This window comes from Mya arenaria, chromosome 14, assembly GCF_026914265.1.
Source record: "Mya arenaria isolate MELC-2E11 chromosome 14, ASM2691426v1".
Taxonomy (NCBI): domain Eukaryota; kingdom Metazoa; phylum Mollusca; class Bivalvia; order Myida; family Myidae; genus Mya; species Mya arenaria.
The window spans coordinates 27,297,162-27,365,135 of NC_069135.1; the positions used below are offsets into that span (position 1 = coordinate 27,297,162).

At 34.2% G+C, this 67,974-nt stretch overlaps 2 protein-coding genes and 2 long non-coding RNA genes across 9 annotated transcripts; 2 read left to right on the forward strand and 2 right to left on the reverse strand.

The window, feature by feature from the left end:
• Positions 1–6,402: 6,402 nt before the first annotated feature.
• LOC128217673 (uncharacterized) lies at positions 6,403–26,999 on the reverse strand. Of its 4 annotated transcripts, none has more exons than XR_008258261.1 (6): positions 26,881–26,999; positions 12,259–12,394; positions 11,909–12,012; positions 10,781–10,858; positions 9,813–9,883; positions 6,403–8,507 (listed from the first exon to the last, which is right to left on the reverse strand). It is a non-coding gene; the product is annotated as an uncharacterized LOC128217673 (long non-coding RNA). The 4 variants fall into 4 exon arrangements; XR_008258258.1 differs by lacking the exon at positions 26,881–26,999 and adding an exon at positions 25,129–25,206; XR_008258260.1 differs by lacking the exon at positions 26,881–26,999 and adding an exon at positions 24,890–25,084.
• Positions 21,392–23,236, forward strand: LOC128217672 (uncharacterized). 3 transcript variants are annotated; one of them, XM_052924977.1, is made up of 3 exons: positions 21,392–21,714; positions 22,128–22,280; positions 22,912–23,236. In XM_052924977.1, exons 1-3 carry the CDS (start codon positions 21,620–21,622, stop codon positions 23,015–23,017), a joined length of 354 nt encoding a protein of 117 aa, XP_052780937.1. In that variant the 5' UTR covers positions 21,392–21,619; the 3' UTR covers positions 23,018–23,236. The 3 variants fall into 3 exon arrangements, 1 of the variants encoding a protein (XP_052780937.1); XR_008258257.1 differs by lacking the exon at positions 22,912–23,236 and having other exon boundaries at positions 21,392–21,722; positions 22,128–22,281; XR_008258256.1 differs by lacking the exons at positions 21,392–21,714; positions 22,912–23,236 and adding an exon at positions 21,815–21,928 and having other exon boundaries at positions 22,128–22,281.
• Positions 22,413–24,283, reverse strand: LOC128217674 (uncharacterized). The gene is made up of 3 exons (XR_008258262.1): positions 24,003–24,283; positions 23,253–23,660; positions 22,413–23,008 (listed from the first exon to the last, which is right to left on the reverse strand). It is a non-coding gene; the product is annotated as an uncharacterized LOC128217674 (long non-coding RNA).
• A 209-nt stretch (positions 27,000–27,208) lies between the features above and the next one.
• LOC128218338 (uncharacterized) lies at positions 27,209–32,342 on the forward strand. The gene is made up of 8 exons (XM_052925985.1): positions 27,209–28,061; positions 28,408–28,431; positions 28,560–28,678; positions 28,835–29,140; positions 29,345–29,422; positions 30,294–30,374; positions 30,828–30,899; positions 31,084–32,342. Exons 1-8 carry the CDS (start codon positions 27,608–27,610, stop codon positions 31,234–31,236), a joined length of 1,287 nt encoding a protein of 428 aa, XP_052781945.1. The 5' UTR covers positions 27,209–27,607; the 3' UTR covers positions 31,237–32,342.
• Positions 32,343–67,974: the final 35,632 nt, after the last annotated feature.

Consider the following 67,974-nt stretch of genomic DNA (forward strand, 5'->3'; position numbering starts at 1 on the left):
TTTGTTCCTGATATAAAATGGTTCAGGACATTTTGAAACGCAACCTGCATCTGAAGCAAACGGTTTGTGATCGGGGCACTGCGTTGCACATAGCGGGAGAACCTGGCATAGACAATAGTATAACTATAAACATGATACGATACTCATCGAAACTCGTTTATACACAAATGAAAGCTTTCGATATGAAGTTAAGCATCGTCAAATGGTTATTCACTATTGTAACAAAAGAGTGGACTTCATAGCCATAGCAACATTTATACGACACGTTTAGCATATCATTTAACATAACATATAATTAAACAGAACAGAACGTTTATTATGCATAAACATTAACATGTTCGTAGCCAAATGCACACACACACACACGCACGCACGCACGCACGCACGCACGCACGCACGCACGCACACACACACACACACACACACACACACACACATATATATATATATATATATATATATATATATATATATATATATATATATATATATATCTACTTAGGGCATTAAGGTGACCGTATATTTTTTACGGCATTAAGGAGACAATTTGTATATTTTTTGTTTTATACTTTATTTTGCTTTTTTGTTGATAATTTAGTATTGAAATGATCATTTATTATGAGTACAAAATTTAGGCTTCTTAAATTAATTAACAAAAAATATACGTAATTTGGGGTCTCCTTAATAATTTGTAAGTATGTTGCAGGTTTTAAGGGGACAGTATATAAGTAGAAGGGTTTATGGAGACCAGTGTATATATAATATTATTTTTGAGGCATTAAGGGGACCATCCATATTTTATGGCATTAGGGGGACAAATTATATATATTTAACTTTTGACAGTATAGGCTCCCGTAACCTTAAGAGACAACTTGGTAATAGTATTTTTTATAATTGTGTACTATAATAAATCCACAAACAATGACCAGTCGAAACGGGAGGACTGCAAATTTCATAGGATATTCATCGGAAATCTTTTACAGACCATCTCATTCATTAAATGCAAGTCAGATTCAGTCACTTGGTCTCTGTACCGTTTGATAAACAAAATATATAATGACCAGGGGCGGATCCAGGAATTCTCGTTAGAAGGGGGCGTTACTTAGGGGCGTTTGCAGGAGGATTGAGGGTTACTCAATCAAGTAATTTTTAACAATTTGTAGTCGGAAATGATGCATTTATATGTGTATATTTTATTATTTTCTTCTCATATATTGACACAAAAAGTAAACTTGGACGATTTTAGAGGGAGCGCACGCCAACTGCACCCCTTCTCAATCCGCTAGTGAATGATGACTTAATATTTGATATATTATGGTTAAATAGAACTTTCAGTTGAATTATATAGAAACTGTAAATGCTAAATACAAGTTCTGTGCTTATAAAAACAATAAAAGTTTCGTCTGCACACGAATGTGTCTGTTAACGCTTGAACAGTTATATAGCTCATGATTAAAGAACATTGTTCATTGGATTCATTGTGACCCATGGAAGTTTTTTTTATTAAATTCCAACTTCCCCTTAAATTTTACTTGCCTAAAAGTTTAACCTAAGTCAATCAGGGGCCATAACTTGTATTAAGGATATGGAGTTATGTAACCTCATTGGCTTATGGTCCTGAACAATTGTGTGAAGTATTAAGTCAATTTAATGAAGGGTATAGAACGCCTTAACCAATAGGCTACGGAGACGGTTTTAATGCATGTACTCAATTGCAGATTCAGGGGGTGGGTTGGGGTGGGAGGAATCGGTCCCAGCGCGCGCGCCGTCCCCCACCCCTTTGAATCGTCCGTTTATAATATGTTCTCAGTCAATATCGGGAAAAATACAATATTAAGATAAAAATGCACTATTTCGGACTATAAATTGGGGGAGTCTAACCCCCACCCCGGTCCAACATTTTAAGCCATTCAATTTCTGTTCTGAGGGAGGGACGGATGTGGAAAGATTAAGCCCATGAGTTTCACGTACCCCTTCTTAAGTCAATTCCAGGATCTGCCACTGATATCTGTAATCAGATTTGTTGTTTCATAATGTTATTGTTCCTTTAAACAGTTTAAACCTTTTATGTCATCAACATAAACAGACGCATGTTCAGTAAAAAAATGCTCTGTATACAACGTTCTCGTACTCCAGAGCGATGATGCTATGCATTATATTTATCACCATCTGACTGACTGAGTAACTGCCAAAACTTTTCCGTTAAAGAGACTCTCTCATGTTTTGGCACCAAACATATTTTTTCTCGTAATGCATCTGAAAACACTTACATGTATATTTATTTTACTCCTTGGTACTGAAATTGCAGAAATAATAGTAACCAGGTTGATTTTCTTACTTCAATTGCATTTTTAAAAAACGATTGAAGTATTAAAAATTAATCTTGTTCAAGTTGGGAGCAAGCACATAGGGGTGCAGATAACACATAGAATAAAAAACGGATCTCTTATCGACTCGCCCACAGGGACTCATACTAAGGTGTTGAATATTTTAACCTTAATGGAAGTTATTGGTTTATCACGTGATTATGTCAATCAACTGATTGTGCAACAGCCTTTTGTTGAATCGGGTTAGTAACGCATTTCCAAATATTGGACTTCAAAGACTATATGTTAGCACATATCAACATTTATTGAAGGGTTTCAGCCATCAATGGCTTAGCTTTAACACTTCGTTTGATACGCCATACTTTATTTCGTAATAACAATCTATAAAATCCAAGTAAAAGATGCATTTTTAAAACCCTTAACGCTTCGCTTATATTCACTCAAAAACTCATGTTCGAAAGATTAAAAAAAGTATGTCATAATCATATCCTCTTTAGCGGCTGAGGAAGCCGGTCCAAACCATTCACATACTTTCCGAGTTTCTTAATACTAGGGTATAGCCAGAAGTTCGTGGAATTCCTTAATACAATCAACACATTTTAATATTTTTCAACGAACGTCAGTTCGCTATAAAATCTATTTCAGCTGTAAATGACATAGAAAACTTCAAACTGATACATAAAATATAAAGGAAACTACAGCTTTTTCATTAACATGAGATCAGTATAGCCCGCGCAGTTCGAACGTCAGAATCTGACGTCAACGTCATAACTTATCAAAGTAAGAGCCGTTCGCCGCAATACAACGTCGAAGTCTCTCTACCCACTGCCGCTAAATGTCACTGAACCACTCTGACTTGTAAAAATACAGGCGTGTCTGAGCTTCACTCTGTAGTGCCTGAAAGTCATTGAAGCGTTTACCTTTAGTTCACATTTAAGTTTCGGAAATAGGGCAAAATCGCATGGTGGTAGGTCTGGCGAAAAAGGGGGGGGGGGGAGGATCTCCGCTTCAAGCTGGATTGTCGCGGTAGTCGGTGCCTCCTCCGATCTATGCGCTGATGCATTTTCCTGGTGAAGAATCCACCCATCATGCAACGCCAGTGGTCTCTTAAATGCCATCGCCCTCTACAAGTCACGCCTCAAAACCTTAAATGGAGAACATAACTGAGGCTTATAACATTTGTCGCGTTTTGCGTACTTCATCAAATATAATTAAAACTAACACTTATTCAATCCCATATTTTTAATCATAAACTTTTTAAAACATTGTTTTATGCAGATTTTATCAAGTCCTAAATATTGATAAAAATGAATTTTGTTATATATCACTTTACCTTTTAGTAGGAAGCACCCGTCACAGATTGGCTCTGCGGAACTGCATGGAGTAGGATAACACCGTGCACATCAAAGAAGAAAATGAACATATACTTTCCTATCGAGCAGGATGGTCGTGCCTTCTTCGGAGGCGGGGAACTGGTAGTCTTCCATTGACTGCTTTGCTGTTTTGTCTCAGGGTCGAAATAAAACAGTCAGGTTTCATCGCAAGTGACTATTTTCTCAAGAAAACGGTTTCCTTCCTTTTAGTACCGAGCTAAGGATCGGCGTGATTCTCGTACTCTTTTGCTCATCTCATCTTCTGTCAGCAGCCGTGGAACCCAACGCGCACTCACTCGACTCATTTTCAAACTGTCTTTCATTATCCTCCGTACCGACCCATAACTCATGTCCAACATCTTGCATATTTCATAAAGAGTGACTCGACGATCAGCGTCAACGATGTTTTTCACGGCCTCGACGTCACACACTGTAGTTTGTGAAACCGGTCGCCCAGACCTCACGTCGTCACAAATGCTTTCCCGCCCCTCACTGAACCGCTTGTGCCACTTGTAAACGAGCATTCGCTTCACTTGAGTTTCACTCGATGCTTCATTCATCAGTTTAAGTGTTTGCGATGGAGTTTTCCCTAGGTTTACACAGAACTGTATCACTGCCCGTTTTATCAATCTGTCTTCTGGCGTCATTTTAAACAAAATTTAACTATTCCGTTCAAGCTAAAATGTTTCCTTTGAAATAAACAAACAAACGCACTGACTTAAAACTTCACTTCATCACACGTTATTAACGTCACGTCAAATGTGCAAACCTTCGCGCCGTTTTATTGGTTTCAATGTGAGTGGTCAACAAAACAAGATATTGTCATGGGTTATTTTAGCAACCGCGGAGGAATGCGCGACCACCTGTTTCCATAGTGATCACTACGTTGTCGTTATAACATGCTTTACGATGAATCTCGCATTCTTAATTTCAAATTACCTGATTATTATTGTATGAAAGTTTAAAAGATATGCTGCATATTGTTTTCATTTTATCAAGCTTTTCCACGAACTTCTGGCTATGCCCTTGTATATAAATCTCTTATAAATTTGCCAAATAAAATTCAACATGGGTAAACAATTATAAAAAAATAACGTATTTTATGTATTGTAACATATTTATAAAAAATAGTCACTTGAATCAAATGAACATTTTCAATGTACTTTCTTTCTCGCGGAAAGTGGACATTTCATCTTACTCCAACAAGTGTGGGGTATGGTTGATTCTCTTCGTGACTGAAATCAACTTTTTTAAACACTTGGTGCATTTCAAATGTAGTCCATATAAACATCCCCTTCAGATTCTTTGACGATTGCATTTCCATGGGAGATCACTGCGTAGGATAAACATACAAGTGTTGTTTAGCCACACTGTGGTTTCAATTATGTCAGGGGCGTAGCTACCCCTCTATTCATGAGGATTCATAAATGTGCTGGGGGTTCGGGGCAAACTTGAAAATTTTGAAAACCATGGTGCAATCTAGTGCATTCTGGGCGTTCCGATGTGCATTATTTAGTACTGGAAAATAACCAGTTTTAGATTCATGTAGTCAAGTTCGCATACTGCAACTTTGGTTGATTTTTTTGTCAGAATCATGTGGATTCAGCCGCGTATTCACGTATAGGCGGCTACACGCCTGTATGTTGTGCATATGAATGTGTCACCATGTGACTTTCTCTTTCAAATTCTGTTAGAAAATTTATTGTTCTTTTTTTTGGTTACATCTTATTTTTCTATGATATTTACTTTCATAATTTCCTAAAGAGACTTTTGTCAGTCATTCTAATTGCAATTGAGTGTTTTGACATTTCTGATAAGATTTTCCTGCTTCCTCTTCTTAATTATTATCAGTTAATTATCTCAGATCATAATCATAAACCTTACTCTTTGAGACTTTGACACTTCTCAATTATCTCAGACTTAATCTAATTGTAAATTTTTATTTTTGACAATAATTATTTTTGAGTGACACTTTCTAAAATCTTCGATCATATCTTTTTATCACTTAATTCTGATTGGTAACTTCTACTCTTTAAGTTAGTATATAAGTATGTACATTTTTCATTTAAGGAGAAGGAGAAATATATACATTAGATATACATATAGACTAGGAACTTTGTACTTCTTCTTTTACTAAGGAAATATCTTTGAACTACTTTTTTTTGTGACTATATAATTAATTCACTTACTTTCATAACTTAATATATCACATGGACTATTGAATGTTTCTTGTTAAATAAGTCTTTGGATTTATCTTTGTTAACTATTCAACTCAAATGTGGAATTAATAAAGAACCAACTTTTAAACATCTTAATTGGACTTGAGTTGTTAATCAAAGTGAACCATTAAACGTGATCTGAACTTAAACGGTAACTCGCAGTTGTGCCAGCTAATTCCCCAAATTAATGGCCAATTGCACGTGCCCCTTAGACAGTGTGGCTCGGGCTCGGTGACCACCCCTACTATACCGGAGTGTATATACTGGCCCGTTCCCGACGCTGCACGACTTAACTGGGGTGCACGGTGCCAAATGTATAATTTGGTTTAAATGATGCATCCTTAATATAACACCTCCTTGCTGCTACACCAATAGAAACTTCATGGGATGTTAATAGTAAAAGAACTAGCACTGACGTTCCCATTTTTGTCTGGGTCATTTAAACAATAGAAAACAATTTACAAGATAAACAAATTGGTTTTGACTTCTTTAATGAATTATATAAAAACATTGTACAAAGATATCATGACACTTTTAAACAATAAGTATGGTTGTTAATTAAACAGTATGCAAGCTTTAAAGATTTAGGCAAACCATTGGAATTTTACAGCGGTCTTAAAAGGTGTATTTAAAGCTGCAATCTCACCGATTGATCGTTTTGACTACCGGTACTCTTTTATTGTTTGTCTATAAATGAACAATTTTTTTGCATAAATGTCTAGACCCAATTTTAAGTGATATAAGACTGCTGAAAAAAGATCAGATAGCAGTTTATCATATTTATGTTAAAAAAATGATGTTTTATGGCTAAAAGCATTACGAACAATTTAATGTAAATGAAATTTTCGGCACTTTTACATTTCTGATGGGTTCTATTGTGAATTATCTAATATGACTGAATTAAAGGAATGATAACCAAATCAGCAGATTTTGAGACAATTTTGTGTCTTAACTGACAATCTGTAAGAGTGCAGCTTTAAGTGTTGATCTAAAGCTTCATATACACATTGTTATATTGTCAATAACTGTTAAAAAGGTCTCATGTACTAAATAAGATAATAATTTTCATACAATATCTAAAATTGATCAAAATAAATAAAGTACCATTATACCTATTTCTTAAAAGTGCCGTTTCCCATCTGACAATACCATTCAAAGCCATCATTTCAACTATGAATTTATTTTTAACTTTCAACTTTTCTATAGCATATGCAACAAAATACACCAAAAATACAAGCCATGAACAATATGATTGTTCAACTTGCATTATCTTTGGCCTTTTGAAACGACCATTTTCTAGTTTTGTCTATTTGTAAGTTATGCCCTGAGGAATAAAGTATGACTGTATGAAAATAAAAAGCAATAAAAACACTAAAAATATGCCCCAACCCCTGTAATTTCTAATACAGTAGTAAAATCAAGAAATTAAACATTTAGAGCTGCACTCCCACAGATATACCGTTTTCACAACTTTTTTGTGTTTGAATGAGCAATTTTTTGCGTAATTATCTGCAAACCAATGATAAAAGATTGCTGACAAAAGATCAGATCACAGATTTCATATTTCCGTTCAAAAATTAATGTTACTAACGGTTTAAGAAAAGTGCATAAAACATCAATGTTTTAACTTAAATAGAAAAATCTGCCATTTAATTTTTCGCAAAAATTGGATGGTTCCAATCCAAGACATAAAATGAGAAAAGTTGTCAAAACGTCCAAAATGTGAGAGTGCAGCTTTAACGTTTGAAAGTAACTCTGTTTGCCTCGTGCCCCTAAACAGGGTTTAATTATATTATATGCCCAGTGGGTTTGTCCCTGTATATTTGATTGTATGATTGTAGTAATGGATACTGGTCTAATTATCTTCTGACAATTTTTCACCAATTTTAAAGAAACAGAAAACACATATTAAGCTCATATAACGCTGTACAATTTAATCTCATTCATTAGGATGAGAAAAATTCCCTAAAAATATTAATTGTGGAAACATATCTCATTTAAATACATACAGGAAATGGCGACATCATTTACCCTTTAGTATGAAAAATGCAGTTTCCTGATATTTGAATAGCGGTTCTTTATTTAAGCATCTCAATTCATTCAACATACACATAGTATGTATCAAGTTTCAAAGGAAACCAAATCATCGTAACGATGGTTTTCAAAGCAAATATTCACACTCTTGACAAACTTCTTTTCCTAGTTTCAACTTTTGAGACTTTTTGATGAGCCTGCACCTTCCCCCTCTTATGCTGTGGCTTCAAGCAATAAAGCTACCAGCTCAAGTTGCACAACTGGTGAACAAGACTGCTGATAGTCGACAAACTGCACACCTGATGCCATGATAAATCATGTCCATCGACTTCCAGAATGAAGAAATGACGCAGCACAGAATTGATTTCAATTGGACCTCTCTGTACTTTCATCCCCTTGTTGTAGTCAAAGACTATATCTAAGTGTGCAGTGCGGGATCTTGAGAAGCTTTCTGCTCCTCTGATGAAGTAAGTTTGGCAGAGTGTGAAACTCCTGTCTACTCATATGCCTGGACACATGTGATCTATGTCTTCTTGTGTGTGCCCAACCATCACCTGAAATTTTTTTAGAGGAAGTTAGTGCTTGATTACAAGTCAATGTGACAAAACAAGGTCTTTCATTTATGCCACCAAGAACTAGTATTCCAAGTTTATAACTCGTATGTTAACTCAAAGCAATTGAGCAGAAACTGTTTGGTAATTAATTTTAAGTCACTGCTTCCACTTATACTATCAGTAATATTGAACGTGAACCGACTGACCCAAATGCTATTCTAAATAATTTTTATGTGTAGAAACCTTAATCCTATTGACACAAAAGTAATCCAATAGTATGTCTTCACAAAACATTCTACAACAATATTTTGTCAATTTAACTCAAAGATTGATTATTGTTTTTTTGTCAGACAAACACAGAGATGGCCCTATATCGCTCACCTGATTTGAGAAAGGATTCTAACTTAGTTATTGTTTGGACACTAACTGGACACTTTTGGTCTGACTTTATAATGCTGCTGGTGAAAATATTAAAAGTCCCTAAATAATGGGCTTACAAAAACATGAAATAAAATGTATTTGTTTAAAAATTACAAAGGGCCATAACTCTTACAATATTTAAGTTTGTATTGAGCAGAATAAAAGGCTTTGCCTAAAATACAAACTTAAAACTATATTTACAAGTAAAACAAAACAAGAGCACCGCGAAACGGAGCATTATACGCCCGAAGAAGATTCGGCTCGATGTCCTTTTAATGTAGTGATGTTTTGTATAAAGTTATTTGAAAATCGCTTTATTAGTTACCAAGTTATGGCCCGGACACGGAATTGCTAACGGACGAGTAACAAAGATGTGGCCCGGACACAGAATTGCTAACGCCCCCCCATGGTGATTCTAGTCTTTGAGGTATGGACCTGGAAATTGCGCGCGACACACCCTTTTAATGTAGTGATGATTTGTATAAAGTTATTTGAAAATTGCTTTATTAGTTACCAAGTTATGGCCCGGACACGGAATTGCTAACGGACGGACAGACGGACGGACAGACAGACAGACGGACAGACGATGGAGGCCATAACATAATACGACCCTTCGGGCGTATAAAAATCTACAAATATGTTTTTTGTATCTGGTTTTTGAGAGAGAATGATCGGAAGAAAACATCACACATTCACAATCATATTAAAAAATAATTTAGTTTTTTTTAAAAATTATATTCTATTTCAAAAACACTGCAAAAGACAAGACACTTACGTTTCAATTTCTTGATTTAATACATTGATGATTATCAATTCTTATGAAGCGAGATGGGTCTTACACTCTGACCAGTGCAACATGCATGTTCTTAGTTGCTCAGTTATTACCTTTCTTAAAATTCTTCTTTTGTTGTATTTTCCATCGGAATGTATAGCACCTCTGTGTTTCTGTTTGTCTCCTGAAATAGTAAAAGTTTATTAATAATAATCACAATAATAATAATCAGTGACTTTTACTGAAATTATTTTCACCGATTGTGCCTTGCACATTGGGGAACAAAGTTGACTTCTGAGGAGAAGATTTTTCCATATAGACATATAACAAAAAGTAGCTCCGCACCCTGGAGCAATGATTTTTATGAATCAATATCCGGTGAAGAAAATTCATACAGGGTATTGAAACATTTTTTTTCTTCAAATGAAGACTTTTAAAAAAGATAACTTAACTAGCTCTTCATCATATTAAATAATAATTAGCAGTCTATGCCGCACACGGAGCCCCGCATTTGATCTTTTACCATAGTTTGATTGAGAGTTAAGTTTCACATCGACAAGTCTTTACAGGTCTATTAAAGCTGCACTCTCACAGATTGAACGTTTTGAAAAAGGTTATAATTTTTATCTTGGAATGAACCAATGTATGCAAAATGCATGGAAACCTGTGATATAAGACGGCTGACAAAAAATGTCTTTGAATTCCCGTCAAACATGTCCAAACCAAATTCAAACTTTGGATAATCACTGTGATTCACGATGAAATTCAGCACTTCTTGCCCAGTATATATACGTTCACTTTAAGCGGAAGGCAAATTAAAACAAACACATTTGTCCGAAAATTAATCAAGCTTTAAATGGTAGTAGAATTGTCATTTGTTCATGTAATTTTCAAGAATCAGGAAAGGAAATAAATGTTCTCATGTTGCCAATTTAGTCTCGATCATCTAGACGCTTGTATCCAGATCTATATCGTTCATTGACTCTAATTAGAGCGGCTTCATGATTGAGACTAGCCGGTTCTTTGATAATTGTTACGATCGAACAGTGGTTGAAAATGTAAAGTGAGACCAGTTTTTTACCTGTTATTGAACAAACTATTATGTTGGCAGGACTGTCCTCCTCAGCAATGCAAAGAACAGCAATGACTGGCTGGCACTCTGTAAAATGGCGATTAAAACATTATGTCCAATTAAAACTGTCCCATTCTAAACAATCCATCAGCAATATATATAAATGAGCTGCGCCATGTGGAAATGTGTCTTGGGAAGTTGACATCATTCCATGTAATGATGTCATAAAGATGAGCAGAAGACATTACTTACTATGCAGTAAAAGTTCTTACTTTAACAGTAAAGATATCTTTTTTTGAGGAAATTAATCAAAGTGAGCTCTTTTATGTCATGTTTCTACAGTACCGTAGGTCTTGTACACATCTATGTTACATATATAAATAATAAACAGGAATAAAATGAGGAGTTGTGTACACACTAATTCCTCCTTATGTACTGTGTAACTCAAGAAAAACAATTCATAATTCTAGTAAAAACAATCCATAATTCTAGTAAATCTCTAGAATTCCCTTACTTTTCTCGCTGTACAAAAATGAATGAGGAGTTGCAAACAAGCAGGGCCATAAAACTTTTGCCATTTAAACTGTACCACAACAGCAATTTAAAGACAGTGATACTCATTGATGGAATAGGCACTTAGACAGCTACATTTTCTGAGAAATGGAGATCAGACTAAATTCTCCAGAGATAATTTATAGCTTTATTTGAAATAAAGAACATGTTACAGTGTTTCTGTTAAACTTGTTACTTATCCCTGATAACACAATCATTACCTTCAAAATGGTGATAAAATAAAAACAAATATACCTTATTAAACACTGTTTACTATCACATCTGTACCCCCCCCCCCCCTCCCCCCTTCTTACATACCTAAGCGGCTCTTACCAAAGTAAAGAATGAAAGGTCCACAAGGCCAATTATAAACCATGAACCATGAGAATCCTGTTTACTAATTTGATTTTAAATCACCCAAAAGGCTTTCTACACATAATGGTTCCTTAATTTAAATCTAGCCTCCAAAGTTGTGATTTCATTGAAAGACTTGAGATACCTTATTTAAAAAAGGACGAAAGGAAAGCTTAAACGCAGAAGTCTGGACGGGTATACGAGCCTGGAAATAAATACACAAAAGCTCACCATGCTGCTAAGGATTCTTATATAATTCCCGGCCCAAGTTCAGCTGGAGATGTTGATTCCACACGGCTGGATAACCGGCCCAGTGCACCCAAGCTTGGCAGTATCTGCAAGAGGAGGGTGTATATCTGGGAAAACGCATTTATAATCAATTTGCGAAAGTTCTTATCCGCCATAAGTAGTGAACATGTATGTGGCTTATAGATTATCTGAAATGAAGTTTAATAAAGGAGACAAGGTTCGGTCTGGGATCTAAACCTGGATTTTGATGCTGAAATTGTAAGTTTTGTTCAAATGAAGTATAAACTTAAAGTGAGTACAGAGATATCTTGAAGCCCAGATTTATCACTTACCTGAAGTTTGTAGGGCTACAATTTGCTGTAAACTGCAGGAACTGTCCCCATGAGCCTTTTGTCTGTTAGGGGAATGGTGGCTTAGGTGATTGGTGGTACCACTCTGCATTTCTTATCCACACACAACACAGTGTATCTGAAAATGACAGAGAATGGCCATGCACTTATGAAAGCTATGCTAGAAATACGCCGTTATGAGTGTATCAGATGACATTTCCACACAGAAATTGTGAGGCCACCAATACAGCAGTACTGACATCAATGACGAAAACATATATATCTGTCATGGAGCTGTGCTGGTTCTGTGGCGTCAAAACCACTGCAACTTGGCAATTCACTAGAAACATCTTTTCAGAAAAAAGAAACAACCAATACTGGGTAGCCTTTGTCACCCAGTGAACACCCAGAGCATCTAGTTACTTTGAGCATCTATTTACTTAGAAGTACAATGTAGCGTCATTAAGATCTCAAATTAACAAAAAAGTGTATCCGAAAGCTTTAAATACTGAACGAAGTGTAACTTTGAGGCGGGCTGCGAGCAAATACTTTCAAGGGCAGAAATCTCCCAGAAGTTTGAAAAAGATTATGCAAAGCTCTAGCTTGATGATTTTGGCCCAATTTCAAATTGTTACTCAGTAACACGACGGCGTAAATTTAATCAAACATCAATATAGTTACACAGGAAAATAAGAAATAGCTTTAAACTCTCTCACATTCATGGCAGAGTGTCTGGTGACGGTTAAACATTCAGCCTGGTGGCTAGGGTAACATATCTAAATCCCTAAATGGATGATCTGATCCCAGCCAACAGATCAGCGAAACACGAATTGTATTGCGTGTCCAAGGGGGGGGGGGGGGTCCCAAGGATATCTTGAATATTGTTTTATGATTGATTAGATAGTATATTTATAAAATATGAGATGTGAATATGTTTCTATCATGTATGAATTAGAACACTTTAGATTAGTACTTCACAACACATGCGACCACTTCGCACTTGTAGTGTTTTTTCACGAATATCGGAAATTGTGTAGTGTTCCTCAATGTTCTAGCTAAAGTCGTATAATTAATTTCAAGAAACAATACACTTGTGATTTAAAATATTTGAATACAACACAAGTGTTTCCAACATTGGACCATTTTCAATCCAATATTCATTATTATTCTTTGTCGAACTGAATGATATTACTGGCCAAATAATTTAACGTGTAGTCCATTGAAAAAAATCCCTTCTCCCTAGCACGAGTACGGTGGGGTTTTTTTTCGAACACCGTCACAGTACCGCTACATCAACATTTTAAAAGTAAGGGCATGCTATTGAACTCTTTTGTCGAATAAAATGGTACGAAACCTTTACAAATGTAAATAATGTTTTGTTATCATGTAGGTTGCCCGACTTTTTCTGGCAAATATAACCATTTGACCTTAAAATCTAAATAATATCTTGTTCAACTAGTTCTTGCATGAATAACATTATATATTGTTGAAAATATCTAGACGAATTCGAAAGTAACAGGCATAATAATGTAAATTAATTTCTTCACAATCGTTGTACAATGAATTCATATTAATCTAAGTATATCATATATAGTCGGGTCATAATGCTAAAAATTATTGGAAATGGCCGCAATGTAAATTGCTCATGTGTTTTAATGTTTCTTAAATGAATATGTCACATTCCTATACCTCAAGGTCAAGTCAATGACATTTAAAGGTCATAGTACAAAAATGACATTTTCTCTAAAAGTTTGTAGTTGTAGTATTTGATGCTAATGCAAATTCATTTATATTCAATATGTGATGACATAATCATAAACGGAATATTTCTTTACAACATTTCTTTAATTGTTAAAGATGCACTCTCTCTCCCAAGTCAGATTTAACACAATAAATTCAGTAGCCGCCTTGCGTTTTTGTTCACAAAGCCGGCACACACAGTTCATTCTCAGTTTGCATGTTGTGTACTGAAAAGTTCCAGCTTTCCATGACACTCGCAATAAACCTATCCATGAATTAAAACAAATTAACAAATAACTACCAGGTAATTATGGAAATATAAATGTCATTTTTTACTTAAATTATTGATAAATACAACTTATATTGCAGTCAAACTGGATAAAATATCAGGAAAATGTGTCCTGTTCCAAAAAGTGTGTTTTGAAGTTGCAGACAATAGTCCAAAGACCAAGAATTTAAGTGTTCAGACAGGGGCAGGCAAATCTTAAAAAAAAATCAAAATTTTAAAACTTAAATAAAACTAAAATTATACAAACCTTATATAAATCATGTGTTAACTTGAAAATACATACAAGAATACAATGTACACATAATCAAATGCTACCTCAGAGAATCATTTTTTTCAAGAACTACTTAAAGGGGTACTGCAACCCGCAAGCCTTTCGTTGTGGGTCGACACCTTTAAACCTCTTTCCCGCACATTAATTAAACACGTCTTATGTTTTGTCAGTGCCGGTTTTGATGACCAGTATAAATCCAAAAGCAGTTTTTCTGCCAAAATTTACCCAAATGATTTGGATGAATGCTTAACAAGAAAGTGCAGTGTACACAATCAAATAAAGTATTTAGTGTTCCAGCAATAATGAGCAATCTGAAATCTGACCCCTTACATTCCTTAAATATTCACAAAGTGTTAAGTTCTTGTGTTTGTTATCTTTTTATGATTCAAATGGTAAAAAAATGGTGCAAATGTGAGAAGCCCTGAAGAAGAAAACTGATATTTTAATAGAAATAGTGATGAAATCACTGACATTATGTTTACTTAGCAACTAAAGCAACAGATCAACCAGACCTACCAGTATGCTAATCTATATTTAACTGCTAAATTTTAAAAACCCAAAACATACAGATAGATATGTGGCGCAGTTGTTTACATTGTGTGATTTAAATGCATATATTTTTGTTGGTGATTAGTTTAAATCCAACTGAAGCAATCTCTTATCAATATAAACCTTAGTTCATCCAACAAATTAAATATTTGAATGTTAGAGGATTTGTTTTCAGAAGATCAGCAATAATGTTTTTTCTTTAATTGTCTCAATGAAAAATGTAATGTTCAAGTTTATAGGCGCTGTTTTATCTGAGAATTTCCCTGGGTGTGAACCGCTTACTGTGTCCAAGTTATCCAAGCTGGATCTAAGACATTACTACAATATGGGCAATTTGCTCTGCCATTTTTATAGATAATACCCGGTAGTGTATTCCAAAGGTATTCTTTTGGTACATTGAACTCACAACAATATTTGAACTCCTGACGTCCAGCACCGCTGTCAGATTATCTAATCCAACCACTATGCCATTGCATGCTCTTTACTGAACAAAAGATAAATGAATACTCACAATTTATGAACAGTATTTTTTTTGGTCACAGATAGCAACCTTTTAATCCCACTTAAACCTGTCTTCCCTATTTGGCAAACAGAGAATTTTTAGAAAATTTGTTATCTGATGATCCTGTAAATTTTGTGTGGATTGACTAAATACTGTTCGAATTTAGCAAATCAAAACTAACATTTTGGGTTTATTCAGTGTAGACCCTAAAATATCAATTTTGATTTATAAGTATGTAGGTTTGTTTAAAAGCTCAGTACAGTTTACTTTACTTGTTAAGTTATCCAATTTCTGTAAAAAATATTACTAAACTTGACTATAAAATACTGTAGGGGGGCGTGTCGTAAAGTTAAGAAAAAATCCAAATAATGCAACAGTCAATTGCAGCATGGGCCCCCAAGGTCCTGCTAATAGCGGGGACTTTGACTTTCGGTCCAGCCAATCCCAGGTAAAATTCCCACTCTGCACAGACAAACAGCTGGTAAAAGCCCTGTCAAATGAATTATGATCATTTCGTAACCGCTCATTGTTGGTCATTTCGTAACCATTGTGTTAGTCAATTCGTAACCGTTAAGAAATCGAATGGTCATATCTTAACCGTTGACTCCTATAATTATGAGGAATTAATTTAATACCATTTGAATTTACAAAATAAGTTTACTGTAAGTATAAAACATAAAAATAACAACATAAACAAAGTTAAATCTAGTAGTTGTATTCCTTCTTTATTCCTAATAGTGTAGTGCGATTTGCCAATAAACTCTGAAACTATGACAAATAGAAACATTCACACTAGCTATTTTTTTATGTTGCGAAGGAAATATTATAAGCAGGCTGAATATTAAATGTAATAATTTTTTAATTCATAGATGTTCTACCATTGAGAGGAATTGTGACCTTAAGCCAATATTTTTTAAATATATAGACCATATTACTTTAGAATTTCTTTTTTATTAAATTGCATAGAAGTATTGTAAAATGTAGTGAGTTTGCCGAATGAGATTATGCGCTTTTTATATGCTTATTGTATTAAAAATGTGCCGATATGTTTAATTTTGTATCTTGTTATTGGAAATTAATACCATAAGGCCAAATAAAAAAATAGGTGTGTTTCAGGTAACACTGCTAAAAAAAATAGGGTAGGTAAGTCGGAATATTTTTTTTTTTTTTTTTTTTTTGATATATATTGATTTCAGTAACTGTTGACTCAGAAAGTAACAAAAATAAAAGTCATCAATTTTCAGGTTTATCAGTAGTTTTTAAACATGTTACATGCTTCAAAGGAAACATTCTTTATTTGTCTGGTTAAATACTTTTGACAATGGTGGTTGGATTTCAACTAAGTTATGGTACACCACTCTGCTATTATTTGAGACTTTCCAGGAACGGTTTTAGTTTTCTTTATGCACCCGTTTGCTTTCAATCACCCTCTGTAGAATACTAACCTCCCTGAAACATAATTACATGAAGAGTGGGACAGCAAATTTACCATATAAGCCATTAGCCAAGGAAACCTCAATGCTGTCAAGAGGACCTGGGGGTTCAGGTTTGAAGAACAAGTAACATGCAGGTTTTATTGCCAAAATTGCACACTTAAGTCTGACATATCAATCCGAAAGTCAGTATCTGACACATTTGTATCTGACAAGAAAATATAGTTCAAGAATTGAAACATACCTGCCACACAAGCACAAACGTAATTCACCTTAAGAGTTCGGACATTCTATAAATTCCGACATCCATTATTATTTTCAAAAATAATTTATTTTAGGTACCTAATTTTCGGACACCCAAAGGACATCGACTGAACTTTTACAGTTACTAAGTCTCACAGACAAAAATTATTGATCTTTATCGTTACAATGCCTGGCTAGATTACCTAACCGTATACATCACTGTGATAAGTTAGTTGGTTACTTTATTACCCATCCTAAACGATTTATTGCCTGGTGAAAAGGATGTGTGATATATTCAATGGAGGATTAAAGAAACAACAAGGGCAATACAGAGATTAAAACACAGACATGACATGTTTGTAAAACGATCCGCCAATTAACTTTGAAACTTGTATCACACTTTTAATATAGACTTTATGAAGCAATAATCGTACAGTAATACTCATTGAAACATCAATCATGCCAAGAAATACCAGCCAATTTTTCCACTTTTCATTTCTACACAAGAGCCAATTTCAGCTACACATTAACCCCTAATTGACCGAGAATCTGACCATGTGTTTAATCATGTTTTCATATCTAGGGAGTTGCTGTAGTTTGGGTCAAGATTTGGAAGAATGTATTTAATTTTGCCCAGAAAGACGTGAAGAAGTATCAAGTGTTAACTACAATTAATTAAAATTACAGAGTACTTAATTTAGTAAAACTTATTATTTACTTATTCTTAAACAAAAATATGATGTTTTTAATGAGTAACATTATCGTTTTAGACATACATGTGTATGACAGATGTTAATGAAAATGGTATGCTTAACAAACCGTTTTATTTGGAATGAAAATGTAACCTATATTACATTATATATGAACCTGGCCGTCTCGTAGGTCGAATTATATTTAAGGGTATGCTTTACTAAGCGTATGGATATTGATTTTAAAATGTCAGATTTATTGGGTTCACATTTTTTAACAAAAACACACACTCTTATTGTTCATTTTTAAAGCTTTGTTGTTTTTATTTCAATGTAAAAAATATTGAGTTCGTAAGTATACGTATACACCATGGAAAATGGGAAATACAAACGAAACTAAAAAATATATTACATTGGCAAAACTGAATCTCCGAATGTTAAATTTACTTCAATTTTGTTCATATTATCATGAACACATGAGGCGGTTAAAATGCATTTTCGTATAACTGATTGGGATTTGTTTTTGCAATGTTTCAATCTAAAAAATTGCTTAGTTTTGTGTTCATCTGGCATTGTCTTCATACCGTGACCTGTGAAAGAACATGTTTTGACCGACATAAACTCACAACAATGGTCGCTGTCCTTGAGTGACTCCTTTTCTGTAAAATATTGACCCACCCCCACCCCAAATAATAACATGACTCAGAACGTTACTGTAAATAGGTATTTAACCCCACCGAACAGAACCGACTATGTTGGTCATTTAATATGTGTGCTCTTAAGTCTTAGTAATACAGGTGGTAATGCTGCAGCTATTGTTGTTGATACTGCCACTACTGCTTCTGCTATTGCCAATGTCAACACCACCGCCACAACACCACCGTCAGCACCACCACAACCACCACCACCACCGATGATGATGATGATGATGATGATAATGATGATGATAATGATGATGATGATACCCCTAAACTACTGCCGCTCCTGCTGAATTGTTGTTGTTGTTGTTGCCACTTCTACAACAACAGCTACTACTATTCCTTCTACTAACTATCATATAACTTCTACTGATGCTGCTAATCTTGCGTTAATCAATTATATGTTGCTGTGAATGAAGGAACTAAGCTTTTTGTATCAATGCGAAGACCCTTCATTTATCTATTTATAATGAGCGCAAAGTACAATGAACCCTTAAAGGGACTGTACACCAGATTCGCACCAAAAAAGTTTTCTTCTGTAACGAATCTCAGGACAATTATCTAATGGACTGTGTTACGCTTTATCATAATTGTAAAAAAAAAAGTACCAAAATGTAAAAAAAAACTGTGTCGGAGACCGGGTTCTTCAGTAAGTTTCAATGCAGTGTACACATCGATGCCAAGTTTATGTCAGTTTTCGAAAATTTTCTCTTTTTTTCCGCTATTTTATCATACGGAGTATAGCCCCTTTAAGCAGATTTTCGACATCCACAGATAAACAACTCCCCGGTATCATTTTATTAAATATACATGAGTCATAACATTTTGAGCCGGAAGTTGATAAGTTTGACTGGGGTTTGTGATTCTATTTGTTTCAAAAAACTTCCTCACGCCGGCCAAATCCTAAGAGCCTCTTATAGAACAATACCGTACTCAAGTTGTTAAATTAAACGACTTGATTACGGTATTGTTCTATAAGAGGCTATTAGGATTTGGCCGGCGTGAGGAAAATATTTAGCTGTCGGGGAACTAAGAAATATAGTTAGTACATTTGTACTTGATGTTTTCAATCTTTAAACATAATTAAACATAATAACAAGAGTGTGGTTTAGATAGTTAAATATTGTTATCAAGGAGATTGTTCATAAACAATATCAAAGATGTAATGCTTAGCTTAGTTAATTAATAATTATACTTTTTATAGTTAAGAAAATCATGTCAATACTTAATAATAAACTATTATTGAATTTTTATTTTTATTTTTGACAAGTGTCGTAATCAACAAAATGAGATGAAGCGTTAAATCTAAGAACCATGCACTATAGAAAGATTTTTCCGAAAAATGACCAAAATTATTGCTCCCCTGAATTTCATGCTGGTCGTAATGGCCATTAAATGAAATGAATTAGCTGTAACAGCAGATAACTGATAAAAATTTCATGGAGAACCAAGTCAGTCCTTTAACCCTTAGCACAAAACCACTGAATGGAACATAATGCATATGCTGCTAAAATCCAGGTATATGCTGGCATACAGGGGTTTCCTTCTTAATTGAAAATTGGATAGGATTTCTTGGCATGAAAACAATAAAGTCAACACATTCAATGATACAGGTAACTATTAAATGTGATGAATTAAAGTTATAAATGCAATACTCAAGTTACAATAAAAAAACACCAAACACATTAATCCTGCATAACAATATCCATGCTCTCCATGAGATCCTCGTGGGTATAACTGAGTTATGTGACGTCACACAATGGGACTGTTTGATCTGAAGCCGATAAAAGGTGTTTATTCATTTCAATGCATGTATAAAATGGTGTTGAATGGGATTTTAACCATCTTGATGAAGGAGCTACAGAGACTTATAGGCGTAATAACCATTGATAACTACGGATAAATTAATAAGTGGTAAAATGCAGACATGAAGAAAAAAGGCAGGTTTACCATACATGTAAATAAAATGTAAAAATGGTTATTTTCTATGAATTCGTAGAGCGAAAAATTAATTATTTTAAGGTGTCCGAACTCTAAGGTGAAGTACGGTAAATACATTCAAAAAATCCAACTCTAATATTGTCAACTTTACGTACATACATTTCGTAACAAATGCTTTTCGTACCCAAATCACATTTTTTTCAGGGAAAAATAGGTTAGGGTCGGCGGGAAAAATAGGGTCGGTCGGGTAACCTGAAACAGACCTATTTTTTATTTGGCCTAACAAATAATTTAAGGTTGTTTTTTGTCGGTTTCGGATATAAAGTATGCAGAATATGAATCAATTGAGAAAAAAAACAGAACAAAATTTTGTTCGTTTTAAACAATTCAAACAAATATAGTCAATGAAATAGGTCAAGAATGATCATTTATGTAAACGTAATTTTACTCAAAAATACATCGCGATCAGTCTTTAATTATTGTTTATAAGTAAGCAAAATGTAAGAAAATAATTAACATATTTTGGTAGTATAACAAATCATTTCTACTTTAGCATGATATATATATATCTAATAACTATTGAGTAACATAAATTATTGGCTTGTTACTAGTGAGAATTCGAGTAATGTCTCCCAATTGGTGTCTTGGTTGCTGTGCAATATACATCCAGGTTCGAACAATACACTTAACGAGGTGCTAAGTGTACTATTTATCACTTTGTTAAATGGTGGTTATTATATGAGCAATTGACCTTACGACAGGATTTGATTGACAGGTCCTATCAGCCAATCAGAATGTAGGGCTGATAAGCCGTGTTGCTATCCGCCATTTTGTCCGTCAAACTGACCAGAGTCCGTCATATACATGCGCTGGCAATTCCTCGCCTTTTTAAGTATTATGGTAAAAAGGTGTTGTCATGGCACTTGTAATTCGGATACAAGGTAGCCAGGCCGACTAAAGATGGCTTACAATTCGTTCTGTATTCGAAACCAGTGAGTTATTTAGAAAAATGCAAGTGCTGTATCAGACTCTGTGGAAGACCTCATCAACAGCTGAACTTGGAAATTTTGAAAGATCGTTCAAAGGCGAAACATCTATACGTCTGTACAAAAGTATTTTTTTGAACAAAACTACTTATTTCAATCCGCTCAAAATTTATTTAATACTGAAATTGTCCGTGCATGACCGAAATAAGTGTTACTATTTTTAAACTATAAACATCGTACATTTATGCTTTGGCTTGTGTTGTCAAATCGGCATTAATGGCCATTTAATATCAGGTTCAACATGGACACGATTGATTTCATTCAAGATAGAGGTATTTTTGTTGATACCGTTATGTAGTTTTTATAAACTGCTTTGCTTTCAAAGTAAATCAGGAAATATCGTACAACTAGATTTTTGTCCGAACCATCGCATGCTTCCGAATCTCATATACTCGTATGGTTCCTATGTAAACAATGGCTTTTGTAGCTGTCATTCCGACACATTTCATAGATTTCTTATTTTCATATCAGCACTTTGTCGACGGGAAATCCAATCAAGAAAACACTGACCCTCAAGCAGCTACTGTATTTGACCAGCTCACACCAGCTAGACCTCCTCCAAAACTCAGATAAATATTTGAGCCACCAAAACAAAACGAGAACAGATCGGTCTGAATCGTTAAGGTTTTATTTTCTGTATAAAACAATTTATTTCACTGTACATTTAAATCAATTATTATGTTCATTAGAACTTGATTCTGCCAAACATGTGCTGTAAAGACTTAGACTTATTATGAATAAAGAACAAGTCAAACATGCATGTATTTTCATTGTTATTCTTATATTTTGGGCCATTTACGTAAATCTACAATATTTAATGATAGTTCATCCAATGTTCAGAGTCCGGATCACATGCACACTCGATTAACAGTATTCTTAAAGTTGCACTCTCACAGAATTCTAGTTTGACACTTTTTGTCTCAGAATCGGCTTATTTTGGCATTCTTTAAATTAAGACCTAATATATAAATCACAAAAAGAAAACTTCTCCGAGCCAAAACATGATAAATGCAATCGAATCCTGTGTAAGTTGTCAAAGTGATCAATCTGTGAAAGTGCAGCTTTAACAGTGAAAAATAACTTCTGCTAATGCTATATATTTTAAAATATATTTGCCATTGCAATAAAGAGATATTCACCTACAATATCATACATAAACATCAAAGAAATATCAAAGTTTAAGTAATGTTTGCAAAACAACAATGTATTTAATAAATCTGATATTAAATATGCAACAACTGGTGTTATACTCCAGAACTGAAGCTAACATCATAGAGGTACATCCTTCCAAGAATCCATCAAAACAACATGCTGAACAACTTCAAGAACTCTCTTCAAAAGACCACACTTTCCTGAAATAAATAAAAGATGCCAATATTAAAATAAATCAGTTACATGTATTGTTAAATATTTTAATACTAGCTGTAAATGCTACTGCCTTTGATGTTTGCTTTCTACATGTATATCATAATGAAATATTGACAAGATACTAGCTAATGTTTTGTGGTTGTTGTTTTTCTCTGGACAAATAGTCCATTACTTTTGTACAGCAAAGTAAAAACTAAATGTTATAAAAAGCTTTAAAATAGGTCCTACCGTTTATTTGTAAAACTTGTCATCACTGGTTTTCTCTTGCTGTTGACATTGCCTGGACTGGCAAATATCATGTGTGTGTGGGGGGGGGGGGGGCGGTTTCCGGTCTTATGCTAGGTCCCCTGTGGCGGTAGGCTTGTTGAAGACAATAATAAGGGGACTTCCTTATCTCCATCAATCAGAATACTTTAATGGTGTCAACGGTAAATAGCAGGAGACCCTCCACCAGCCTTAACCGGTAAATGGGGGGAGGGTAGTGTGTGTGGGTTAGAACCAGCTGCCCAGTCAGCTTAGTTGGTTAGAGCGCCGGGCTAGTGTTCTGGTGGTTGTGAGTTCGAGCCCCACACCGGGGGCACTTTTCCTCCCAGGTCTACTTTTACAGCCAGAGTGTGTGAACATGTTCCACAATTTCTGTAAGAACAAAAATCAAAGCATGTGAATGTTTGAGCAATGCAAAAGTTACAGATTGGTATCACCCACGATTGTCACTTGTCAACTATTACATTATTATTCATAAGGGGGAGTGTTCAATCGCTTAGAACTGAAACTTTTTATGCATAACCCCAATAAACCATTTCTGCTCATACTATAGAATACAAGGTTATACTGTATAGCTGGCAAGTAACTGTTATTTAATGTCACTTCCGGGTTCCCCATTCGGGCCATTTATGATTTACTCATATTGTGCGATGATTTAATCTTTGTTTCAACAATACTGTAAGAAGGACCGGTGTTATTAAAAGTTAAACTTACCCTTGTTTGCATTTACAGTATGCGTCACACACACGCTTTTCCTTTGTATCGATGTCAATGTTGACAACATGGCGGCTATCCGATTTTCTCTGACTTGGATAGAGTTCACCCCGTAAATGTTAGATATCGTCATTTTCTAAAGATATATCGAGCCTTCCGATGTAGCAGCCAGTTACAAATTCCTTTGACTTCTATTTTTTTCGCATTGTAATGTCACATTTATGATAATTTGTCAGGAATATCGGAAAGCGAAACGACGCGAGATGCCATTACTTCCTCGTTTGTTTGACGGACATAGACAGAGTTCGCTCCCTTGATATCAGGGGGCGTGGCTTAGAAGCCGCTGTCGAAAGGTCAATTGATTACTTGACGGTTACGAATTGACTAACAGAATGGTTACGAAATAACCAAGATCAGCAGTTACGAAATGGTAAGGTTACGAAATGACCAGATCCCCGTCAAATGCCCCTGGGGACATCCTAGGTTAGGCCCATTCCCTGTTATCAGCGCAAAAACAATAACACCGCATTCACTCAGCACTGCCGGTCCACCTGGAAGGTAAAAACATGGCTCATTTCCCCTGCTATCCCCGGTATAAACAAGACCTGGGCGCCATTGTTACAATTGACTGGTGCATAACTGTGGCAGAATAAGGGAAATATTTTATTGTTGCATTTATTATCAAATATGAGAATTTAAGACACATGCAAAAAGCCACAATACGAATTGGTGATAGTGTTCGTTCTGTTCTGCTATTCAAAGGTGATGAGACTGACTAATGACATGACATCGACAAACAAAATGTAAGGCATTTGTATCCTTTCGTCTTTTATTTATTAAAATCTGAGATTTTATGGGAGCAAATCATTTTTTAGATTGGAACATACCAAATAATAATAAGGGACGATGTACAGTAGTGGTAAACCAAGTTTGCTAGAAATCAATCGAGTTTCTCCAAAATACAAGCAAAAATTACACCGGATGTTGATACTAGTGATTTAGTTTCGGATGAACAAAATCCGGATAAATCATTTGCTTTTCATCCAAAGGGTGGACGATTTATACAACTGTACAAAAGTCATAAAAATAAACGAAAAAACGTTGAATATGTATTTTAAACACTTACCAAGTTACCATTCTCTTTCTGTAAGAGATGAACGCCATACTGCATAATTGCACGGAGATGGTACCACGGAGATACCCGAAAACTTCCGTTATATTCCGGAAAGTTAAAGTCCTGTATACTTGAAAATTTGGATGCTGATGGTACACGAAATATCGAATTTCCTCATTTCTGTTTTTTATGGAATGAAACTTCGGGATAATATACAATAAGCTTTAAATAAAGTAAAACAAATAAAAAATGCTTAGTATATAGCTATTTTTGACCAAAATTATGATTTTTTCCCTGGTCGCCTTAATAGCTATTTTTATGGATACACAAATATACTAACACAAAAGTTTAAGAATATTTTTTTTAATATTAAAAGAGAATACTATTTAAAACAATGAAATGATCTCGTAAATAAACATTCAAGCTTATCAACTTACTGTCAATGGACATTTTTATTGACATTTGATACATCAAATCTGGACTGAAAATATTAAGGAGACCAATTTTTGTCGCCTTAATCCAACGGTCCCCATAATGCCTAGATTAATATATATATATGGTCACCTTAATATCTGTAGTAGATATATATATATATATATATATATATATATATATATATATATATATATATATATATATATATATATATATATATATATATATATATATATATATTCACGGCGGCAATATAAAACATTATTGACTTTATGTTCTATGAGAAGAGCATAAATTCAAGAACAAATATAAATATAGCTATTCAAATAATAATCAGCAATAATTAAATTAAATAAAAGAACGTTTGCGCTTTCCTGTGGCAATAAAAATAATTAAGCTAGTCTTCTTAACAATGCTGCATTTTCAAAACTTACATAGTTTTTCCTTGGTTGGCCAATGACAAAAAGATCGTTGTAAGCACATTATTTGTCTAATATCTGTATAAAATGGACATACAATAATAAAATGAAATTCATCTTCAATCATATTCAAATTGCAATCTATATAATTATATATACAGTTTGTATATTGTCTAGGTATATTTCTAAATCTGCCTTCTTCTACGGCTATTTTTTATGTTGAACATCGCACTCTACTATGCGATACTCTATGGAAATCATTAGTGACACTATCGAGATATCTTTCTTAAAAATCTTGTTTTTATATTTTTATAAGTACAAAGTTTGGACGAATCTTTTAAAGTCACAAACCATTTCTGCATGCGCTGATCGTAGATCATATAATCTTTCAATAACATTTGAAAACTGTAACTTAGTGACTCCAAAGGTAATTAAATCCTAAATCATTTAACAATTTTTCAACATCAGACCACCATGAGCTGTTTATATTTAGTGAACTACAGTATCTAAAACATCTTGATAACAGGTTATCATTTGAATTTACCCAACTCACTATCAACAGTAGCATTAGTTTTTTGACATCTAACATTTCGTTATTGTTTTATAGAGTTTAGCAACAGGTGAACAGTATTATATGGTACAGATGAAAAAATAAGGGTGACATTTATGCAAAAATTAGGTTTATTTATAAATGAAAAACATACATTTAGAGTCACTATTTGAATTAAACTTTGTTAAAGAGATCAAGAAGTGACAAGGCACATACTTTACAGATTGCTAGTGCCATTTTCGTAAATAAAGTTAACATAAAATTGTGATCAAATTTGTCCCGTATACATATATTCCTTAAAAATGCATTACTATATATCTTAAGCTTAAGCTGCTCCTAAATATTTATTCTGTTACTTACACAAAAAGATAATTTAATAATCCAATAAAGCCTGCTCTCCATGTTTAATTTGATTTAAAACATGCCTTAAACGTCTTTTTAAAAGAGTATAAAAGAAGATCGTTTATGTTAACCACAAAACTTCAACCACTACGATGAAAATATCATGTTTCATATAGACTTTTCAATACGTATTTAAGTAAAATGCTGATTTCAAACTCCGCGCAGTGTTACTTCCCTTGCAGTACAGTAATCACTGCCACCACAAGATTTTCATCCAAAATTGGATGAAAACTTTTAATGGCATTTTTTTTAATCATATATATTTATTTTTATATCCTTTCTTAAATAATTACTTTACGCCAGTTGATAGGCATAATATGTTTTATAAAAAAATAACAATTAAAAAAAACATTCGGAAATGTTCGGTCTTTTTTCAAATTGAAAGTAGGATTTACAAATTACAATATCAACATGGATGTGTTGTTAGCTATTCAGACATGTATCGAACGTTTTGAACCAGGATTGCAAGCAAAACCAAAACAAATCGAATGTTGGCGGCATGTTCTTGCAGAGGAAGACAAAACATGTTGCTGGAATTTCTTTTAAAGGTGTTCCGTCCATTTTGTAAATTGCAATCACGTGCCGTTTTATCTATCATCACGTGATATTTGTGAAGGCAGTGATTACTGTACTGCAAGGGAAGTAACACTGCGCGGAGTTTGTGCTGATTTATTAACGGTCCAAAATGGCGGAGGTGGAGAACACGAGACGTAAACATTCAGTTATACCACAACTGCCACTAGACAAGCGGTATCACGTATTTGTTTGTTACGTTCAAGAAAACGTAAACGATGTGCGTACTATTGTGGGCAATTTGGAAAAGGCAGGTTTAAAGTGTTGTTACCATGAAAGAGATTTTATTCCTGGACAAAGGACTTGGGATAACATGCATGCTAAAATCAAGGAAAGCATGCATATGCTTGTAGTCTTGTCGGAAGATTTCTCAAGAAGTCATTTCGCAAAACAAGAACTTTACGAAGCGGATGTCGCGGAAAGTACAGAAGATTTGAATATCATTCCATTGAAAATAGAATCGTGTGATGTACCAGCTATATTGAAAAACAAAACGTACATCGACTGCGAAAACAATGATATTACCGAGATTCACTACAAAATAATCGAGGCAGTTATTGATAATGGTTAAGTATTTCTCATATTTCAATATTAGGCATTTAAACTACTCTAGATTAGAGTGTTCAAATTTACCAAAGTGTTTTTTTTTTATCAAATTCAGATGAAGACGTGCATGTTTAAATTGTATTTAATGTTGCACTGTACTACAGATACCAAACATTTAGTTGTTGTTGCTGTTTTGTTAACCATTTCCATTGACCAGTCAATTGATAACCATTGCAAATCAAAATGCTTAGCACATGGAGAAAAATCTGTGGACTTCGGTACAACAATAATTTTTCATCGTTAGCATACACATGCTATTTTGTTTTGTCAGCAAAGCATTTTACATTTTTCTGTTTACATTTTTAGGGCAGAAAACACGGCTGAAAGAAGGTATGTCGGTAATTAATTTTCATCGGTAACACATACTCCTCAATAATGTTTTTATATAAAACTTATTTTGCATACAATTTTTTTTCTGTATAATGGATATATTAACAACATTTCATCACTAATTGTAGAAGACAGCGGTGAAGCTTTTTCAATTTCAACGTATCAGAAGCCTGGATTCCGACTGCTGCCAAGATATAAACTGGAATTTGTTGCGGAAATGAGAGACAAAATTTTAATGAAGAGCAAAGTTTGTATTGTTAAAATGATAATAATGAACAGATAACAGTTAATACAGTTATTATGTATTCGTTCTAAACCATCAAATCTGAGTGACTGATTTTGACTTGACCGTTTTATATTTATCTAAAGTGCTAACCATTTTTCCAACAATGATTAATTTCAGCTTACAGAAGAAGATTTGAATGAAATCGAGAACATCGCTCAAAAGTCATTCTTTATGAAAAACGTGAACATCTCTGATTTTTTCCTAAGAATAACGTGTTTCCTCACCATTCTCTCTTTACTGCTCTGTCTGGCGGTTGTGATGTTGATGATCTGCACAATGCTTGGCCGTTCAAGAGCGGAAAGTGAGGCTAACGAGTTTAAGATTCATCTAGTTATTTATATTACGCCTGTTTTAATGATCATACTATCTTTTGGATTTTGCTTTGCCACATCGTGGGAAAATTCCTGTACCCTTATGATGAACGTAAGTATTTCTGTTACTGTGTGCATTTTTATAAGATTATTTGTAAATGGATGCTTAATCAATATTACAGATCGAGATACAATAGAGTGTCATACATTAAACAAAACTGATCTATACTATTTGTTGAAAGTTGTCTGGTATATCAAAGATAGTCATTTTATTGTTAGTTAAATACAAAATATACTCTATTGTTCTATGTTCTAGGCAAAAGACGCACTTCAACGACAGCTTTGGACTTTCAACAGAAACTGGAACACAAAAGATGCAGTCGTCCTATTTCAGGTAAACGTATCCTTGAAATTGTTATTTTATAGCTTATTAATGTGTTCATTTGTAACTGATCTTATTTGAAACTAAGGAGGATCAAGGATTGATTGTCTTTTCAATACAAAAATCTATTCTGTGAATTAATGCTTTTAAAAAAGTTCGTTCAATTGATTTGAGCACTTCATTGATGTTCAACTTATATCTTATCTGCCTTTGGAATGTTGATTTGAAAAAGAGAGTCTAAAAATCAATATTTTACCTAAAGTATTATTTTGTTTAGGACGATATCGTGTGTACAATAATAGTGACTTTGTTTACGTTCGATTCCAATATCACATTGGTGGCTTTTTGATAGTAAGAAACAGTCATCATCTATCATCATTCTGTGATTTCTTTAAAAATGGGTAAAACAACTGATTAAAGGCCCTTTGAGAATATTGCAATTTTTTTCCCTGATACCTCAAGGAATGTAAGGGTTCACTTACCAGTTCAAAAACTTTGAAAACCCAGAATACATCAATGGTATTGCAAGAATAGTATCGGTTTAATTGGAACTATTCATTGACATCCATTTTCCTTGTAACAGTTCGAACGCACATACCACCGGCTTAGTCGGTTTTCCGTTTTCAATGATGATTTAGAATTTTCCAATGATATCAAAGTACAATATTTGTTTAAATTATAATGTGTACGAATAACTGTGCCACATTCAAATGCCGCCAAACGGCATTAAACGATAGCTTAATGCATGCATTTAAATAAACACAAAGCATGCATCTGCAAATTAAATGTGGAAGGGTTCACCGACATTAATTATATAATTATCCGAGAAATCCTTAATAAAGCCTGAATGATATATTAATTGTTTTCGCTAATTCTTACTTAGTACGAGTACAGCACAAATGGCGACAATCGTCGGACAACAGCGACAATGAAGATCATCCTTATCAAATTTAGCCGATGCAAGGTATTCCAACATTTGCAGTTCTTTCTCCGAACAAGCACATGCTAACTAATCTCGAGGTGCTTTTTAAGAGTTCAGATACTACTATAATAACAAGCACACATCCATGTCAATTGTACTGGTAAATTGTGTTGGAAAATTAAATGTATATTGTGTTTTTTATGTCGGTTTAATGTAGCTCATTTTCAATTCTGTAAGAAGTAATTTATTTTGACTATCGTTTTGCAAAAACACAGCCAACAAATAAGTGATAAGGTTATGATCATACTGTAAACTAACTTTAGGATACTTTACTTTTAAATAAATGAATTGGGATAAACGATGTCGACGGGGCAGCGAAACATTTACTGTTGAGAGGTTGTTTGGTCAATTGATAAAACTCTACCGCAATGCATGATGTTTATGCAATAATTTTTTTATCAACCATGCCTGTCTTAGTATCATTTATTTTTTCAGGACCTTTTTATAAGAAAGTGTGAGCAACGTGATGATTTTCAAAAACGGCGCTGTGAGGGGGAATCTCTTGACGTAAGTGTAATACTTAGTTTGACAGATTAGACACAAATTGACGATTAAATTTACAAGGTTGATAATATTTTTAAATTCTGACCGAGCTTTGCTATGCAATAAACTCATACGTGATACTTACTTAACCAATGAATTTCTTTAAATCGCAGAAACTACTTTTAAATAACAGCTTTAAATTTTACAGGACTACGCGGATAGAATGTTTGACCGTTTCTTACGATCAAAGAAGATCAATTTGCTGGACATACCACACTCACGTCAAAGAGGACATAGAATGCTTAATGACGCAGCGTGTATGTGTTTCTTGTTGCGAGAAGACTTACTTAATAACATTTAACTTAACTTTGCTAATCTGCTTGGCGTGTCCTTCAAGTGTGTCCCTTTTCGGGAAGACAAACTTACGGACACTTAACTAAACTTTGCTATGCTGCTCGGCGTGTTCTTATAGTGTTACCTGTTGCGGAAAGACTAACTTAAGGACACTGGACTTTCCTTAAATTATGGACGTGGGAGGGTTTGTTGCGAGAAGGACATCAACCTTATCTTTGCTAGGCTGCCGAGACCGTGTTCTTATAGGGCTTCATGTTGAGACAAGACTTACTTAAGGACACTTAACTAAATTTTCATATGTCCTTATGTTGTCATGTTGTGGAAAACTTACTTTAGAACATTTAACTAAGCGTGTTCTTACAGTGTTTCCTCTTGAAAGGGGACTTATTTTTAAGAAAACTGTACTTAATTTTGAGAAGCTGTCGTGGTGTTTCCACGTTACTAAACTTTCGCAGGCTGCTTATGGTGTCCTTATAATAATTCCTGTTGCGAGGTGATTGACTTAAGAATACCTAACTAACCTTTGCGAAGCTGACGCAAGTGTCCTTATAGTTGTCTGTTGCAAGAAGACGGACTTAAGAACACTTCACTTAACTTTGCTAAGCTGCTAGCCGTGTCCTTATAATGTTGCCTGATGCGAGAAGACTTACTAAAGGACTCGTAAACAAACTCATATAAACTGCCGGCCGTGTTCTATTGCGAGAAGACCCACTAAAGGACACTTTAAGAAACTATGCTTAGCTGGTGAGCGTGTCCTGAAATGTGTTTCTTGTTGCGAGAAGACTATTTCAAGGACACGTTACTTTTCTTAACTATGCTGTCTGTCGTATCCTTATAGTGTTTCCTGTTCCGAGAAGACTAACTTTGCTAAGCTGCTGGTTATCTCCTTCGAGTGTTTTTGTTACTAGAAGACTTCCTTAGTTGGGCGTGTATGTATAGTGTCAACTGCATTATAGTTTTTCCAAAAAGTTGTTTGTGGTTTGTTTCCAAAAATGAAATTGAAAAATTTGTTGCACTGCACTGTAATTATGGCATTAAAACTCACACAGCCTTTCCAATTCACCTTTATATGACGAACCAAAATATTTGGCTGCATAATTGACAGCTGGGTAGTTCAACGCTTCTACTCAATCAACCCTTATATAGAATTGTATTTGTTGTTATGGTACTAATGAAATTGTTACACTTCTTATATTGTAAATGAACGTTTTAAGTCAATCACACACCGCTATTTTCATATCTGGATACCTTGATTTAAAAAATGATAATAACTGTTATACCTTGTTTTTGATGTGATATTAGACTATTATTAAATGCCCTTTATTTATATTGAACTACACAAGAATAACCATAGAAACAAAAATCATTTTCATGAGTTTTCCAAGAGTTTTTCAAACTGCTATATTCTGATTCTGCTGCCCGAGTACATTAATCACATTGTATAATATTCTATATAATAGTTTTCCATCCCCCGTGCGAATTTCAAACGACTCAAATGCTCAAGCTCAAAACCATATGCAAACGCATATTACAGCTCCCAGCATGGAAACGATTTCTACCGAACAAATAAAAACGAATGCCGATTACAATGCAAACGCAACTCATATCGATCCGAAAGAGCATACCACCTTGCAATCTACTTCTTGCGCTACAACGGCAAATAACAGAAACACCGTCAATTCTTGCTCAAAACAAAGGTCTGAAATTCGAAGACAGGAATGTAAAACAAACTTTACAAAACATCCTGTAACGCCGGAACCAAGCGATACAACCCCCACCCAAACAATCGATTCATCACCGTGAAACACCGTCAGACTACTTCATACTTCTTGGGGAATATTGACCCAGACGTCGTCGAACAAGATATCCATGATTACATGACAGATATGAAAGTTCGAGTGAAACGTCTTACACTATTTCGTGGACGTCATGGTTCGTCCGCACGACTAAAACTATATCCGGAAGACGAAGAAACAGTTGAAGATAACTCCCTTTGGCCCGAAAATGTAACTTGGCGTCGGTGGGTCAGCAAACAAGAGTGGGAGCGCGAACGGGAGGAGTCCCGTCAGCGACGTCGTGACCACCTAAGGCACCAGCCATACCGGCCTTACCACAGATACGATGCCTCCTACAACAAACGACAACATAGAGTCGAAGACACCAGCTCACGTGACAACGACAGGAACAGCCCATGGTACTCTGATAGAGACGACTACCACGATGTTGATGAGTGGGACCCATCGAGGGACTAACAATTATATTTATTGACAAAATACTGACAAGATCCAGTCTTACAAGCATAATTTTACAATGCCATACTTTTTTAGGATTCATTTTGTTATTGTATTCATTGTATTTATGTCACTTAATATTTTAGTATGGAATGTTAGAGGTATCATGTCATCAGCATACTCTCTCTCTCTCTCTCTCGAAAGTACTCGATGACGATACGATTGATATCGCTCTTCTTACTGAGCATAAGTTGTTACCTCACTCAGCCCATTTTTTGAATAGCGTTCATCCGAATTATACCTCATATTACACTATTGATGAATCGCTGGGCCACTTTAATGTCTTAAAATGTGGTAAGGGAGGGACAGCAATTATGATTAAGAACAATATTGGTTGTAAAATAAGTAAAATCACAACCATAGATAATGATAGAATATCAGCGGTCGAGATTATTTCTCACAAAAAGGTTCCGACTTATCACTTCTGCATATACATGCCGTCTTGTAGTGACATTGAACGTCTGTGCTCTCTTTAACTTCTACTCCCGGATCGGAAATGTAATATTGGCCGGAGATTTCAATGCACAAATAAGCTTTCAATTAGGCCCTAAGTCATCGACCTCAAAATCACGTATTTTTACAGAGTTTATAGCTAAACACCAACTTACGTCGCTGAAAGAGCACATAGGAAATACCACGAATATACTTACCACCCGACGAAGTCGACAATAGCTCATGTCTTAGTCCATAATTTATCATTAGATATGTTTCATTCATTCTCGGTTATACATGAAAGAGACATACTTACCTCAGATCATGCGCCAATATTATTTTCTATAAACCTCGACCTAGGGAGAAACTCACAACCCACAGTTCATAGAACATGCATAGCATGGAATAAATGCACACAGGGGCACATATCGAACTACCAAAGCCAACTAAGTAGCGAATTAAATAGCATCACGAACGAAAACACCGATGGATGCTCCCCTGATTTTGTTAACTCATTGCCTTGCAATGCTTTAAAAGAGACCGCCTCACAACTCCCTGTAAGTAAGTTAAACCGAAAAGCCAAACCGTATTGGACGGAAGAGGTCAAAGCGGCGCATTCGCAGGCCCGACTTGCTCGGCATATATGCTTAGTTCAAGGTAGACCCCGCAGAACAATGTCAGACTCATTCACAAACTATAAACAAGCCAAACGCACTTTCAGGAGAATACAGCGGAATTGTCGCGAATCCCATAAAAATCAATTATATAACGAACTTAATCGAACAGCTGAAGTAGACTATCGAATGGTTTGGAAGTTGTTAAAACGAAACAGCAAACGACCCTTTGAGACTTGCTCAGAGTTGAAAATAGACGACACAATCTTTAAAGATGACAGAGTTAACCACTGTTCAAAAGTGTTTAGTCACCCAAACGAGCATGACATCCTATCAGAAGATGATTTGTTCGAACTTTAGTGTTATATTATATGTAAGACCACTAACAACACCGTCACCCCAATTAGCTTAGATGGAGTTAACAAAATAATCAAATCCCTCGCGAAGAGAAAAAGCCCTGGTCATGATGGTATAATGAATGAACATGTGACATTTGGCGGACTTGCTGTTACAAAAGCGCTTACATTACTATTCAATTTAGTTCTGATGCACGAGAAAATACCAATAGATTGGAAAACCAGCGTTATCATCCCTGTATATAAAGGTAAAGGCAAAGACAAACATGATCCTTCTAGCTACAGACCTAAATCATTACTCCCGTGTTTATGCAAAATTTTCGAAAAAGTAATGGCCGAAAGGATCAACTCTCATGTGTCGTCAGCAAGAAACACCTTCCCAAGCCCACAACAAAACGGATTCTAAAAGGGTCTAAGTTGTGTGACCACATCCTTTAATCTCCAAGAAACAATTGTCTATGCTATAGACAAAGGTAGCAACGCATATGTTGCATGTCTTGATCAGAAAGCCGCCTTTGACACAGTGAGGCACTCTGCATTACTCCTCAAATTAGGTCGACTTGGCCTTAAAGGTAAACTACTAAGGGTCATCAAGTCCTCATATGAATCTCTCAAATGCACCGTACGTGTTTGTCAAGACTTAATGTCAAATACCTTCGCCGTAGTTCGCGGCGTGCGTCAAGGGGGAGTCTTGTCCAGTTTTTACTATCTCGTTTATCTCGATAGCCTATTACAAGACTTAGAGATAAGTAAGCATGGCTCTCGGCTTATGTCTGTTAATTGCGGCAGCCCAACATTTGCCGACGACATCTCTCTCATCTCGTTATCTCCATATAAGCTGCAATGCATGATGGATATTGTGTATAGTTACTGTAAACGTTGGCATGTTGATATCAATGTCGATAAATCTAACGTAGTCGTATTTACTCAAGCCCGCCTAGTCCCACAAAATGCATCATCTATGGGGACCAAGAAACAAAACAGGTTACATCAATAACGCACTTAGACATTTCCCAAGAGGGCAGTCTTAAAATACGTACACGCATTTCAGAAGGCTAGAAATGCTTTTTTTTCAATGGTGGGCCAGGGTGTCCACCCTCTCGGTGTGACTCCCTTAGTATCCACAAGTCTTTACAAAAATGTAATTCCCATTGCTCTTAAGACACCTTAGCCATCAACCGTCTCCAACACTTCGTAGCCAAAAAGATATAAGGACTGCCTATCTCTACCAGATCGGATATGTCGGAGTCTATTCTATGATTAACTAAGTTAGACACCCACGTCAAAAAAGAAAACTGATGTTCTTACACAAGTTGTTAATGCTTCCAAACAAATGTAATAGCAAACAAATTTTTGTGAGAAAATATATTTCTTACTTTCTTGATAACAACTCAATCTAACGAGGATTTATACCAGATATATGTAAGCTGTTGACTAAATACAACATGCAATTTGTGCTAAATAGCTACTTCTCCGCAGAAAGACCCACCCCAGATAAACAAACTTGGAAACGCATGGTGAACAATGCTGTTATACTTAAATGCAAGTTATGCTGGAATATCCGTACTTCCAATGATTGCGATTTTATGTTATTTCGTATTCTTCATCCATGTGTACAACCTGCTATTATGTATACTATTTCAAGAACAAGTCGTTTTCGTCATACAGCAAGGATTATAGCAAAATTGTGGTGCAGACCTTCGATTTTACGAAACAGACATTGTGTAATTTAACCTTTCAGGAAGAGCTTGTACATATATTAAGCGAGTGTTACCACACATTGGCAATCAGAGACGACTTTACTACCCAAATGAATACTATTTTGAATGGACACGACTATGAAAGCTTAAATAACTTAGAACATATACAATGGACTCTGCGACTTCTCGGAGCACCTTTAGAACCTTTTATAGACACCGACAACAACGCACTACTTCTGCAATGTTCATACAATTATACATTACGGTGTATACATGCATACTTTGACTAGAGTTTGCTTAAGCGACATTTAATAACGCTTATAACATAATAAATGTAGCTTGGTTGCTAATCTACGTACAGTTTAACCGAACAATATAGAAACATGTTGCCGTAAAAGCCTCTTGTTCTGTTTCGTTATGGTGATTACACAGCAATACTTGTATGCAATGCATGTATTGTATTCTTATACATACCTGTTATTATACTCATCACAGCTATGTTTATAATCACTAATTAAATCGCTAGCTCAAATAACAATGTGGACCCGTTATCAGATGAAAAATATAGAATACAAAACCTAAAAACAAAAGCATCCAATGTACATATGTGTAACTAAACATATACATATATATAATTATGTTAGATGCGTTTTACTTGTTTATTGTGTGAACTTGTTCTATATTGCTCAATGTTAGAGCACTTTACAAGTTGTAAATATATTTGCATATCTTCTGTATAGGAGGAAATAAAGATTTGATTGATTGATTGAATGCATAATGTTGATCGTTAATATATTTATATCTGGATGCCCGAAAAGAGCTTCAACCAGAAAAATATGGTCAGTGACATAGCATGCATGATTTCTGCAAAGTTAATAGATCTTAAACATAAATGCTCCACGTACAGAATGTCACTGAAGTTTTATCAGTTTGATGTTACTAATCTAGCGCCCTTTTTCAAATTGTTTCGATAAAAGCCAATTTTGGTTGACATGGGTTTAAAGAGGCTTGATATTATTGTAGAATGACCATTATATTTGAAATGGTATTTTCCTAACCTAAATGGTTTTGGGTATATATTTTGTTTGAATCCGCGTTGCACTGTTAGATGAAATTATGTATTTCTTCGATATTTGTTCATAAAATGTAAAATCATTGTGAATACGCCAATATATAAATAATTAGTACGTCTGTGCATAACGAACGTTTTACATTGGTATGCAAATTAGTTATACCTTTTGTCAAATTCTTATAAGCTTTTTATGAAAAGGACGAGGTTTAGCTTTTTATAAAGAATATAGAATGTTTCAGGATGCTTTCATTTTGTTTCTGTCTTGTACAGTATATATATGTCTAAGCCATGTTTACTAAAAATAAACGTTAATACACACTCTTAACAGACCTCTCGGATGTTGTTTCATGAAAAGAAACGCAACAAAACATTTTCGACAACTTATGACGAAATACCAACTCAAGTACTTTACACATTGAACGTCAGTCGTATGGAAGATACGTATATTTTACTGCCAGCCACTGACGATGCCTTTCATTAAATATGCAGTACAAAAAAATCTTTTTATTGGCACCTTGTCGTCGTCTTCCATAATATAAATGTGTCATGAGGAAGTTGGTAGTACGTGTTAAGAAACATATGAACTTGAAATTACGAAACAAAATAGAAAGCCAAAATCACATTAAGAAAAAACGCCATCAAATACCCTGTTCATGGTTTTTATGCTTTAAAAATACTTACATGAACAAGATCTAATCTTCGAAATTATCAACATAAAAATAGAAAAAAAACAGATACAAGAATCTTTATTTTGATTCGGGCATATATGACAATTCGTATTAGCTCGTTGATTTTTTAAGACATTATTATAACAATACAATCCATTTTTTCAGATTATCATTACAAAAAAGCTTTAGTTATGACAGTCTTAGATTTAAAACAGTAAAAATAAAAGTCACGAAACACATGTCGTGGTATTTAAAATGCAGGCACTTGCTCTGCCGTACTTGTAAATGTATCCTAGGCAGTTAGGTGTACACGAATCCTTATGTAAATAAATGCCGACAGAACTTATTCAATAAAACCAAGATCAAGACCTGTGCACACTCATTATATATGCTGTACGTTTCGTCTTAAGGTACGTAAATTAACACGTCTTAAAATGTAGTGCTACAATCTGTCTTGTTTGAAGTTTGGGCATGTCTACGAAAAACACTTTCTGGCGGGGCGAAATTAGGAAATATGTCAATATGCCATGTAGCGGGGCGAAAATACTTCAGATTAATATTTTGCTTTTTTTGTCCCACCAGATTGCGTATGTTCGTCCCGCCACATATCTAAAAGGACATGCAAATGGGTTGGGCCATCAAGTAAAGTCCGTTTCCCAATACGTCACGTAATAAGCTAAATAATTATAACATAAGCCATTGGCAACGTTGTCACAAAAGCTATGAGTACGAATAATTTCCATAACTACCAGAACATTGATCTCTTATTGATTTTGGTTATTTACAAAGCTTGTTATTGCAATAAATACAATAGCAAACAATAGAAAGTTATATTAGATGCTAGATTTACTGTCGCGAATGCCCAGGATACTGTTCAAATAAACCATGATGTGTACTCATAAAATGCATTCGCTCAAGTGTCAATAAATGCAATATTAGAATAAAAAGCGACATTAAAACAAAAGTCATACATGAAAACATCCGGAACGCTAGTAAAGAGAATAAAGGAAAGACAAAATAAACCACAAAATCTACTCATCAAAGACTATCGTCCATGAGCACCGTGCACGGGAAAAACCCTCCACCAGATATTACGTTTACTGAGCCTACTAATTATAGAAAATTAGTAAAGGTTAAATCTTAATAGGACAATGAAAGTGCTAGCAAATTAGATATAGGTGAATAAAAATGAAAGGAAATACCGGAATAGAATAAAAAGAAGTTTATGGAATGAAAGAAAAATAGGACTTTGAAGTTATGACAACGGATTGTGTAAACATCTTAAAATAGAACATATGACACAACCAAAGGCAGATAGCAAAACACGGAGCTGATCAAATCGACCCGGCAACAGTAACAAAGAAATGTTTGAGAGAAGAAGAAAATATGGAAAAAGGGAAAACAAGCTGTTAGTGGTGTTGTCCTTGTCTTTATTATGTAATGTTCTGGAAACGATTAGTGTGCATTATATAGTGATGCACTTCCGTAAATATAGCAATAATATAACCCTCCAAAATATTTTAAAATCCAAAAAGCAGCAAGTAAGTGCTTTATGGATGATATTGTCTACTGATCTGAAAAAGACTTTGTATTTGGACTGCAATTGGTGAACAGTTAAACAATAGTTTTCGGCATTATTTGCAGTGTTACAGTAACTACATTATGGATAATCGGCGTTGATGATTAAACAATCTATCTGAATAACGATCACTAAAGCAATTTCTTTATTCGTGCATGATATACTGATTAGTTCGATTTCACCCAAATGATTAAAAAAAATACCAGCGTTAGTAGGGATAAATGAATTGTCAAAACAATCATGACGGTAAAGTTGGAAGGTAGTTGGTTGTTGGGGATTCGAATAATCAACTACTTACCAGTTGCCAGTTGGGTATTCAAATATTCAACTACCTGCTAGTTGCCAGTTGGGGATTCGACAAACACTGTTTTAATTCACTTTTATTCGTATATTCGCCAGTCGGATATTCGACCATTTCCAGTCGATTATTCGCGAATGTTCAACTGCAAACCAGTCAGTAAGTGGGGATTCAGTTTATGTCTTTATGTATGGTTTTAAAGGTCACATATGGGAAAATTAATCCCCAAATGTTTCTTTATGCATGAACACATATGTATCTTTGCGACAAACACTGTATAAAATTACCTTTTCTCGTATATTTGCCAGTCGGATATTCGACCATTTCCAGTCGATTATTCGCGAATGTTCAACTGCAAACCAGTCAGTAGTTGGGGATTCAGATTATGTCTTTATGTATGGTTTTACAGGTCACATATGGGAAAATTAATCCCCAAATGTTTCTTTATGCATGAACACATATGTTTCTTTGCGACAAACACTGTTTTTATTTACTTTTATTCGTATTTTCGCCAGTCGGATATTCGACCACTTCCAGTCGATTATTCGCGAAAGTTCAACTGCAAACCAGTCAGTAGTTGGGGATTTAGATTATGTCTATATGTATGGTTTTAAAGGTCACATATTGGAAAATTAATCGCCAAATGTTTCTTTATGCATGACCACATATGTTTCTTGGCGACAAACACTGTTTTTATTTACTTTTATTCGTATATTCGCCAGTCGGATATTCGACCATTTCCAGTCAATTATTCGCGAATGTTCAACTGCAAACCAGTCAGTAGTTGGGGATTCAGTTTATGTCTTTATGTATGGTTTTAAAGGTCACATATGGGACAATTAATAGCCAAATGTTTATGTATGCATGTACACATATGTTTCTTTGCGACAAACACTGTTTTTATTTACTTTTATTCGTATTTTCGCCAGTCGGATATTCGACCATTTCCAGTCGATTATTCGCGAATGTTCAACTGCAAACCAGTCAGTAGTTGGGGATTCAGATTATGTCTATTTGTATGGTTTTAAAGGTCACATATGGGAAAATTAATCGCCAAATGTTTCTTTATGCATGTACACATATGTATCTTTGCGACAAATACTGTTTTAATTTACTTTTATTCGTATATTCGCCAGTCGGATATTCGTCCATTTCCAGTCGATTATTCGCGAATGTTCAACTGCAAACCAGTCAGTAGTTGGGGATTCAGATTATGTCTATATGTATGGTTTTAAAGGTCACATGTGGAAAAATTATTCGCAAAATGTTTTTTTATGCATGAACACATATGTATCTTTGCGACAAACACTGTATAAAATTACCTTTTCTTGTATATTTGCCAGTCGGATATTCGACCATTTCCAGTCGATTATTCGCGAATGTTCAACTGCAAACCAGTCAGTAGTTGGGGATTCAGTTTATGTCTTTATATATGGTTTTAAAGGTCATATATGGGAAAATTAATCCCCAAATGTTTCTTTATGCATGACCACATATGTTTCTTTGCGACGAACACTGTTTTTTTTTACTTTTATTCGTATATTCGCCAGTCGGATATTCGACCATTTCCAGTCAATTATTCGCGAATGTTAAACTGCAAACCAGTCAGTAGTTGGGGATTCAGTTTATGTCTTTATGTATGGTTTTAAAGGTCACATATGGGACAATTAATAGCCAAATGTTTATGTATGCATGTACACATATGTTTCTTGGCGACAAACACTGTTTTTATTTACTTTTATTCGTATATTCGCCAGTCGGATATTCGACCATTTCCAGTCGATTATTCGCGAATGTTCAACTGCAAACCAGTCAGTAGTTGGGGATTCAGATTATGTCTATATGTATGGTTTTAAAGGTCACATATTGGAAAATTAATCGCCAAATGTTTCTTTATGCATGTACACATATGTATCTTTGCGACAAACACTGTTTTAATTTACTTTTATTCGTATATTCGCCAATCGGATATTCGTCCATTTCCAGTCGATTATTCGCGAATGTTCAACTGCAAACCAGTCAGTAGTTGGGGATTCAGATTATGTCTATATGTATGGTTTTAAAGGTCACATGTGGGAAAAATAATCGCCAAATGTTTCTTTATGCATCTACACATATGTTTCTTTGTGACAAACACTGTATAAAATTACCTTTTCTCGTATATTTGCCAGTCGGATATTCGACCATTTCCAGTCGATTATTCGCGAATGTTCAACTGTAAACCAGTCAGTAGTTGGGGATTCAGATTATGTCTATATGTATGGTTTTAAAGGTCACATATGGGAAAACTAATCGCCAAATGTTTCTTTATGCATGTTCACATATGTATCTTTGCAACAGACACTGTTTTAATTTACTTTTATTCGTATATTCGCCAGTCGAATATCCGACCATTTCCAGTCGATTATTCGAGAATGTTCAACTGCAAACCAGTCAGTAGTTGGGGATTCAGATTATGTCTATATGTAGGGCTTTAAAGGTCACATTTGGAAAAATTAATCGCCAAATGTTTCTTTATGCATGTACACATATGTATCTTTGCGACAAAAACACTGTTTTAATTTACCTTTATTCGTATTTTCGCCAATCGGATATTCGTTCATTTCCAGCAATATTAAATATGGCGGACAGTACACATCGGAAATTTTACCTGTAGTGAGTTAATCAATCTGTTCCGCCATACATGTATATATAAGTCATTGTATTACATTGATTTGATCACGGGTCATGTTGGCCTATTTCAAATATGTATTGTGTGATATATATTTCTTTGAATAAACTTTCTTCTTCTAAACTGAATCCCCAACTACTGACTGGTTTGCAGTTGAACATTCGCGAATAATCGACTGGAAATGGTCGAATATCCGACTGGCGAATATACCAATAAAAGTGAATTAAAACAGTGTTTATCGAATCCCCAACGGGCAACTAGCAGGTAGTTGAATATTCGAATCCTCAACTGGCAACTAGTAAGTAGTTGATTATTCGAATCCCCAACTACCAACTACCAACTACCTTCCAACTTTACCGTCATAAAACAATCGAAGTGTCCAGAATGGGTTAATTACGTTTGAGTTTAGCGTATATATTTTAAAGCATAATACCATAAAATTGGATTGTATCGGGTATGCGTTCCCATGGTGATTCTAACGTTTACCTATCATAAATGCTCAAACATGAATCAGTTTATTATAAAAAAAAATATTCCTATTTCAAAAAAATATATTATTAAACGTTAGTTCACAGAATGTGGATTTATTGGAAAAGTCTACGATGTTTTTAATCATTCTTCGTAACAGAATAAAACATTGATTAACTATAAGGTAAAATACCAATACGGCATTATATAGTATAAAATGGCGAAAAAACAAACATTCAAATATTTTTATAAATCGAATATATATTAGTACGTGTTTGTAGTGTACATTTTAGAATTTGTATAAATGCAAGCTTAAGTCATCCTCATTATGAAGAAAATATGCACATAATAAATTAAATTCGTATTCTGTTTAAGTATTTTAGTAAATATAGGTAATAAATGTAACTAAGAGTAAGCGTATTGCACTGTATTAGACTACCTGCAAAACAAAAATAAAAACAGCCTTAAGTAATTACAATATAATATTGTATTTTAAACTTGGTAATGTGTTATTTATATAAATATCACAGAAATCGCATCAAATTGATAAGATAGTCAAAATAATACCTTTTTATCTTTTTAAGCACTTGTTATTATTATTTTCAATAATTGATTTAAAGTGAGAAGTCCTAAAAGGCCCACAATATAGGTACAGACCAAAATATAAGCCTTTATGATTGCTGTTGTTTCAATTAATAGCCACGCGGCCACAATATCCCCAGTTAAAAAAGCGCCAAAATATCGCTGATATGTTTTATCTGTACCTAAATCATATTCATTTTTTTCTGGTTTTGATCATTTAATTCAAAGAGTTAAACACGATTATGCCTTGAATTTAAGAGAAAAAATTCTTAATTCAAAAACCTTGTCCATGCTAACAAGTTTAAGCCCTCAGTAGACTCGAGTTCCAGTGAACTGGTGTTTCATTGACCACTCCGAGGCGATAATCCCATCATTGAACGGGTTAAGCAATTTTGATGAGGCTATGGTTTGTTTGTGGTGCTTGTATTTGTGTGTGTGGTTTAAGTTTGTTTAATGTGTTTGTATTTGTGTATGCGGTTTAAGTTTGTTTAATGTGTTTGTATTTGTGTATGTGATGTTTATTTGTTGGCATTTGCCTTGTGTCCATAAAACAGGGTATATTTTTGAGTACTGGGCTTGTCCCTGTAGTTTTCATTGTGTTATAGTATATAAACATTCTTATTCATTTTCAAAGTCGTTTCCTTTTATGTTATTTATAACTAAATTAACGTTTGCATACTTGAACGTGGTCTGTACTACATAGGTATATTTTATTTTAAGTTCATTATACAATGTACATTTAAGAAGAAAGTGATACTCATATTCCAATATGTTACAAATAGTGCGTATACACCTCTTTGGTGTGTTAGGATACTGTTCTTCAATATCGTTTTTTCAGCATGCTATAAACCTTCTTAAGTACACGCTATTATCGGTATAAAATTCTTTTACCCGAAATATCTAATAATACTCATTTATCAAATTGTTTTAGAATTGAGCCTACCTAACTCACAGTAGTAAAAATAGTTTGTGTTGTCTTTTTGACGCTCAGAAATACAAGAATCGATTTCCTGCCGCGTATTATCATTTGTACCTTAAAGATACATATTGCAATTTATCAAGTGCTTCTTTGCTTAATAGGCTTTGCATGAATGTATCGTTTTTGTAACTACTCCACACGTATTTACCCTTAACAGAGCATCATGTAAGATAACTATCATTATAAACTTCTAAAAATCTAGATTTGCTTAACGACAATGAAAATTTAACAGCACAGTTTTCTGACATCGAATTTGGTTAATCAAATGAAAAACTGGAAACACGCTTAAATACATTCCGTGTAGTCAAAACTACAACACTTGATTCTCGACTTCCAACATTTATCAAACTACCCCTTTACCTTTAACAATAATCGACCATTTAAAATGGGTTATCCTGTTTGTTTACACAAATCTGATAACATTTATCCGTACCATTATCATTCGAACATCGCACTATCGGTGCATCCGGTAACAAATCACGCGTGATCACAAAAAAATCGTCGGTAACAACATCTGCATTATCTGACGGATGTATATTTAAGTATCCACAAAGCACAAAATAAAACGAGTAACTATTGTTCAGTTCAATATCTGAAGACTGTGACTGCTGCTTTTATCTTGCACAGCATATGATAAACAGTAAAACACATCTTTATCCACAAAACGAACCTCAACTTCGTATGCCTAAAATAAAATATCACCTTATTTATGTCAAACAGACTTTTGAATAGCGCACATTGTCATACAACAAAGGCAAATGAAAAATGAAAAAAATGATATATAAAAAATATCAATCTCATATATTAATGACAGTACATCTACGGATAAGTTCCTTAATTATGTCATTAGTTTGTAAAAATTTACGAGCATGACTCAGAATGTCCTCCCATAAATTAACTATTGAACTAGCTAGGTCGATAAAATTCAAATATTTATTGTATGAAGGCCTCCGGCCCATATACAGATATGCATACATAAATACATATAAATAACGTGGAGTTGACCAAGCATAGAATTCACAAAATATTAGTTGTTAATATGGCATCATACATGTCAATCAACTATTGATACACTGTCTTTAATTTTGTCTGCATAATACAAATACATAGCTAATTTTTGCAAAATTTCTTCATTTTTTGTAGCTATTAATAGAAAGAACTTGTGAAGACTAGGGTAAACATAATACTCATATTCATCCTCAACAACATTTTTACAATATAAACAAAATCTATGGTCCCTATCAATTCCGGTATGCCTGCCTGTTTCGATAGCGATGCGATGAACATCTAAAATTTGCTAAACATTTACGAAATTTATCAACTGTAACACAGATCACATATAATTCTGCTTTTAAACACGATTTTATATACATGTAAAACCATATTCTTGGACAAGAAAGGAAATGTACATCGTGAAATTTAAAAGATATTAAAGATGAATGTTATTTTGTTTTAGTTTGTCACAACGACAAACGACAGGGTTACATTCATGGATATTATGATAAGAATCCAAATATGACAATTTTTGTATTAAAACTTTAAGTTTTGAATTCGACTTGTAATATCTATCGAACTCTCTTTAAACTGGTGACATGATTAACGAGTTTAAATTTGCTTAAAATAGACTTCATTCAAATATTCAAATACTATTATGCATTGCCCACACTGAACCTAAAACATGTTATCTTATTTGCCTCTATAGCAACTTTGATCACGATGAATAAATTTCGCTAATATGTTCTTCGAAGTTTTTCTTTTGTGCCAGCTTTTTCGCTCAGGATGCTTGTTAAAGCTGGTCGTTGAGTCACTGATTTCAAATCCGTTTTTACAGATTTGATGCCATTATTAATTTCATTGACTTCATTCCTTAAACAAGTAATTTCATTCTTGAGATCCGCTACTGTTTCAGTTCCAGGCCACATCGGAATTGAAAGTGTACTTGCTCCAGTTGCTCCGCTTGAAACTTTAGAAACAGACTTGTATGTATACAATATTATTGAAAACTTTTGAACCAATGAAATATGTGATAGCATATAATAGAATGTATGTCTTAGACCATAATTATCTGGTAACTACAGACTTACGTGTTCCGTATCTTTTAATCTTTGGTAAAAGTCCACAGAGCATGTCGGCTGTATTTTCCGAAGACAATTTCACCCAATGGACGAGCAGCAGTGAGCATGTATCCTCTGTAAGGATAGACTGGAGCATTTCTGAATCAAACTCTGCTTTGTCTGTCAAGTTTAGAATGGACCGCAGGCGCCCGACTGTGTAAGGCGAGTCTAAAACATGTAAGCTTAGCATTGTTTTCTTTTTAACCGGACCATGGCATAAAAGGTTTGATTTATCGCTGTGATAAAACTGATGCAGAACTGATATTACGATCAAGCGCGATATAAAAAGAACCTCTAATTGGTGACAATTTTTGAGTATTGCAAACATTTCAAAAACACATTATTTACTGTCACAGACGTTTGTATAACTCGTTCGCTTAAACAATTAAAATATTACCTTGACCTTGGCAATACTTTTTAATTATTCGAATCACTCCAAACTGTGCATTTTTGGGAAGGCTTCTAAATGCATCGTGGCTAGCTGGAATTTCTTCCATCATCCTAATTTCTTCAATACAACGAAGCATAACTCTTTCGTCAGTGAGGCTTATTGTGTAGTTAAGTTTAACATGGGCAGACTCAGATTGCATTTCCTTTTTTAATGATTTTAATTCTTCTGTCATCTCCTAAAAGAGAAATACAGTACTTATATTACAATAGATTAAAACATGAATGTTTTAGATACGATCGCACGAATTTGCTAATTAGTAAAGAATCGAATTTGTAAGAAGAACGTGCACCGTAGAGATACCATCGCTGGCTCATTTATAACATTTTCAATAGTGATATCTATGTTTTGGTTTCTATGAATAAGCAATAGCAACCAAGGAATAGGCTGATTCACTCTGTTGTCACCCTCTGCCGACCGGTTTCCCTCTGACGTAATGAAACTTATAATACGCTTCAAAATATGCCCTGCGAACCTATATTAGTTTGGTATCTTTGATAAAGTCTAACGTTAAGAGAGATCATGTGAAAATATTATGCAGATGAAAATATTTTGAACATGCTGTTTTGATATTGAAAAATCGGTCAATTCACTTCTGATTTTAGTTGAAATTAAGAACAATAACACATACTGCCATATATTTATCTGTAACGTATTCTCCGTCATTTGTTTTACATAAATGCATATGTTATTAGTAAGTTATATCCTTTTAATTACAATCGTTCGCCAGACAATAAACGTTAGCACACATGCCAATGACTCAATAAAATGAAAAGGTTGTTTGTACATCAAATACCTTCAGCTGTATTATATTTTCAAGAATCATGAAAGCATACTAAATTATCTCGAAGGACCTTCACAATTTGGACGGCTTTTCACAGCCACCACAAAGCAATTAAAGAAAAGAAAGAACATTCTGAGTACACACACAGAAGAACTTTTATCAATGTATCGAGTAAGGCGATATTGTGATACATATTTACATTCATCGTTGACTGAAGTTCATCAAGGTGCTCCATCTTCGTTTTAAGGTTTTCAAAGTACCCGAACAAAACCGTCTCGCATTCATTACTGACATCGTAAATAGAATTGTTATCGCCACACTGGTAATTCTTTGTGTAAATGTTGACGCGTCCCTCTTCAAAGGATTCAAGCTTTTCTTGATAGAGAGTTACAACCTGTTTGAATAGAAATGGCAAAGAGACATGCTTTTAATTTTGACCTTATCGCTATAAGCTTACACACATATATATATATATATATATATATATATATATATATATATATATATATATATATATATTAACAAAGTGCGAAAACTTTTCCTATGCAAATAAACCAAATTGTATGATGAAACTTGTCTAAAATAAGATTACCAGATTGTTTTTCAAATTGTTGAGATAAACTTAACTTATATGAGAGAGCGGACAAAGTGAGGTTGGTCAATAAACCATTAAATGGCTTTATCTCGACCATTACTTGAAGCGATATAGATGTTTATTGAATTTGTCTGAGACGTCGTGCAAATATAGACAAATTCTGCAAAGATTGCATTAGAACTATTCAGTTAAAAAGCGAGCAAAGTCAATATGGTCAAATATAGCAAATTAAAAGGTCATAACTCGGGTGTGAATGAAGAGATCTTACTGATTATATATTATACATCCACCGATATCATGCCAACACAGATTTTAAAACGTATGCTACTATATAGTAACATATAGCTGATTTTAGGTTTTATAATGTAGTTTTGGCCGGCGCGTGCTCGGCATCGTTTTTTCCATTATCAGTGTGAACATACCACGTGCTTTGTGACGTCACATTTGGATATTGCAGGAAGCAAAATACATTTCAATTCAGATATAATTATTGTAATTTTCATATAAATTTTTACAAAACATAGTGCAGGCTAATGCAAAAATGTACAATATACTCGGTTACTGAGCGATGAGTTGAGCAATTTATATTTTTTTCATAAATCGTTGATTAATGCTCAGAATATATAAAATATTGTTTGTTATAGCGAAAAACAAATTACGTTTCTGGTCAAAAAATATGTTTATACACATTCACCATGTTTGCCTTTAAACGGAAGTCTCGGAATACATAGTCTATCCACAGGGTATACTTATACCTAGTGTTGTGCCGATGATCGATTAAAATTGACAATTGATCGGAAAGGCCTACTTCGGCGACAATCGATAGGGAAATTTGAACAATCGATTATAGAAAAAGGGACGTAACCGCTACCTACTATTATTTTTCTGGTTTATGCTAGAGAATGTAGAAATGTTAAGGTGTTACTGTGTTACGTTATCTACTCCTATTCTTATAAAGTCAGTAAGTGACTACAGTACATTATTACAACATTTCTTTGTAATTTAACTGCTAAAGTATTAGTTCTCAACTTCTCATTTTTGTGGTTTTAAAGTGATTTTTAAAACATGTAACCGTTTACTTTTTACCATGTTAGAATGTAGATTTCTTAGTTTTCTAAAAGAAAGTGTTCTTGTAAAATATATAGACTATTCAACTGCTTTTTGTACTTGTTACTGACTGATTATTAAAAAGAAATTGTACGACAAAATTATAGTATGTGGTTTATAATAGTAACTTGTAAACACTAAAATACTCGTATAGTCACATATTGAACAAACATGTAATTTATACAAATGAATGTACCAACAATATTGCAAGGGAACATTGGTGCTAAAACGAATGCATGAACTGTATCTGTATGCCTTAATATGATGACCAAAGATAATTAAATAATAATTAAATCGATTGATAACTGATCTTTGATCGGTTTAATAAACCGATTATCGATATTTATTTTTCTGTCCGATTCCCAACACTCATACCTACAAATGAGTTTCATATAATATAGACACATGTAATGTTTGTGCTTTGTTATTACGAAAAGCAAAGTATATTTGGTTATAGCGAAAAGCAGTTTTTGGAGGTACAATGTTCAACCTCTCTTCAACTTGCCATGAGCCCGATTTGGTTATGTTTTCCAATAAATGTTTAAAAAAGACAATAGATATGATCATCGGTTGTGTTTAACAGCAATTAAAAGATTTCATTTACGATGCGATAACCCGAACGCTTTTACGCAGACAATCGTTGATATCCGTAAATCGTTTAGGATCCACCAGTCATTTAATATTCATGTCTTTACACATGGTAACAATCTTGTTATCAGTAATTGATCCATAAATCCATAAATGCATTATTTTGTGAGTAGTTCAAGGCTTATCACTCAAACTCTATGTTTTTATATTGATTATAAATACGAGTATCACTTTAGGCAGTTTTCTTACAATGTTAATGGTAAAAACGATTTACGACGCATTACCTCCATTTTTGTAAAACAAGAACAGACGATGAACATGCAACGTGTTGTTGGGATAAGTTTCCTGATAAATAAATTGAGTGACATGCAGAGCAGTCTGATTGTGATTTATATTTGTCATATATATGTGTTTTAGTTGCTTTAAAACATAACCGATGCTCATACATATTGTCTTTGCAAACACTTATTGAGAACATGATTTAATTGGGTTCATGACAAAAAGGAGAGAGGTTGGCCATTGCACCCACAATACTGCTCTTCGCTATAACCAATTATGTGTTGCTTTTCGTAATAACAAATCATAACATAACATATATCTATATTAAATGGGCCTCATTAATAGGTATGTACATACCTGGTGGATAGGATATGGGTTCCGAGACTTCCGTTTTAAAGGTGAATACCATAAACGTATTTTGCTTTTCGCTATAACAAACAATATTTTATACATTCTGAGCATTTGCACTTGATTTTGGAAAAAAATATATTAATTGCTCACTATATCGAACAGTAATCGATAATAGAGTAAATTTTCCCCCTTAGCCTGTGCTGTGTTGTGTAAACAATGGTATGAAAATAACGAACTTACAGCTATTATCCTATTTGAATCGAGATGTATTTTGCCTCCTGCAATAACCAAATGTGACGTCACAAACCACGCGCTATGTCCATACTGATAATGGGCGAGTGAAAAAGCACGTAATTATGACAGCGCCGATAAAAGTAAACTAAAAAGAAATTGATAAATTAGCTTAAGAATTCTGTGGAAAGTGCAGTTAGCTTTGAATAGCAATAACATTAAAGTTAAACAGCTATGGATAAACATAATGTATCTCAATACATTGATGTTTTATGTCATGTTTACCAAATTGAGTCAGCGAGCGCCAGAATATTTTTCGTCTAAAATAACGTATCCGCTATATGCCAACGGTATTTTAGAACGCAACACATGTTTATGTGAAAGATTTATCTATTGCAACCAGAAATAGTTCAAAAGTACAGATACATATAAAAAAGTTTTTTCTTATTTTACTTATAGTTAACCCAAATCCGGATTGGCGTATTCGGACCTCAAACCATTATGGACATATCAGAGAGTTTATCTTAAAACGGCGAGATGCAGTCAATCGTTTACTTCTAGGGAGCGGTTGAACCAGAAATGCATATGCTAATTTACAGACTACACCGGCTTTGAAATGTCCATAAAATTCATACACCTAATATTATAATTGAAATAACATGTACATACACTTTTCAGTCTAGTTATTTCTTCTTGGAGTGCTTTGATTATCGCCCGTTCATGCTGAAGTTGGTCATCAACTATGCCACTCTTCTTTTTGTATTTTTCTATAAACCATTTATTCACGTCTTTTAATCGATTTTTTGAAGAGCCCAATCTTCTTGATCGCCGAAGACCTGTTGCCACGTTCAAGTCGACCTCTGCGAATTGTTCATTGGCATCGTTTTGTCTCGTTTTGTAGGATTCAGATGAAATCGTCCTGGTACGACCATGCACAACCGGTGAGGACTGACGAAGAATACCTCCATGGCCGGACAAATCACTAAATGAACTTTTGGCAGAAATTGTGCGAAAAGAGATGTTTACAGCTTCTGCATCTGTTTCAATGTCCGACTGATCGGTGGAATCCATGCCACAGGTGTTTTAATATTGAAATAAAGCGTAAAATATATGGCGCAAAGAGGAAGATTTGATTGTTTATGTTTGTATATCATTAATGTACGTCGATAACATCACCCCTCTTTAGATAACAAGTATCATGTGATTGATATCTATTAAACATTAGATAGGCAACTGTTATATTAAACATTCGGATACGAACTCCATCAGTTACATCAAACAAGTGACTTCTTGGCAATTTCCATATTAGTTTTGAAATGTATCGCGTATTTACTTTATTCTGCAGATTTTGGATTTTACCTATTAACTATGTAACATTCATATAATATAACATATATATACATATATATATTACACGGGTGTCATCTGATCAGTGAACGCTGGACTTTCTAAGATCTGAGCATATTTTATATCTTTACAAACATATACACACTTTAAATAACATGTATGCACTCGTACAATGAAACAGGGTAGTATGACCTTTTGTTATATTGAATATTGAACAGTTTAATATTCAGCAGATATTTCAATAACGCTGGTTACATAAACGACATGTGACTAAGGCATTCCCTTAATACGAATCTAAATTTAAAAGCCCTAAATACATTTTTTTCAAACATTCAAGTCTTGCGTCAAATATGGGAAAGTAACATGTATAAGATAAATAGCATTTAAGGAAGGCTAAAGGGTCTGGCCTGTCTTAAGGCTTTAAAGCCAACCAAACACCAAACAAGTGACCCAGCGCTACAAGACAACATATATAAACAAATTGTTGTCTTAGTTTAACGTTGGGGTATTGTGCAAATCTGTTTTCGCGTTGAGTTTATACAGGAACTTCTATAAGACGCACACACATTTCCAAAACAAGTTTTAAAATAGGAACGTATAATAATTATGTTTTTGTACTCGAAGACATCGCAATCGAAAGAAAGAAACTTTTAATATCACATAACATTTTCCGTGCTTACAATAAGGTGGTGGTGTCATTTCTAGACCAATATATAAAGTTACTTAACATGTTATTGTAGTTTTTTTTTATATAACTATTGTATTTGAACGTCGTTTAGGTCATTGTTTCATTTTTTTCTATTTCAGGCCTAAATTAAATATCAAATGCTTCTCCTCCTATGAAAACCGGCCCGTCGAAAAAATTCCATTACTCGGAAGTATGACGATATCTGTTTTCATTTCATCTTTTCATTTTTTTTTTATAAAGTTGACTATTGGATTTGTTTCTGTAGTTTTTCATATATATTTTTTAAGATTCGACACTTTAATATGCAAATATGTTTGATTCCACTTGGTTGCCGTACAAATAGTCTGTAACATTGTTTTGCTCAAAGTCAACATACAAACAATTCCAAAAGTGAAAATATTGCATCTCTTGTACTGTAATTACAATAATACATAACAGTTGACGTGTTTTTTTGTTTGTTTTTTTAAAAATCAGAATAAGGAGCCAATTTGTTTTTGTCTTAAACATATACACATAGTTTATCATATTCATACTTGGACAATCGTATATGATAGGCAACATATGTTGCATCAAATGCCAAGATAGACACGCAATGCCAAACCTCATTTTCCCGTGCTTATTACAATTTACGTTTCAATGTTAAAACATGTAAATATACATTGTAATACTGGTAATATGTTACCTAACGACAAGGATTCGATGAAAAAGGGACGTTTTGATGCATAGTTGAGTTTGCTATGTTAGGCCATTTATTACGAAGAGCTCATACATGAATGAATAATATCCAATAATTATACTCTTAAATGACTAAACGAAAGTTAAATATCTTGATTTTGAATTTCGAGTTTCTTTCATGCTTTTCAATGAAATATGGAGTTTTATCAATTACGTATCATCAGTTTTCATTGCAAATTAAGGGACGAAAATACCAACTTTTAGAACTACAATTACATTCATTGTAGTTACTTCCCCTTGATCAAATCTAAACACACCACTTTAAACCAGAAAATGTTGCCCAAAATAATAATTAAATTAAAAAAATTTAGGTTGCTTACTTTTAAACAAAGATATTTATTGAAGTAAACAGCTCACCGTTTATTAGAAAAATGGTTATTTGTTTTTCATACGCCTTATTTCTATTTTATTCGTGATCATAGAAAAAACAATATTTTCACTCGTGGCTTCACCATTCTTGATAATATAGTTTGGGCTAGGAAACTTATGAAATTAACTACAATAATACACTGAAATCAAGAAATATCTATTCAAGAATGTTATAACAGATAAGCATTGTTAGCAGTTTATTTCCTCTTTCTTTTCAAAATAAATTCCAATTAAGCATTGACCTATACATTCTGCATTTTCTATTCTGAAAGAAATATATAGCAGGGTTATTAGTACTTCCTTCTGATCCGGAGGGTTGTATTCGACACGAATGGATTCTTGCAGGCTCGGATTTTAAAATCAAAACCTTAGGAAATCCACGAGCGTTTGAATGGAACATTACAAATCAAAGCGCAGTACTAATGACCCTTTTTATTATAATATAAAGACGACGTACACTATACATTACTGGTTTAAATCACATAATGGACATATTCTTCCATAGTGCTTGCCATTTTTATCAACACTGTTTTGTTTTATGACGTATTAAAACAAAACATCACGCTCAGGTTATGTGCATTTTGCAGTTTTTTTAAGTAAATATATAGACCTATAAACGGACTGTTGTAAATATCTATCTGTGGTTTTAATACTAATGATTATTTCATTTTTTCAAAAGCTGGTTAGTAGCAATAATTTGCTTTGCCATGTATAATCTTAGCTTCATGGTATGTGCTTTAGAAAGCTTTAAACGGTTGGTTGGATGCGGAATGGGGAGGGCTCATAAACCACAAAAGCAGGAAGATAAGCACTGATTGGGCAAATTGGGGAGCTGGTATGTACCGAACTGCTTTGCACCCCTCATTAATTTCACTCTACATTCCAAAAAGATTGTGAATAGTCCTGAGATTTAACTGGAGACTGATGTACTCAAGTTGCAAGTTGCGTGCTATATCAATTCAGCTAACTGACCTGTATAACTTATATATTCTGGCCTGTACGGAACATTCACCGCAGGAAACTGGAAGTTCGTCCTCAAATTTTAGAACACCGGTGCTAACAGTAACAGAATTGTCACATCGACAATTGTAAGCAAAACAGTTAGATGAACACTAAAAGAGTTATATTTTGTTAATCATTATAAATCAACTGAAAATCGCCAAATAAACACGATATGTTACAAAATTGGTTTGACGGCTGGTCAATTATCACTCAAACCAATACAAACATTTTCAACTCTGAGAAATCAGTGGGTCATGATTTTCAGAAAAAAAAATCGAATTTAAGAGAAATTTTATATAACTGTGGAAAGTGCTCTTTATTATGGGGTCATGGTCTTTATCCTGGTATTAAGCAAGTTATCTTCAAATATTCTACCTGAACCGAGACCTTTTGTTTACATTTTTTTGCCGTGCATTTTACCAATAAGTCGCGTGGGTTCTTCACCGTGAATACGGCGTGCTGTATGTTCACTGTTGAATATGAAAAGTTGATAGGCTTATGATAAATTAAATTATTGAATTAATATTTGGTCGCGTTGAATAATTTTTTTTGTTATAAATATAAGTAATAATAATCAACTTTCTGAACATATCAGTGGTATCTTGAATTTATTCTGATAACATTAACAAATCGTATGCTATATTAAATAACGATATGCGCTGATATAAATCAAGTCATACCCAAGTATGTTCACGACTCGCAACACTGGATCAAAGATGAGTAAGCTTATTTGTGATTTTATATAATAAACGCTCTCCACTTCCGGGTGTTTCAAAGATCAAGGGTAACATAAATTATTAACGAACATCAATAGTACAGTTTATATACCTTATATATACAAGAATATACACGTAAAAAGGAACTGTTAAGTCAAGAAGTGTAATAACCTAGGCCGACGGCGGTTACGTCTCTTCTATTTTTATTTAATAAAAACTAGATGTCTGCCTTGATTTCTTTAAAAGCAAATCAAATCTACACCAAAATAAACTACTCTCGTAAAAAGGTAGAAGGCACATTTCCCGGTTTCTCGTTACTTTTAGAATGTCTCGTAAATATTGTTACAACTTACGAGCAATATAAGTCCCTCGGACGTCTCATGATAAAGATGTTCATTAACCTTTTTTCAAAAATCAAGAACAACATGTTTTCATTAAACAATAACGGTGAAAAAGTTACTTTCGACTCCGAAATAACCACGTATGTCTGCATACTCTCCTCGATTATACTCGCTGCATGCTATTGCAGACTTAAATTTTGAGTGTTAGAGGACATTTAAATGTTTGATATTATTTTGGAAACATACAGTTCTATTAAATGGTATATTGGGGTACATCTTCAACATCTTTAGTGTTCGTCAAGTAATTTATACACTTACCAATAGTTGGAGAACTAAAGAAATAGGGTTGTTACTATCTGAGTATAATGACTGTGTTGTTCTGCTAAAACTTCAATAAACTCCCAGTCATTCAAATACCAAAATCGTTCGATACATACTTTACCAGTTGTTGCTCTTTTTTGCAACTGACTTTTTAAGGCAACATTTTATATGAGCGGTGTGTGGATCGGACACATAGCAAAACTGCTCACTAGATACGTTTTGAACTGAAAATTCAGAGTACCTGTGACAAAAAGTAGCATTGGGAGCTCAGAAAAAAATAAAATAAGTGTCGAAATATAACGAATGGGTTTTGATAAAAAAGTAAAGAAATATGACAGAGCATGAAACGTTACGAAGAATTTAATTAATTGATCATCATCATCATCATCATCATCATCATCATCATCGCCATCATCATCATCATCATCATCATCATCATCATCATCATCATCATCATCATCATCATCATCATCATCATCATCGTCGTCGTCGTCGTTGTCGACGACGTCCTGACAATTTAGTCACTACTAAAAATTCGTCGATATAACATAACTTGCTTTTTTTTCATGAGTTATATTTTCGCTACATTTCCTAATCGGGTTTTACTTTTTTTGCACTATTCAGGATGTGCCGCTGAAGCACAATAATTGCTCTTCGCGTCGCCAACCATCTGGGCAACTGCACACCTCATAGGCCGTCTAGATCTCTTAAAATTGAATTGTTTTTACATACTTTGTATTTTGCAATTATATATATCTGTATGCAGTATGGTTAAGTCAACCAACCATATTCAGAAAATAAATATTCAGTTATTATAATATTTTGTTCCTTTTTCTCAACCAAATAGTTTTAGTATTAACAAACAAGGCGCACTGAAAATGTTTCATTATTGTAAATAATTAATAAAGGACATTTTGTCCAGCAAATGAAAACATTTATATTTTAATATAATAAATTATGTCATACTAGTAATGTGAACTATTTTGTAATATGCTAATATGTTCGGAAATAAATAAGTACAGCTCAAAAGTGCGTCTCGAACAATTCAGCTTAATATTCGTGCACAAACCATGAGGATACAGTCAATATTGAATGTTAATACAAATGTTACTATATATAGTTATATATAAGTAATACATTTATGCAGTGTTTTCGCGATTATTTGCATGATTCGGCGATTATCTGTTTATCGATTATCATTTTGCGAAATTGGCGACAGTAATTGGCGACTGTATATAATGTATTATGTAACAACTCATAATAAAATGATCTGCTTGAACAGATTAAAAACGAAAATCGTAAAGAGAGGCAAACGCGAACCCAGTTTAGGAAAATATGCTCCAGGCCGTTATCGGGCCAGATATCGAGCGCAGTCAAATAGCCACTGTTGGCGTCAGTATTAGTTTTCGGGTTAGCCTTAATCAATCGGGGTCAATTTCCCTATATCCGGAATACATGGCAAAGACTTACTAAATGTGACCATTTTAAGAACCTTAATAAAGTCTTACGTTCAAATCGCAATGGCACTTCGGGCATGGTTGAAAACGGGTCCACCTGCGACCCGGGCTCCGAGAATATCCTTGTATTGCGCATACCCGGGTATAAATAGTTCATTAAAGAAAAAAATCGAGTACCAACACTAACCAGACATATCTTGTAAACCTGGAGACGTTTGAGCACGTGTTTTTGTCATTTGGTTCATAAAAAACACAAGGATTGATTTGGTTTATTATTTATTTGATAATATATATGAACAAAACAATAATAGTAAGATATGCAGTTAGTTGGGTATTTACACTGTATACCGCTGTATACTACGACCTACATAATATAATAGAGTATGTACATAACATGGCAATTGAAAAGGTAAATAAAGGTTCTATATTTCGTTGGTTCTTGAATTCGTGGATCATCCAACTCACGAAAACCACGAACATTAATGTCCAGCGAACATTAATGATTTCACAGTCTGCGGAATCAAGTTATTGACAAGTACTGAAATTAAGATAAATTTAGATTTAAGATAGCAAAGTCATGTTTATATTGGAAGATGTTTATTAATTGTTGATATTAAGCCACATGTATACAGGTCAAACTTGACAAATGGGGCATTTTTTATGATTGGACAGATAGAGCTTCGCACGAGGGCAAATATTGAGTTGTCTGATACTTAACTACATCTAGTTTTTCCGATGTGTAAAAAACTTAAAAACTGAACAATTTCCAAGCACTCTCTTAGTGTAATTGTGACCAAGGTAGAGTCAAAGTTATTTCCTAACCCCAGATTATACACTCCGCAGCATTTGTACTCAACACAAAGAATGTTATCATTGGGTTAAAGTCGTATTCAAAACACCCAAAAGTTATGTTAGGTATTGCAGGTTCACTTCACCGTAGCTGAGCAGTTGCAGACTGACAGATATTCACTTCATTGTAAATAGCATGTTTAACGAACTCGTGTTTTAATTCAAAATATAACGAACTCGTGTATGCCATCGCTTCGGTTTACTTGTGTGATACCATTCAATTCCAGTAGATATTCCGTTTCCTCAGCAACTAAGCACCGAATTCCACTATTGTTATATTTAAGAATTACTTTAACCTCCGTATTATCAAAATTATTTCCAAAACCCGGATCGTACATTCCGCTACACTTGTACTCAACACAGAGAATATTATCACCGTCGACAGGACCTATGTCGTATTCTAAAACACCCACAGTTTTGTTTGCTATTGCAGATTGTTGTCCACCATAGCTTGTTACTTTAAGAGAGATGGATTGCTCTGGAGCGAGTAGATATCCATCGCCAAGGCTTACTTTGAACTTTGCTTTACCGGTATAGCTCGAGATGTCCAATCCACCAAGCTCGAAATCGAACCTGAATTTAAAATGGGATAACATAACTTCTTTTATAATTTTAGTTTTCTTCTCTCTTTTTTTAGTGTATTCTTGGGGTATCTGTTTTGACTGTTATTACTAGATTATGCCATTATAACTTGATTTAATGTCTCACATTTTGGTGATTATTGCCTTTGAATACACATGTATTAAATATTTACTGTTTATTTCAGTATGACTTGAAACAGTGATAAATATTACTTACACGTCTAGCCATATATTATTATTTTGAAAAAAGTGTACATTCAACCTTCAAGTTTATAAGCTGTGCTTAAATTATTGAATGTATTATGATTTGCTTAAGTAAAGCATGTCAAAATAGAAATATACAAATTTTGCTGCGAAAAGTACTGGCATATACGTATGCTAGTTATGCAGTTATACTGTACGCTTCGCTGTATAAGAGCTGATAAGAACCAATGAATTAACGAGAACATCCTTGTCTCATTAGATTTCTAGAAGACTGATTATTTTGATTTGTGTCAGTTTTCTGGCTATGGTCGAAATCGCAAAAAAACACGCATTTATATTAAGCGACAACACTATGAAATCATAATGTCGAAATGCAAGAAATGTGTAACCACTTTTTAAATATATACACTTTGAACAAAATATAATGAAAGTCGAAATGAATTACTGCAGGTAAAGTATTATCCGTCACAAGCACAAAAATGAATACTTTAAGAATTAAAATAAACGTAAAGGAATTTTGGCAAATGTTTCGAGGGTCACAAACGAACGATAGAAGCGAACACATTAATATACTAGTTTCTTTTTGAGCAAAGAAGGTTTTGTGAAAACAAAATAATGAAGGGACTGAGAATATATCAACATTCGAAGAACTCAACACTCCATTTACAAATGATGACATTTGTAAAGCGGTGAATTTACCAGGGACAAATAAAGCATGTTCTTTTGAAAATTATCTAAGAGAGGGATAATATATTGGATTGTTTACTGCATTTTAGAAAATCAATTGTTTTTAAGCTAGGTTGAAAGGCATATTTTTACTCATTTTTAAAATACTTGAAATTCAGATCCGTATAATTATCGACGTATGATCTTAACATTGATCTATATGAGAACAACCAATACAAATGCACCTTTATCGCGTTAAATGAAAAAGAAAGTGAATTTCAAAGACCACAAAAAGAAAATGGTTCATAAATTTTACATTTATAACAGAGTCCGTCAACTTTGCGCATCTTTGAAAAATGCGCAATAATTGATCTCAACAAATATATCTACATTTTCCGTACAAAATTATGCGAACGTATTTTAGTTCAATTTGCCATTAAAAGGCTATATCTAAACACTTTTCTTCCAAGAACATCTACGGATAAGGAACCGATATTACTCTAAACTGCGAAGGGATGTATTCTCTCGAGACAAATATAGACAAAAGAAAACTGTTGCCGCATTTAAAACAAAAAATACAAAGACTTCTAAAGTTATCGACCACACCAAGTAATCGTTAGGTTTCAACTCGGATATATATTGGGATATGTGTCACTACCAACTTCTATTTGCGCTACGCAGCTTCCTGGAACTCACAGACATCATAAGTCAAGACTCCTGGATGTTGATTGTAAATTGATCCATTCATATTTACGTATTCAGAAATTATAAAGATACGAACCACTATGATGAATATTAAATATTATTTAAAACAATCATATGCAAATGTAAATTTCTCTCCAATGGCTTGTTAATTATGTCTATATAAATCAGTCAAGCAATTGCAGTGTGGCTATGCAAGTGTTACGGAAATTTAAGACCACATGCAAAATAAAAATGAAACCGTATCTGATTAGGTCGCACATAAATACATAAAACTCTTATTTGATTAAGCTTAAAGTATACTGTTTATATACAGACTCACAGATATTCGCCAGTACTTTTGAGTATGCATAAGGGCCGAACCCGGCATGCGCTTTTGGGCTTTACGCACAGACAAACGAACGATAGAAGCGAACACATTAACGTTGTACCAGTCACAAAGTAAACATATCCCCGGTTTCCGTTCTCGCGTAAAGTTGAAAAGCGCATGCCGGGTCCGGCCGGTGTGCATGGTCAAAATTACTGGCGAAGATTTGTGAGTCGGTAAATAAACAGTATTTTTGGCAGAGTTATCAAAGAAAATTGCGAAAACGCAACTAGTTTGTTCTTGTTCAGCTTTTGCACCTTGGAGATAACTTCCTTCTGAACATGCATGCGACGTATACAGTTGTTTTATCGAAAAAATCTTGTAGATCTGAGCTGGTTTCCATACATATGTCTCAATCCGAAATCTGCTTACCTTCATAACTTGTGAATGATAAAGAGTGTATGAGATTTTAAAAGATTTAATATGTAAAAATAAACGACCGAAAGTGGATTATTTATTTATTATGTGTATCATAGTGTACTAGAACACATTTTTTACTATTCTTAGTCCAAGAGATTACCCTAGGGACCAAATCGCTCGAATCAGGTAGCTCGACTGGCCAAAAATGCTGTCCAAATACCAAGTTACTGTGGTTTTAACGTCTGAGTTAAATATGGTCAGACGCAAGCAGGGTGGGTTACGGCGTATACATGATAAGCGAATAGCGTTTGGTAAGCGATCACTTGTAGATGTCTAACATGAAAGTAATTAAACCTCAAGTTTACTAGGGGACCAAGAAGTGACGTCATAAGATGATGTAGCGAATTACACCGCACGCATAGAAAGTTTTGCTGACGATTTGCTCCCACGAGAGAGGTATTGTCAAATTAGTAGCTTACGTTTTTGTTAACATGACTTGGTTAACGTAGTCGTAGTCTCCTAGTATGTTAGAATGAGACGCCTTTTTGTCTCAAAGGCAGGCTCCTTGAAGATATCCGAGATCTTGGAGAAGTTATTCAGACGTGTAAGTGTCGAATACTGTAGAATATTCAAAGATACACGGATTTTGGTCTGATGCAGAGAAGGTAAAAAGCTTTGCCTCGCAAGAATTAGAAGCTTTATTTTTAAAAACGCTGAAGCGGATTATTAAAGCAGAAGCTTAGTTTCAGATTATTGGTCAATTAGTTTTGAAATCTTAGACACACAATGCAATTATTTTTTTGTGAAAAATAAATCATACTAATTCGTGTTATCTTCTGTTTAATCAGAATTTAGTGGCGGAATAGGTATATACATTTCTACCAATTTTCTGATACGTTCTATAATTCTAAACAAAATATCATTAAATGACTCTGATTTATTTAGTTACAAAGTGTACCTGCAGTAATCGCGGTTAGTGTAGGAGGTGTTGTTAATTCAGTTGTTTTCGCTGGTAACTGTCCTGTCGTAACTGAAACTGAAATTGTGCGTTTGATACAGTGAAGATAGCAATACATTTAAACGAATATGAACAAAGAGTAAACAAATACTTTCTTCCAAGCAATGTGTTCGTTTAGCTTTTGTTTTTCAAAGAGATATGGATGAATATAGGAGAAACAGTGAAATTAGATATCGACAAACTCACTGTTTGAAATTGGGTATATACATTTCTACCAATTTTCTGATACGTTCTATAATTCTAAACAAAATATCATTGAATGACTCTGATTTATTTAGTTACAAAGTGTACCTTCAGTAATCGCGGTTAGTGTAGGAGGTGTTGTTAATTCAGTTGTTTTCGCTGGTAACTGTCCTGTCGTAACTGAAACTGAAATTGTGCGTTTGATACAGTGAAGATAGCAATACATTTAAACGAATATGATCTCCATAACCAAAACACAAGTCCTGATGGGACCTAACAACACAGCAGAGTTTGACAGGCGGAAGTCAAGATCAGAAGTAGTTCTCGTCGCAACAATTCTGATGCACTCAGGGAGATTTTTCGATGTGTAAAGCTACTATGATGTTGTTTATTCCCAGTTGATTTATAGTGTAAAAATATTGAAAAATCATTTAATCGAGAAAAAGGGTTTTGTTATTGCCTTTGTTTATGCGCGGATCAATATATCGGTCAACTGCATCTGATTGGTAAACTAAATAAGGCTGCCAACATACAATTATGTTTTTGTTTAAAAGTACAAACTGAATATATTATCGTGTTCGTTCAACTTCGCTTAAGTTTACTTCACTTAAATCTACCACAAGGTATCAAATATTTTAAAACTGAATTACGGATGCTGCGACTATCGAAACGCAATTAAATCTTGTTCGTTTCTATAGTCAAGTTGATCTGCTGGTTACAGACAACTATTATAAAAGTATTCAGTCCTAGTCACTTACAAACTCCACGCAGTGGTACTTCCCTTACAGTACATCTATTCTGGTTGTCATAGGAGATCAATTTCAGTTTCAGTATTTATTCAAGAATTAGGCCCGTATGGGCATCAATTTTATAACAATTTTATTCACAGGATTAACATAAGGATGAATAGTTTGGCAAATGATGAAAACACATTGAAGTGATCAATTATATTTGCATACATGACTTTCAAAAAGAAACTATACTATTTAGTTAATATTAAGAGTCGGGTAGACAAAGTATTATGTTGTTTAGTTACTTCTGAATTAGGAATGTGGACAGTGAGGAGTAATTTACAACTTGCATTATTTTTCTCACAAAAATAGCTAATTTTAGGAGGATATTTATATCAATGATTTGAAATACCTTTTGAAAATGTATAGTATTCTGTCTTTTAAGGGAATGGCGCTTGCATTAATTTAAAACATCATTCAATTTTGTACAGAGCAAAAGTGACATATTTTATCATAACGTCCAATATCATTAAATCGGGATTGGTTCGCTAGATGTTAGGATCGTCAATATCTAAAAATAACAAACACTTGTTTTAGCTCCCGACCGAACGCTACCACGACAACTTGACACCGACAGACAGGCAGACAGAATGGTTATTCAACTTAAGCATATATAGCTCATCGTTATAAACACAAAAATAAATACACATATTAAATATTACAAAAAAAACTAACATTGTTTTACCGAGTTTGCAAATTTTATTGTAAACTGGTTTGCTTAAATGATTGACGAAGAATGCAATGGCGGCGATAGGAGTTTATATTACATAGTTATAACTTGTTTCACAATCGTTGTAAAACTGAATGAAGGCCATAATCTATGCTAACCTTATAACTGCATAAACTTAGGTTTTAACTCTTTTTAAAAACATTTTTCATACACTACCCCCCCTAAATTATCCACACTTTCCGCCCTTCTTATACGTACCAGAGCAACCTTCACGTTGGCAGGGGCGGATCGAGGATTTGGCATTTAAGGGGACGCAACTTGCAACGTTGAACGTGCGCCCCGCCCTTCGAATCGAACTATACGTAGGAAGAAGGTGTGGTTGGGGTTCTCCCCACAAAATGTGCTATTTTTAGTCTTAAATGGCATTTTGATGTTTACTATTTTATTTTACTCCGATGTTGACATAAAAAGTTTTTTTCGGGCAATTTTAGGGTGGCGCAGGGTGTTTCGGGACTTTTGGACACGGGACATTAACTATGTGCCTCATACACTTGAAATGCGCACCCATATATGGTATTCATTAACATTATCAGTTTAATTGCTTCAAGCAAGTATATTTGTTTTGCAAAACATAGAGAAATTACACATAACACGAATAGCATTTCGTAACGAATACACATTCAACACCGTTGAACGTTGAATGGAATTTATCCAGGGGAGGGGGTGGGGGTACACGTATTCCGAATCTGCAAAGGTTAAAGTGAGGTTTTTGAGCCTGATCTGCAAGATGAGGCGAAACAGCTACAACATAGGATTTTCAGAGCCTCATTTTGCCTGGTAACTAGTATAAAGTATATATTTCCATAATACCATGACACGCATTCGGCTCTACAATTACCGTGCCTCTCTCGGCTTTTTATTTCATGCTTCTAGGTTACGGAATAAAAAAAGTAATTGAAGGAAAACCTTCGACCGGTCTGTTGTTTACAAATGCGGGAAGCGAGATATTGATACTTTTAAGGTCGTTGAAGCTCCAAATACACACTTTTTTGCAATGATTTCTCCTTCAACATTATGCTAATGTGTTATTTTAAATTCTTGACTAAATTATTTTGCTGTACAAGAGCCTTAATTTATGGTCATTTTAATTTTTGTTTAAACACCTAAATGTGTGCTGATAACAGTTCAACCACCTTTGGGCATCTGAGCTGAGAGACATTTGACAAGCTTTTATAAGTGAAAACAAACTGTGTTAGAAATGAAACTTGTGACAAACGTTTTATAATATTATATTACCACGCGTTGAATACTTTCTATAAAATTTGATATTTAAAGCGATTTATTTGTCGACTTTTTACTGACGATATTTTTTTACTACTCACATTATTAGTACTTTTAACCAATTGATAAAAATAGAAATTAGATAACATTATATTTCAATATGTCAAAATTTGATGCCTGGTGACTCCATAGGATAGGTAATCTTACCAATACAGAGAATGATTATTTTTTATATTTGCTATTACATAATGGTCAAATGAGTAGCACCGGTAATCAAATGAAAATACTGTCTACTGTTAACAATGGAATAAACGTCATGCTTCTATTGATAGGGCCAACGATATGCCGAAATGCAAAAATAAATCACCACTGAGTGAAAACCGCTCTAGAAAATGGAAAACGGACAATCACTGTACCAGGCAATACAAGAAATTTCGTGTCACCGTCACACACCGAAAGAGCTACAGCTTTACATCAAACAGAAGCTCGAAACGTCTTAAATACGATACAAAGGATATAGCGTCAGACGTATCTGTTGCAACCCCAATCACACTTTCTGTACGAAAACCCGGTTCTGTCTCTCGAAAGTTAAGGAAGTTAAAATGGAAGTTTTCTGACAGTTCGAAAAGAACAATGAGCCAGGAGGAGTTCGGATGTTATCCGTCTACTAAATAGCCTTGCAAAAGATGGACGCTTTTCCATGGTTAATATATCATTTTAATTATTCCTTGACACTCTACGGTGGCATGCATCAGACAACACTTCTGGTATGCGGTATTCTGAAATAATCCGTGTGGACGGAGGATATACTATATTACAGGACCAGTCGACCCCTTTAGATTCGAGCGTTTTTAATTGAATCTTTATTTCCTCCAATATATGAAGAGTTAAAAAAAAGTTTACATAGTTATGATTTATATATATATATATATATATATATATATATATATATATATATATATATATATATATATATATATATATATATATATATATATATGTACATGCATGCAATTGCACACTCAGTCTAATACTAAATGTGCAGAAAATGTATATGTCTAAAACATAATATTATTTTTAGACATATCAAGAATATCATTATTTGACAAACCCGATACAATATTAAAAACCCTTATTAAAAAAAAATGATCAGTATACGGATGTTAAGGCAAAAAACGCACACACTTCTTGTAGTTAACCTAGCTCGAAAACGAAAACCTAGATTACCAAGGCGTGTTCCATAATATAGGTAATTATACACTTACAATATAATCGCAATAGAAGTGCTGCACTTGGAGCAATTAATAATAATAATTGCCTATGTCACATAATTGAGTGAACGTTAGCCCGACTGTATCAATTGAGCGTAGTACATGTCTATTCAGGGATAGTAATCGGGGATTTTTTCTCGCCACCATCCACAGTTCTGAAACAGTATTTTCCCTTTGTAGATGCGCATGTATATAATCCTTGTAGGACAATCGTTGAAACTACTGACTTCGTGTTTGATTAATAACTTTGAGTTCAATAATGTTCTTCCACATGTATTTCGGTGGAGAATTTCCGTTGTTGACATAGTCCCACAGTATGTCTTGAAGTTTGTATTTTTTTTTTAAGATTCTATGTATTTCGAGGACAAGCCCCATTGACTGGTTATCTAAATTACAATAGCTCACAAGTCTTTAGTTAAAAACATGTTTAGCCATGTATTTGTTTGTCAGGCGACACAGCTGCCAAAAGAACTGGAGCTTCTTCACGTCTATTAATGTTTCAGCAGATACAGTACCGATTGCACCTAATGCAAAGTCTGTATTTGTAGATTTGTTTAGGCCCTGAATTATTTTGATACAGAATCTATGGGACGGTTGTTGGCATTGTCCAAAATTTAAA

Bases quoted from the DNA above. Each gene is read 5' to 3' on its own strand.
- LOC128217672 (XM_052924977.1), top strand. From the start codon at position 21,620: ATGCAAGTGCTGTATCAGACTCTGTGGAAGACCTCATCAACAGCTGAA. The intron at 21,715-22,127 runs GTACAAAAGTAT...TTTTCATATCAG, and splicing joins GGCGAAACATCTATACGTCT to CACTTTGTCGACGGGAAATC. The intron at 22,281-22,911 runs GTTTTATTTTCT...GTTATACTCCAG, and splicing joins GATCGGTCTGAATCGTTAAG to AACTGAAGCTAACATCATAG.
- LOC128218338 (XM_052925985.1), top strand. From the start codon at position 27,608: ATGGCGGAGGTGGAGAACACGAGACGTAAACATTCAGTTATACCACAA. The intron at 28,062-28,407 runs GTTAAGTATTTC...TTACATTTTTAG, and splicing joins CGAGGCAGTTATTGATAATG to GGCAGAAAACACGGCTGAAA. The intron at 29,423-30,293 runs GTAAACGTATCC...ATTCTTACTTAG, and splicing joins ATGCAGTCGTCCTATTTCAG to TACGAGTACAGCACAAATGG.